At 57.5% G+C, this 70,157-nt stretch overlaps 1 protein-coding gene across 4 annotated transcripts; it reads left to right on the forward strand.

Annotated features, from left to right (window-relative positions):
* The first annotated feature begins 9,274 nt into the window (after positions 1-9,274).
* Positions 9,275-29,117, forward strand: KAT7 (lysine acetyltransferase 7). 4 transcript variants are annotated; one of them, XM_039913544.1, is made up of 15 exons: positions 9,275-9,451; positions 13,184-13,279; positions 14,054-14,230; positions 15,619-15,897; positions 19,064-19,146; positions 19,556-19,645; positions 20,876-20,974; positions 21,173-21,283; positions 21,669-21,860; positions 23,006-23,095; positions 23,178-23,318; positions 25,031-25,124; positions 27,162-27,308; positions 27,409-27,515; positions 27,755-29,117. In XM_039913544.1, exons 1-15 carry the CDS (start codon positions 9,292-9,294, stop codon positions 27,854-27,856), a joined length of 1,968 nt encoding a protein of 655 aa, XP_039769478.1. In that variant the 5' UTR covers positions 9,275-9,291; the 3' UTR covers positions 27,857-29,117. The 4 variants fall into 4 exon arrangements, with proteins under 4 accessions (XP_039769478.1, XP_028931803.1, XP_039769479.1 ...); XM_029075970.2 differs by having other exon boundaries at positions 15,658-15,897; XM_039913545.1 differs by having other exon boundaries at positions 9,344-9,451; positions 13,132-13,279.
* The last annotated feature ends 41,040 nt before the right edge of the window (positions 29,118-70,157 follow it).

A 70,157-nucleotide genomic window follows, 5' to 3' on the forward strand; every position in this document is an offset into this window, starting at 1 on the left:
GGCGGGGGCGGGATTAGAACCCACAACCTCGGACTCCCAAGCCCGGGCTCTCTCCACTGGGCCACGCTGCTTCGGCGCTTCATCCCCGTGGAGAACAAATAAAAAGCGGGGAGCACGAGGTGGAAAGAGCAGGGTTTAGGGGCTAGATTTTGGAGTCATCCGGGTAGAGGCGGGGGCTGAGACCGCTGAGCTTCGGAGCCGGGCGGCAGATGGTCGGACTCGCCAGGTGACACCGGGCTTCTCCCTACGGCCCCGGCCCCTCCGCCCGCCCCCGCTCCGGGTCATTCGGGGAAGCCACGCTAATCGGGCCTTCTGTTTCGGGTAATCGAGGCCGGGTTTGGAGAATGGAGATCCGGGAGCGGAAGGGTGGGGTGGAAGAGAGCGTCTCTCGGACGGACCCAGATGAACATCCGTTACCTAAGAAGCCTCTGCTGCCAGAGCAACGCGCCGTAGCTCGAACTCCGAGGACACCCTGGCCGGACGAGGAACGGAAGGGAAGAATTTGCCTCATCGCCGGCCGGCCTTTGTGCTCCAGTCTCCCGGCCTGGTCTCCCGGGGGTTCTCCGAGCCCGATCGCCCGGGGATTTTCCGAGCGACGGGCGGAAGGCGGTTGTTTTGCTGTTGGGCTCCGGCCAGGGCTTAAAGGCCCGGCTCCAGAAGCGGGAGCCGGGCCTAGTCACGCGGCAATCCGCCCCTCTCGGGCAGGGCCGGGCGGACGGAGAGCCGGGGAGCAGCTGGGCAGAGAGACGAAAGGGCCCACGCTCACCACAGCAACAGAACGGGGGGCGGGCGGTTCAGTGCTTCGGCCATCTGGAGAGTTTCCCCGGGGGACTGCCGCCTAGGAAAATCTCCCTTTTCAATTACGGGCCTAGATCGGCTGGAAGCGAAAGAGCACCCCCGAGACCCGAAATAATAATAATAATAATAATTATAATAGTGGTATTCATTCATTCATTCATTCAGTAGTATTTATTGAGCGCTTACTATGTGCAGAGCACTGTACTAAGCGTTTGGAATGAACAAGTCGGCAACAGATAGAGACGGTCCCTGCCGTTTGACGGGTTTACGGTCTAATCCGGGGAGACGGACAGACGAGAACGATGGCAATAAATAGAGTCAACAAATAGTGGTATTTGTTAAGCGCTTACTATAGGCCAAGCACTGTTCTAAGCGCTGGGGGGATACGAGGTCATCAGGTGGTCCCACGTGGGGTGCACAGTTTTTAATCCCCATTTTCCAGATGAGGTAACAGAGGCCCAGAGAAGTGACTTGCCCGAAGTCACCCAGCTGGCAAGCGGCGGAGCCGGGATTAGAACCCATGACCTCTGACTCCCAAGCCCGGGCTCTTTCCACTGAGCCACGCTGCTTCTCCAAGATCCCTCCCCGCTCAGAAGACGGCAGCGGAGCCCATATCGATCGATCCATCGATCTCTGGGCTTTTTCGCTCGTGGGCAGGGAATGTGTCCGTTTACTGTTCCGCTGTACTCTCCCCCAGTGCTTAGTACAGTGCTTTGCACGCCTTAAGCGCTCAATAAATAGGACAGAATGAATGAATCAATCAACGATCGTATTTATTGAGCGCTTAACTTGTGCAGAGCTAAGGGCTCGCTTCTGGGACACTGGGGAAGTTGATCCAACCATCCGTCGAGCCATCAATCAATGCCCACAGCAAACTTTATCCGGCAGTCGGTGGTATTTATTGAGCCCTTACTATGAGCACAGCACTGTACTAAGCGCTTGGGAGAGTATAACAATAAACAGACACATTCCCTGCCCATAATGAGCTTACAGTCTAGAGGGGGACTCAGATATTAATAGCAATAAACAAACAAGTAAACATATAAAACCCTTTCTATTTCACCTCACTGATTTTTTACTACAACCCAGGCTGCATATTTCACTCCTCCAATGCCAACCAAGCGCTCAGTACGGTGCTCTGCACCCAGTGAGCGCTCAATAAATACGATTAAATGAACCTACTCTCTTATACTTTGACCTCGTCTATCTCGTCGCCGCCCCTTTTTCCACACCCTCCCTCTGGCCTGGAGCTCTCTAAAGTATCGCTCAGTCGATCGATCGTATTTAATGATAATGATAATAATGTTGAAATTTTTCCTAAGCGCCTACTATGTGCCGAGCACTGTTCTGAGCGCTGGATTTATTGTGCGCTTACTGGGTGCAGAGCACCGTGCCAAGCACTTGGGAGAGTACAATCCGAGTTGGTAAACACGTTCCCTGCCCGCAGGGAGCTGACATGCCAGAGAGGATGCCTGTCTACTTGTACCTGTTTTGTTTTGTTGTCTGTCTCCCCTGATTAGACCGCGAGCCCATTGTTGGGTAGGAAACTGTCTCTATCTGTTGCCGAACTGTAATAATAATAATAACGTTGGTATTTGTTAAGCGCTTACGACGTGCCGAGCACTGTTCTAAGCGCTGGGGTACATAACGGGGTAATCAGGTTGTCCCACTTAGGGCTCACAGTCTCCATCTTCATTTTACAGGCGAGGTAACTGAGGCCCAGAGAAGCCAAGTGACTTGCCAAAGGTCACACAGCTGACAGATGGCGGAGCGGGGATTAGAACCCATGACCTGTGACTCCCAAGACCGGGCTCTTTCCACTAAGCCAGCTGATACTTCTAATTGCACTTTCCAAGCGCTTAGAACAGCGCTCTGCACAATGCAATTGAAGGCGAATGAATGAATAACAGTCTAGCAGGGGAGACAGACTTTGAAATAAATTACAGGTACGCGTCCCCTAGAAGCAGCATGGCGCGGTGGAAAGAGCCCGGGCTTGGGAGTCAGAGGTCGTGGGTTCTAATCCCGCCGTGCCGCTTGTCAGCTCCGTGACTGTGGGCAAGTCACTTCACTTCTCTGGGCCTCAGCCACCTCATCTGTAAAATGGGGATTAAGACTGTGAGCCCCATGTGGGACGACCTGATGACCTTGTATCCACCCCAGCGCTTAGAACAGTGCTTGGCACATAGTAAGCGCTTAACAAATACCAACATTATTATTGGAGAGTTTGCAGTCCTCTAACAGTCGCGGCTACGGGAGGGAGAGTCAAGGAGAGGCCTGTGCGGTCCGTTCCTAGCTGGGGCAGTGGCTAGCGAGCGGCAGGCCATCGGCTACAACTCAAAACTCCCCCGTGCTGGGCAGCGGAGGCACGGGAGAGAGTCGAGGGTGGAAACTTAAGTCGTCTGTGTGGAAGAAGGAAATGGCGAACCGGATTTTTACGGAGAAAACTCTCTGGATCCACTACCAGAACGAGGGCAGACGGAGAGCGGAGCGTTCTGGGGGAGACGCGTCCAAGGAGTCGCCGGGGGTCGGAGACGACTCGACAGCATAAGACAAGGTAAGACGAAACAGGTACGCAGAGGCAACCGAGTACAGGGATCTGTAGGTAAGGATAAGGGAGGTCAATCAGTGAATTGTATTTCATTCATTCATTCATTCAATAGGATATCTTGAGCGCTTACTATGTGCAGAGCACTGTACGAAGCGCTTGGAACGGACGATTCGGCAACAGACAGAGACCATCCCTGCCACTGAGCTCTTACTGTATGGCTCAGTGGAAAGAGCCCGGGCTCGGGAGTCAGAGGTCGTGGGTTCTAATCCCGGCTCTGCCCCTTGTCTGCTGTGTGACTTCGGGCAAGTCACTTCACTTCTCTGGGCCTCAGTGACCTCATCTGGAAAATGGGGATTAAGACTGCGAGCCCCACGTGGGACAACCTGATCACCTTGTATCCCCCCAGCGCTTCGAACAGTGCTTTGCACATAGTAAGCGCTTAACAAAAACCATCATTATTATTACTGTATACAAAATACTGGACTAAGTACTGGGGAGAGTCCAATACAGAAACAAAACAGACACATTCTCTGCCCCCAACGAGCTTACAGTCTAGAGAGGGAGGCAGGCATTAATATAAATAAAATTACAGATAGGTACGAAAGCGCTGTGGGGCTGGGAGGGGGGGGATGAACGAAGGGAACGAGTCGGGGCGACGCAGAAGGGAGGGGGAGAGGAGGAAAGGAGGGCGCAGTCAGGGAAGGCCTCTTGGAGGAGATGGGCCTTCGATAAGGCTTCGAATGCGGGCGAGAGTCATCGTCTGTCGGATACGAAGAGGAAGGGCGTTCCAGGCCAGAGGTGCGACGTGGTTGAGAGGCTGGTGACGAGATCGAGCTACAGGGGGAAGGTTGACATTAGAAGAGCAAAGTGCGTGGGCTGAGTTGTAGTAGGAGAGTAGCGAGGTGACATAAGAGTGCCGAGCACTGGACTAAACGCTCGAGAGAGTGCAATACGGCAATCGACACATTCCCTGCCCACGGCGAGCTTACATTCTAGAAGGGGAGACAGGCATTAGGAGAAATAGATAAATTATGGATCTCTACCTAAATGCCGTGGGGCTGAGGGGAGGGGGAATAAAGGGAGCAAATCAGGGCATCGCAGACGGGAGCGAGAGAAAAGGTAAAGAGGGCTTAGTCCGGGGAGGCCTCTTGGAGGAGGTGGGCCTTCAATAATAACGTTGGTATTTGTTAAGCGCTTTACTACGTGCCGAGCGCTGTTCTAAGCGCTGGGGTAGACACGGGGGACTCAGGCTTTGAATACGGCTTTGAAGACGGGGAGAGGAATTATCTGTCGGATATGAAGGGGGAGGACGTTTCGGGCCAGAGGCAGGATGTGGGAGAGAGGTCGGGGCGAGAGAGACGAGACGGAGGCGCAGTGAGGAGGTTGGCACGAGAGGAGCCGAGCGTGCGGGCTGGGTTGGAGTCGGAGAGAAGCGAGGTGAGGTTCCCTTATCTGTTAGATCTCTTCTTCCTCCTGCTTAGTCCTCGAGGCCTGTGGGGGACAGGAACTGTGACTGACCTGATTCTCTTGAATCGACCCCAGCGCTTAGTACAGTGCTTGCCATCTAGCAAGCGCACCCCCTAATAATAATAATACCAATGTTGGCATTTGTTAAGCTCTTACTCTGTGCAGAGCACCGTTCTAAGCGCTGGGGGAGATACGGAGCAATCAGGTTGTTCCACGTGAGACTCACAGTCTTAATCCCCATTTTACAGATGCGGTCACTGAGGCCCAGGGAAATGAAGTGACTTGCCCACAGTCACACTGCTGACAAGTGGTAGAGCGGGGATTCGAACCCATGACCTCTGGCTCCCAAGCCCCGGCTCTTGCCACTGAGCCACGCTGCTTCTTCACCTAGACTGTGAGCACATCATGGGTAGGGATTCTTTCTCTTTATTGCCATATTGTACTTTCCCAGGTGTTTCGTACGGCGCCCCGGATGCAGTACGTGCTCAATAAATACGATTGAACGAATGAAAGAAGGGATTAATAAATGCCAAGATTGTCAGAAGTGATTAATAAATACCATGATCGTCGATTTGAAAGTGATTTAAATAGATAAGGGGAGGCAGGAAGCACTCAATAAATACGAATGAACAAATGAAAGAAGTGATTAATGAATACCGTGACCGTCAGAGGTTATTAATAAATACCATGAGTATCATTTGAAAGTGATTTAAATAGATAAGGGGAGGATTGGGGGTGGACACGAGGTAAAAACTACCTGCTTTTCAGTGGAAGGAAATAAGGAACAAGAGATTTTGGCCCAGGGCTCCCTGTAGACAATCAGTTCGCTGTGGGTAGGGAACCTGTCTATCAATTATGTTGTATTGTTCTCTCCCAAACATTTAGCGATATACTCGTATTGACTGATGAAGAATTAGCCCTCTGATTAGTCCCCTCTCTGAATAATAATAATAGTATTTGTTAAGCGCTTAGTTGCCATTGTTTTTACGAGACGTTCTTCCCCTCGACTCTATTTATCGCCATCGTTCTCGTCCGTCCGTCTCCCCCGAGTAGACCGTGAGCCCGTCAGACGGCAGGGACTGTCTCTGTTGCCGACTTGTTCATCCCAAGCGCTTAGTCCAGTGCTCTGCACATAGTAAGCGCTCAATAAATACTATTGAATGAATGAATACCCGGCCCTGTACTAAACGGGGGGGTGGATATACGCAAATCGAGTTGGACACGGTCCCTCCCCACGTGGGGCTCCCATTCTCAACCCCCATTTTACAGATGAGGTAACTGAGGCCCAGTGATGCGACCTAATATTAATTATGGCATTTGTGAACCGCTTACTATGTGCCAAGCACTGTTCTAAGCACTGGGTCAGCCCTACTGAAAGCTCACCTCCTCCGGGAGGCCTTCCCAGACTGAGCCCCCCCTTTTCCTCTGCTCCCCCTCCCCATCGCCCCGACTCCCTCCCTCTGCTCTCCCCGCCCCACAGCCCTTGTGTACATATGAACATATTTATTATTCTATTTATTTTATTAATGACATGTACATATCTATAATTCTATTTATTTATATTGATGCAATTGATGCCTGTCCAGTTGCTTTGTTCTGTTGTCTGTCTCCCCCCCCCTCTAGGCTGTGAGCCCTTTGGTTAAGGATTGTCTCTATCTGTTGCCCCATTGTACTTTCCAAGCGCTCAGTCCAGTGCCCTGCACAAAGTAAGCGCTCAATGCGACTGACTGAATGAATATAAATACGATTGAAATGAATACAAGGTAATCAGATTGGACACAGTCCCTGTCCCACACGGGGCTCACAATCTTCATCCCCATTTTACGGATGAGGGAACCGAGGCCCAGAAAAGTGAAGCGACTCGCTCAAGGTCACACACGGCAGATAAGTGGATTCTCTCGCCCTCTGCTCTTCCCCCTTCCCCTCCCCACAGCACTTGTGCATATTTGTATATATTATTTATTACTCTATTTTGTTAATGATGTGCATACATCTAGGATTCCGTTTATCTTGATTATATTGACGCCAGACAAGTTGTTTTGTTCTGTTGTCTGTCTCCTCCGTTTAGACTGTGAGCCTGTTGTTGGGCAGGGATTGTCTCTGTTGCCAAATTGTACATTCCAAGTGCTTAGTACCAGAGAAGCAGCGTGGCTCAGTGGAAAGAGCCCAGGCTTGGCAGTCAGAGGTCATGGGTTCGAATCCCGGCTCTGCCACTTGGCAGCTGTGTGACTGTGGGCAAGTCACTTCACTTCTCGGTGCCTCAGTTCCCTCATCTGGAAAATGGGGATGAAGACTGTGAGCCTCACGTGGGACAACCTGATGGCCCTGTATCTACCCCAGCGCTTAGAACAGTGCTCTGCACATAGTAAGCGCTTAACAAATACCAACATTATTATTATTAGAAGTAGTAGTAGTACAGTGCTCTGCACACAGTAAGCACTCAATAAATATGACTGAATGAAAGAGGGATTAGAACCCATGACCTTCTGATATACAGGCCTGTGCTCTATCGACTACGCCACGCTGCTTCTCAAGGCAGGGGACTGGACTAGATGACTCCCCACCCCTTAGGTCTCTTTAAGCTCTAGCAATCCAAACTAGCAGCGTGGCTCAGTGGAAAGAGCCCGGGCTTAGGAGTCAGAGGTCATGGGTTCTAATCCTGGCTCCGCCACCCATCAGCTGTGTGACTTTGGGCAAGTCACTTCATTTCTCTGTGCCTGTTACCTCGTCTGTAAAATGGGGATGAAGACTGTGAGCCCTACGTGGGATGACCTGATTAGCTTGTATCCCCCCTAGCGCTTAGAACAGTGCTTGGCACATAGTAAGCGCTTAACAGATGCCAACATTATTAGTCCTGGCTCTGCCCCCTGTCAGCTGTGTGACTTTGGGCAAGTCCCTTAACTTCTCGGTGCCTCAGTGACCTCATCTGTAAAATGGGGATGAAGACCGTGAGCCTCACGTGGGACGACCTGATGACCCTGTATTTCCCCCAGCGCTTAGAACAGTGCTCTGCACATAGTAAGCGCTTAAATACCAACATTATTACTGTTATTTTCAATTTGATTTTTCCTCGGTGGTGCAAGTTTGGCCCGTTCGACCATATTCATTCATGCAATCTTATTTATTTCTTGTCTTGTTCTTGTCTGTCTCCCCCGATTAGACCGTGCGCCCGTCAAACGGCAGGGACCGTCTCTATCTGTTGCCGACTTGTTCATTCCAAGCGCTTAGTCCAGTGCTCTGCACATAGTAAGCGCTCAATAAATACTATTGAATGAATGCCTGAATATTTATCGGGTGATTACTGCGTGCAGAGCACTGGACTAAGCGCTTGGAATGGACAATTGGGCCACAGATCGGGACCACCCTTGCCTATTCATTCATTCAATAATATTTATTGAATATTACTGAGCCACGGAGAAGCAGCGTGGCTCAGTGGAAAGAGCCCGGGCTTTGGAGTCGGAGGTCATGGGTTTGAATCCCGACTCTGCCACTTGTCAGCTGCGTGACTGTGGGCGAGTCACTTCACTTCTCTGGGCCTCAGTTCCCTCATCTGGAAAATGGGGATGAAGACTGTGAGCCCCACGTGGGACAACCTGATTCCCGTGTCTACCTCAGCGCTTAGAACAGTGCTCTGCACCTAGTAAGCGCTTAACACATACCAACATGATTATTTACTGAGCGCTTACTAGGTGCACAGCACTGCACTAAGCGCTTGGGGCCCAACAACGGGCTCGCATTTAGCTCCTGAGGGCCAGACATCTTGCAACTCGGAAGGACTGTGCCCAACGCAAAACGACATGTCTGAGCCCGTTGTTGGGCAGGGACGGTCCCTATCTGTTGCCCAACTGTACATGCCAAGCGCTTAGGCCAGTGCTCAGCACCCAGCGAGCGCTCCCGCAGCGTGGCTCAGTGGAAAGAGCCCGGGCTTTGGAGTCAGAGGTCATGGGTTCGAATCCCTGCTCGGCCACTTGTCCGCTGTGTGACTTTGGGCAAGTCGCTTCACTTCTCTGTGCCTCGGTGACCTCATCTGTAAAATGGGGATTAAGGCTGTGAGCCCCAAGTGGGACAACCTGATTCCCCTGTGTCTACCCCCGCGCTTAGAAAGTGCTCGGCACATAGTAAGCGCTTAACAAATACCAACATTATTATATTATTAAGACGGAATGAAGAGAGGCCAAAGCGGCGACCGGAAGGTTAACTTAGAGAAGAGCGGTGGATTCTGGGGGATTTCCTCCTTCGTTGGCAATGGCCGGGGAAGGGCCCCTGCCCCAAACAAAAATGGAAGGCTCCCGCCTCGGGGGCCGCCTCTTTAAAGGCCCCCCCTGCCCACACTAAAGATGGCCGCGCCCGCCTTCCGGCGCCCGCCAGCGGCCTCGCCCGAACCCAAGATGGCGCCCGCGGCCGCCATTCGCCGGCCCGAGTCACGTGACGCGGAGCGCGACCGGAAGTGAGGAGCGGGGCGCCTCGGCCCGCCACGCATGCGCATCACGCCCCGGGCGCTGAGAGGCAGGAGGGGACTCGGGACCGTCCTCGGCGCTGGGACCCTTAAAAGAGGCCGCCACGGAGTCCACCGGAGCCGCCGCCGCCGCCCGCGTCGGAAACGCCGGGCCGCAGCCGCCGGCGATGCCGAGGAGGAAGGTGAGGGAGCGGGGGGCGCGGAGCGGAGGGGGGAAGGCGGGAAGGCGGAGCTGAGGGAGCAGCGCTCGGGGCTCGGCCGCCTCCCGCGCCGCCGGCTGCGAAGCCCCTCTGCTCGCCCCACCGCGGCGGGAAAACGCGGGCCCCAGCCGGGCCTCGGCCTCCGCCGGCGCTGCTCCCGCCCCCTGGGCGGCCGAGGCGGCGGCTCCCCGCGCTGCCATTGGCCAGCCGGGCGCCGCGGGGCAGCCTGATTGGTCGGCGCCCCCGCCCGTCGGCGCCCAACGGTCTCCTCCCGGCGGGCGGGGGCGGCGGGCGGGCCCGGGGAGCGCGCGGCCCCCATTGGCCGGCGGCAGCCCGCCCCCCTCGCCTCATTGGCCGAGCCGCCGCGCCCCGCGCGCCTCCCATTGGCCGAGCCGCCGCGCCCCGCGCGCCTCCCATTGGCCGCCGCCGCGCCCGCTGCCCACGCTCATTGGCTGGCCCTCACCCGCTCCCCGCCCATTCATTCATTCATTCAGGCCTACTTACTGAGCGCCTACTGTGCGCGCGGCCCTGGACTAAGCGCTTGGGAGAGAGCAATAAAGGGGGAGACATTCGTTCAGTCGTATTTATTGAGCCCCTACTATGTGCAGGACTCTGTACTGAGAGTCCACTACAGCAACAGAGACAATCCCTGCCCACACCGGGCTCACGGTCTAGAAGGGGGGGAGACGTGCATTCGTTCAGTCCTATTTACTGAGCGCCTACTATGCGCAGAGCACTGGACTAAGCGCTTGGGAGAGGACGATTCGGCAGCAGAGAGAGACGATCCCTGCCCACAGCGGGCTCGCGGTCTAGAAGCGGGGGAGACGTGCATTCGTTCAGTCCTATTTACTGAGCGCCTACTATGCGCAGAGCACTGGACTAAGCGCTTGGGAGAGAACAGTACAGCAACAAAGGGGGAGACATTCGTTCAGTCGTACTTATTGAGCCCCTACTATGTGCAGGACACTGTACTGAGAGTCCCCTACAGCAACAGAGACAATCCCTGCCCACAGCGGGCTCACGGTCTAGGTCATTAGTCATTCAGTCCTATTTATTGAGCGCCTACTATGCGCAGAGCACTGGACTAAGAGCTTGGGAGAGAACAATAAAGGGGGAGACATTCGTTCAATCGTATTTATTGAGCCCCTACTATGTACAGGACACTGTACTGAGAGTCCACTGCAGCAACAGAGACAATCCCTGCCCACACCGGGCTCACGGTCTAGAAGGGGGGAGACGGTCATTCATTTAATCCTATTTACTGAGCGCCTATTATGCGCAGAGCACTGGACTAAGAGCTAGGAAGAGGACAGTTCTGCAACACAGAGAGACGATCCCTGCCCACAGCGGGTTCACAGTCTGGGGCAGTGGGACGTTTCTTGAGGACGTTTATTGAGCGCTCATGGTGTGCACAGCGCTGTACCACACGTTTCATTCATTGTCATATTTATTAAGCGCTTAGTGGATGCGGAGCACTGAACTAAACGCTTGGGAAAGTACAATACAGCACTAAACAGTGATGATCATTCATACTAATTGGGGTATTTATTAAGCGCTTAGAGTGCCAGGTCCTGTACTAAGCGCAGGGGTGAATACAAGCTAATAATAATAGTAATGTTGGTATTTGTTAAGCACCTACTAGGTGCAGAGCACCGTTCTAAGCACTGGGGGAGATACAGGGTCATCAGGTTGTCCCACCTGGGACTCCCAGTCTTCATCCCCATTTTCCAGATGAGGTCACTGAGGCCCAGAGAGGTGAAGTGACTCGCCCACAGTCACACAGCTGACGGGTGGCGGAGCCGAGATTCGAACCCATGACCTCTGACTCCCAAGCCCGGGCTCTTTCCACTGAGCCCCGCTGCTCCTGATAGGGTTGAACACGCACAGTCCCTTCGGGTCGCGTGTGGGACTCGCAGTCTCAATCTCCATTTGACAGATGAGTAATCGAGGCCCAGAGAAGTGACCTGCCCAGGGTCACGCTGCAGAGAAGTGACAGAGGCGGGATTAGAACCCGTGACCTTCTGACTCCCAGGCCCGGGCTCTGCGCACTAAACCATCCCCGCCCACAACGAGCCTAGGGTCTGGAGGAGGCGTCCAGCCCCAAGCCCCGACCCTTGGCTTTAAGCTCCGCGCCACCTCCCTCCAATTAATTATGGCGTTTGTTAAGCACTTACTACGTGCAGAGCACTGTTCTAAGCGCCGGGGGATACGAGGTGACCAGGTGGTCCCACGCGGGGCCCACGGTCTTCATCCCCATTTGACAGATGAGGTCGCCGAGGCCCCGAGAAGCGAAGTGACTTGCCCAGAGTCACCCAGCTGGCAAGCGGCTGAACCGGGATTTGAACCCGTGACCTCTGACTCCCAAGCCCGGGCCCTTTCCACCGAGCCACGCTGCTTCTCTGATCCCACCACACCCCGCTGCCGGGAGCGTTGCAGCCCAAACCGATTTATTTAGTTATTTCTGATGGCATTTGTGCGGCCCTTACTGTGGGCCGGGCACCGTACTAAGCGCCGGGGCGGATAGAGGTTGGGGGTGACGTCAGGCCGTCGAAGACTGGCTCCCCCAGATCCGGCACCCGCTGGGGTCTCGGCCTCCCCTCCCCGAGCGCCCAGTCTCCCTGCTGATCTGTAAATCCGGATGAAGCTAGTCTGCATTTAACTCTATAATCATCATCATCATCATCATGGTATTTGTTAGGTGCTTACTGTGTGCCAGGCACCGCACTAAGCGCTGGGGTGGATCCAAGCTGATCAGATTGGACACGGTCCCCGGTCCCCATGGGGCTCCCGGTCGCCGTCCCCATTTTAAAGCTTTGGGTACCGAGGCCCAGAGGAGTGGAGAGGCTCGCCCAGGGTCACCCAGCGGACGAGCGGCTCTCCCCAGCGCTCAGTACGGTGCTCTGCACGCAGTAGGCGGTCAGAAAGGAAGCAGCGCGGCTTCGTGGCAAGAGCCCGGGCTCGGGAGTCGGAGGTCACGGGTTCCAATCCCGGCTCCGCCGCCCGTCGGCTGGGTGACTGTGGGCAGGTCACTTCACCTCTCTGGGCCTCAGTGACGTCATCTGGAAAACGGGGATGAAGACCGGGAGCCTCACGTGGGACCACCCGATGACCCTTCATCTACCCCGGCGCTTAGAACGGTGCTCGGCACATAGTAAGCGCTTAACAGATACCAGCGTTACTATTAAGGAAGCAGCATGGCTTAGTGGGAAGAGCCCGGGCTTGGGAGTCGGAGGTCATGGGTTCGAATCCCGGCTCCGCCACCTGTCAGCTGGCTGACTCTGGGCAAGTCACTTCACGTCTCTGGGCCTCAATGACCTCACCTATAAAATGGGGATGAAGACCGTGAGCCCCCCGCGGGACAGTCCCATGACCCGCCATCTCCCCCAGCGCTTAGAAGAGCGCTTGGCGCGGAGTCAGCGCCTGCCAAATACCGTCGTTATTAACGTAAAGACGATCGAACGAACGAAGCGGCGGAGCCGGGTGTTGGGATTCAGGTCCCCTGAGCCCCGGGCCCGGGCGATTCCGGGGTGGCCGGGGGGTCGGGAGCCGGGGGAGGGGGGGAGGGGGGCGCGGCGGCGCGGACGGCCGCGGCGGCGGCGTTAACGGCCGCCCCCCGGTCGGCTCGGCGCGCGGTGCTAACGTCCGGCTCTGTGGTGTTACAGAGGAATGCAGGCAGTAGTTCAGATGGAACGGAAGATTCCGATTTCTCTACAGATCTCGAGCACACGGACAGCTCGGAGAGCGACGGGGCGTCCCGACGGTCGGCCCGCGTGACCCGCTCCTCAGCCCGGCTGAGCCAGAGCTCTCAAGGTGACCGTCCCCCTCTCCCCCTCTCTGACCTCCCTTCCCCCTCTCCCCCGCCGAGGCTCCTCGCGGGGGGCGGGGGCCGGCCGGAGGTGGCGGAAGCCCCGGGGGGAGGCTCGCGAGGGGACCCGGCCGGCCCCGCGGCCGCTTGGAGTCGCCCGCCGGCCACGTCGGGTCTCGGCCGGGCCCTCCCCGGACGCCGGCCGGCCGGCGGCCGTCTTTCCGGGCCGCCGCTTGAGGCTCGGAGGCCGGGGATGTGGGAGCCGGTCGACCCCTCAGACCGGGGCCGGCCTCCCTCGGCGCCGGCCGCAGAGAGCCCGGCCGGCCGCCCCTCCGAGCGGGCCGCCCGGACGGGCCCTGGCCGAAGCCGGTCCGCCGGGGGAGGGGAGAGGCCGAGGGACGGCCACTGCCCCGAGCGTGCCGGTCGCCAGCCTGACAGGCCGCCCTACGGGAGCATCCCGGGCCCGGGCCCGGGTAGAGCCGGGTGCGGGGCGTGGGTGGGCCCAGTCGCCCGCGCGGCTGCGGCGGGTGGGCTGCCCCGAGGTGGAGCCGGGGCCGGTGGGCTCGTGACCCTCACAGCCGAGGGAGCCGGGCGCCCGGGCTCTCGGGGCCCCGACCCTTCTGCCCAGATGGCGGTTTCCTGGCCCCCCCGGGCTCTTCGAAACCCGTCCCCCGCCTCACCCCCCGCCCGCGCGCCATCCCCGTCGGCCCCATCGATGGAGGGGGTGGGCGTCGGGCCGGCGGCGACGCCCTCTCTGACCCTCTGTCGACCCCGACCAGATTCCAGCCCCGTGCGGACCCTGCAGGCCTTGGGCTCGGAGGAGCCGGCCTACTCCACCCGCCGCGTGACCCGCAGCCAGCAGCAGCCCGCCCCGGTCACCCCCAAAAAGTACCCGCTCCGCCAGACCCGCTCGTCCGGCTCGGAGACCGAGCAGGTGGTGGACTTCTCCGACAGAGGTGAGGTGGGGCCCGGGGGGGCCGGCCCGAGGCCGGAGGGCAGACCGTGATCGTGACGATGATGGTGTTCGTTAAGCGCTTATTACCTGCCAGTCGCCGTTCTGAGCGCTGGGGGAGATCCAGGGGAGTCGGGTCGTCCCACGAGGGGCTCCCGGTCTTCGTCCCCATTTGACAGATGAGGTCACCGCGGCCCAGAGAAGTGAAGCGACTGGCCCGAGGTCGCCCAGCAGGCAAGTGGCCGAGCCGGGATTAGAACCCGTGACCTTCTGACTCCCGGGCCCGGGCTCTAGCCATTAGGCCACACTGCTTCACACCGAAAGCCCCTTGTGTCCAGCAATCTTTTCTGGCCCCGTAAGGACCACGATGAGCTGCGGGCTGAGGCAGAGGGGTGTCCATTCATTCATTCATCCATCCATCCATCCATCCATCCATCCATTCACTCTGATTGATTGAGAAATAAATTGATTTGCGAGAGGCAGCGTGGCCTAGCGGAAGGAGCCCGGGCTTGCGAGTCCGAGGCCGTGGGTTCTAATCCCGGCTCCTCCACTTGTCAGCGCCGTGACTCTGGGCAGGTCACTTCTCTGGGCCTCAGTTCCCTCATCTGTAAAATGGGGACGAAGACTGTGAGCCCCGTGCGGGGCAACCTGATCACCTTGTATCTACCCCAGTGCTTGGCACGTAGTAAGCGCCTAACAAATGCCGTCGATATTTTTATGATTGAGCACTCATTGTGTGCAAAGCACTGTATTAAGCACTTGGGAGATTACCGTATAGCAGCAGTCAGACACATTCTTACCCACGGTGAGCTCACAGTCTAGAGGGGGAGACAGACAGTAATAGAAGTAAACAAACAGATAAATGAAATGCAGATTTACGCAGGGGTACACGTGCGTGCCGGGGGAATGGGCGGGAGGACGAACGAAGGAGCGAGTCAGAGCGGCGCGGAAGGGAGGGGGAGAAGAGAGGAGGGCGCAGTCAGGGAAGGCTCCCCGGAGGAGGCGGGCCCTCGATAAGGTTTTGGAGCGGGGGGGCGGGGCAGTTAGCCGTCCGATACGTCCCCCGGCCGGGGAAGGTGATGGGGAACCCCTGCGGTACGAGGAATCAGTCGATCGATTGTATTTACTGAGCGTCTAGTGCGTGCAGAGCACGGTACTGAGCGTCTGCGAGAGTCCAGCGCAACGGAGCCGACCCGTTCCGTGCCCTCAAAGGAGTCTCAGTTGGGCGGCCGGCAGGCCGGAGGGGGCCCGGGCTCTCTCGGGGGCCGCCGGCGGGGGACCGGGGCTCGCCGAGGCCCCCGGGGAGAGGCCGCCCGGACCGTAAGCGCCCCGCGGGCCGGGCTCTCCCGAGCGCTTAGTACGGCGTCCCGCGGGGGGGTGAGCGCCCCACAGGTAGGTTCGGCGGACCGACCGGGGGCTTTGCTCGCGCAGACACTAAGAATGCGGCCGACCACGACGAGTCCCCGCCGCGCACGCCCACCGGCAACGCCCCCTCGTCCGAGTCGGACATCGACATCTCCAGCCCCAACGTGTCGCACGACGAGAGCGTCGCCAAGGACCTCTCCCTGAAGGACTCGGGCAGCGACCTCTCTCACCGGCCCAAACGCCGCCGCTTCCACGAGAGCTACAACTTCAACATGAAGTGCCCGACGCCCGGCTGCAATTCCCTGGGTGAGGACTCCCGGCCCGGCCCCCCGCCGCCCGGGGGATTGCCGGGACCCCGCGGGTGGGCGGCTTCGGGGAGTCGGTTGGTGGGTCCGTCCCTGGCGCTCGTCCGGCGCCCACGCTGTGCCAGGCACCGTTCTGAGCGCCGGAGGGGACGCCGGGTGACGAGGTTGGACCCGGGCCCTGTCCCACGCGGGGCTCACGGGCTTCATCCCCAGTTTACAGGTGAGGGAACTGAGGCCCAGACCGGCGAAGCGACTCGCCCGGGGTCACTCAGCGGGCAGGGGGCGGAGCCGGGACTAGAACCCGGGTCCTTGCGACTCGCGGGCCCCGCCGCCTCGCGCCGGTTCTGGCAAAGTCTGTCACGAACGCCCCAGTGGGGCTTCCCGGGGGGGATAGCGCCCAGGATGGTTTTTGGTTTTGTCTTTTTTTGCACATTTGTACTAGACACTGTACTGAGTGCCGGGGGAGATTCGGGCAGGGAATGTGTCTTTTTATTGTTGTATTCATTCATTCAATAGTATCTATTGAGCGCTTACTATGTGCAGAGCACTGTACTAAGCGCTTGGAATGGACAAATCGGTAACAGGTAGAGACGGCCCCCGCCCTCTGACGGGCTCACGGTCTAATCGGGGGAGACGGACGGACGAGAACAGTAGCAATAAATAGAATCGAGGGGATGAACATTTATTGCATTAAACAGTTCATTAAAACAATAGCAGATAAATAGAATCGAGGGGATGAGCATTTATTTCACTAAACATTTCATTAAAACAAGAGCAGATAAACAGAATCGAGGCGATGTGCATTTCATTAATAAAATAAACAGGGTAACGAAAATACATACAGTCGAGCGGACGGGTACGGTGCCGAGGGGACGGGAAGGGAGAGGGGGAGGAGCGGAGGGAGAGGGGGAAAAGAGGGTTTAGCTGCGGAGAGGTGAAGGGGGGGGCGGTAGAGGGAGTAGAGGGAGAAGAGGAGCTCAGCCTGGGAAGGCCTCTCGGAGGAGGTGAGCTGTAAGTAGGGTTTCGAAGAGGGGAAGAGAATGAGTTTGGCGGCGGTGAGGAGGGAGGGCGCTGCCCCGGCGGTCGACGGCGGGACGGGCGAGACCGGGGGACGGCGAGGAGGCGGGCGGCGGAGGAGCGGAGCCTGCGGGCCGGGCCGTGGAAAGAGAGAAGGGAGGAGAGGTGAGAGGGGACAAGGTGACGGAGAGCCCAACCTCCTAGTCCAGTGCTCTGCACAGAGTAAGTGCTCAATAAATACGATTGAATGGCGGAATGAATTCAGGCTCATCAGGTTGGACACAGTCCCTGTCCCGCGTGGGGCTCATAGTCTTCACCCCCATTTAACAGATGTTACAGGGAAGTAACACGGCCTAGTGGCTAGAGCCCGGGTCTGGGAGTCAGAAGGGCACGGGTTCTAATCCCGGCTCCGCCACTCGTCTGCCGTGTGACCTTAGGCAAGTCGCTTCACTTCTCCGGGCCTCAGTGACCTCATCTGGAAAATGAGAAAAAAGACGGTGAGCCCCACGCGGGACAGGGACCGTGTCCAACCCGATTCGCTTGCGGCCACCCCGGCGCTTAGTACGGTGCCCGGCACATAGTAAGCGCTTAACCGATACCGTTGTTCGGCGCTCATAACAGTGCTGTGCGCATAGTGAGCGCTTAACAGATGCCATCGTTATTATTATTATGAGGGAACTGAGACAGAGGGAAGTGACTTGTCCAAGATTCATTCGTTCAGTCGTGTTTATTGAGCGCTTACTGTGCGCAGAGCACCGTACTAAGCACCTGGAAAGAACAGTTGGGCCACAGACGGAGGCAATCCCTGCCCGACAGCTAGAAGCGGGGAGACGGACAACGAAGGAAACAAGTAGACGGGCATCGATAGCATCGAGATCCCCCAGCGAACGGGCGGCGGAGCCGGAATCAGAACCCGGGTCCTCGGGACGCCTAGGTCCGCGGCTCAGCGGCAGGGTTTCGCGTGTGGGTTCCCAGTCCCGGCCGTGGCCGTCCCGGACCCCGGGGGAGGGCGGGCCGCCCCTCGGGAGCGCCGGGCGGTTCTCGCCGGCCCTCGGCCCAGGCCCGAAAAGAACCCGGCCGGGTGGGCCGCCTCTCCCGGCCCGGACAGAGAGGAGGTCGGTTTAAACCTCGTGGCCCCGCGTCCGTCCGAGGCAGAGGGGCGTCCCCCCGCCGGGGAGGATGTCGGGGACCCCCGGCCGTACCAGGAATCGATCAGTCGGTGGTATCGGTGGAGCACTTACTGGGAGCAGAGCACTGTACTAAGGGTGTGGGAGAGTAATAATCATAATAATGATATCTGTTAAGCGCCTACCATGTGCCGGGCCACTGTTCCGCGCGCTGGGGTAGATACGAGGTCATCAGGTTGTCCCACGTAGGGCTCACGGTCTTCATCCCCATTTTTACAAATGAGGGAACGGAGGCACGGAGGAGTGAAGCGACTTGCCGAAAGTCACCCAGCTGGCAAGCGGCGGAGCCGGGATTAGGACCCACCACCTCTGACTCCCAAGCCCGGCCACTGAGCCGCGGCAGACGCGTTCCCTGCCCCAAGGGAGCTTACAGGGAAGAGGGGGGAGAGGAGCGTTAATAAAAGTAAATAACGTGGAGGGGACGGTTGATACGTACGTCCCTAAGGGCGTGGGGAAGGTCGTCTCGACGCAGCCCGGCCCGACGTGAAGGTCCGCCCGGAAGTCATCCTAGGGATGGCCTCCCCTGCTAAATTGTAAGCTTGTCGTGGGCAGGGAAGAGCCCCCAACAAGCTCGTGGAGAAGCAGTTGGGCCTAGTGGATAGGGCCCGGGGGTCAGAAGGACCTGGGTTCTAATCCCGGCTCCGCCACTTGCCCGCTGCGTCACCTCACGTCTCTGCGCCTCGGTTCCCTCACCCGTGAAATGGGGATGAGGACCGTGAGCTCCCCGTGGGGCGGGGACCGTGTCCAACCTGATTAGCTTGGATCTACCCCGGCGCTTAGGGCAGCGCCCGGCCCGGAGTAACGGCCTAACCAACGCCACCACCGGCAAACGTGTCTCCCGGCTCTACGGTATCGTGCTCTGCCAAGCGCCCAGCCCGGTGCTCCGCACGCAGTTGGCGCGCCCCGCCGGGAGCCGTGATGCCCAGATGGACGGATTGATGGAGGCGGTTTTTTTCTCCCCAGGGCACCTCACCGGGAAGCACGAGAGGCACTTCTCCATCTCCGGGTGCCCCCTCTACCACAACCTGTCCGCCGACGAGTGTAAGGTGAGCGAGCGTGGGTCCGGGCGGTTCTGGCCCCCGGCCCCCGCTGGGCAGCCCCCCTCTCCCTCCCCCACCGGACCGAGTCCACCTAGGCCTCGGGGCAGCCGGGACCCCGGGCTCCCGACGGCGGCCCCCGGGGGTCCCTCCTTGACGGATGGTTTGCGCCCTCCGTGTCGTCCGCGATCTCCCCCGCCCCCTCCTCTCCAACCGATCCTCCCGCCCGGGCCCTCCTTGGGCCCCCCCCGGCCGGACGTCCCTCTGCCTTCCTCTTTCCCGAACTCCCGGGAGCCTCGTCTGGCTGCCGGCCTCGTGGCCCTCGGGGTCCCGTCCCCCGCCCCGGGATGGGTCCGGGCTCAGGGTCCGCGTTGGGGTGGGGCGCCGGGGGCTCAGCCGTACCCGCGGGTCCACGCAGGTGAGGGCCCAGAGCCGGGACAAGCAGATCGAGGAAAGGATGCTGTCCCACCGGCAAGACGACAACAACCGACACGCGACCAGGCACCAGGTAGGAGGACGGGCAGACCGGCCCACGGCCCGTCGCTCTCCGCACCTTCACGACGTCGCTCAAACCCGCCCTCTCCTCCCCGTCCAGACCCCTACCGCGTCAATCCAGTCCTCTCCCTCCTGGATGGCTGCGTCGGTCCCCTGGCTGACCTCCCGGCCTCCGGTCTCTCCCCGCTCCGGTCCGTACTTCACTCCTCTGCCCGGTTCATTTTTCGACCGAAGCGTTCAGGCCGCGTCATCCCGCGCCTCGGGAAACCCCAGCGGTTGCCCATCCGCCTCCACGTCGGAGAGAAACTCCTCACCGTCGGCTTTAAAGCCCTCCACCACCTTGCCCCCACCTACCTCACCCTGCTACTCTCCTACACCCTACCCCGCACGCTCCGCGCCTCTAATACCGACCTCCTCACTGGGCCTCCATCTCGCCTGCCTCGCCGCCGACCCCTGGCCCATCTCCTCCAAGAGGCCTTCCTTGACTGGGCGCCCCCGTTTCCTCTTCTCCCGCTCCCTTCTGCTTCACCCTGACTTGCTCCCTTGGTTCTTCCCCCTTTCCAGCCCCACAACACTTAGGTACATATCTGTCGTTTAGTGGAAAGAGCCCGGGCTTGGGAGTCAGAGGTCGTGGGTTCTAATCCCAGCTCCGCCGCTCAGCTGTGTGACTTTAGGCAAGTCACTTCTCTGTGCCTCAGCCCCCTCATCTTTAAAATGGGGTTGAAGACTGTGAGCCCCACGTGGGACCACCTGATGACCCCGTATCTATCCCAGCGCTTAGAACAGTGCTTGGCACGTAGTAAGCGCTTAACAAATATTACTATTCCTCTCTGTGCCTCAGTGGCCTCATCTGTAAAATGGGGATTAAGACTGTGAGTCCCAGGTGGGACAGTCTGTTTACCTTGTATCTACCCCAGCGTTTAGAACGGTGCTTGGCACGTGGTAAGCGTTTAATGATAATAATTTGTATCGTTATCTGTCTCCTCCCTCAAGACCGTAAACTCACTGTGGGCAGGGAATGTGTCTGTCGTATGGTACTTTCCCAAGCGCCCAGTATAGTGCTCTGCACAGAGTAAGCGCTCAATAAATACGCTCAAATGAATGAATCTGCCCTGCCCTGAGGGGAGAGGAGGGGTTCCCCCCCCCCCCCCGCAAACAATCCCATCCCTGGGTGTGGGCCATCGCCTGCCCCCCGCGATGCGCCCACCTCCCCGGCTCAGCTTTCTCCTCCCTTTCCTCCGAGGCCCCGACGGAGAGGCAGCTGCGTTACAAGGAGAAAGTGGCCGAGCTCAGGAAGAAAAGGAATTCGGGGCTGAGCAAGGAGCAGAAGGAGAAGTATATGGTAGGTTGGGCCCGCCGGGGGACCCTACGGAGACCCTCCCCCGGCCAGAGGGAGGCCGCCGGGCCTTCCGGCCGGCGGCTCCGGGCGTCCCGAGCTCCGGCCGGGGCCGACCGAGAGTGGGTTGGGGTCCCGGCCGCTCTTCCGAAAGGGAGGTCGGGCTGCCCTCCGAAGGCCCCGTCCCGCTGCCGTCCACTCCAGGAGCACAGGCAGACCTTCGGCAGCACCCGCGAGCCCCTCCTGGAAAACCTGACCAGCGAGTACGACCTCGACCTTTTCCGGAGGGCGCAGGCCCGGGCTTCGGAGGATCTGGTGAGGCCCGGGGCTGCGGGGCCGGGGAACGGGGTCGGGGGGATCCCGTCGGAGCCCGCGGAGGTCTAGGGAGGCGGGCGGGGGCCGGGGTTACGGGGAGACCCCGGAAACCCCCCGGCGGCTTCCGGCTCTGTCCCCCGGAGGTGCCGGAAGCCGGGATCTCCCCGGCCAAGGTGCGATCTGCCGGGCGTCTCCTCTCGGTTCTCCCGGGGACGGGGAGGACGTCTCCCGGGATTCAGGAGAGGAGGCGGCCGGGTGGGCCACGCCGTCGGCTGGGGAGCGGGAACGCTTCACGCCGCCCCGGAGGCGAGGGGATGGTGACGGTGCCGGGCCGGCCGGCCGCCCGCCCCCCTCCCCGACACTCTCCGTTCCCTCGCGGTGCCAGGAGAAGCTCCGCCTGCAGGGCCAGATCACGGAGGGCAGCAACATGATCAAGACGATCGCGTTTGGCCGCTACGAGCTGGACACCTGGTACCACTCGCCCTACCCCGAGGAGTACGCCCGCCTCGGCCGCCTCTACATGTGCGAGTTCTGCCTCAAGTACATGAAGAGTCAGACCATCCTCCGCCGGCACATGGTGAGCTTCTGCCTCGGCGGCCCTCGGGGGGGCAGGGGAGGGGGGCCGGAGAGCCCCCCGGGTAGCCCAGGATGCCACCCTCCTCTTCAGCAAACCCGTCGGGACCGGGCCCGAGGCCCGGCGCGGTCGGAGCTTCTTCCCCGCCGTCTCCCGGCCCGTTGCTGCGGCTCCCTTCCGGGGGCTTGCGTCCGTTCATCCGTTCAGTTGTATTTATCGAGCGCTTACTGTGTGCGGAGCGCTGTAGTAAGCGCTGGGGAGGGGACAGTACGACAATAAACAGTCACATTCCCTACCCTCGATTAATATAAATAAATGACGGGCATGTTCGTAAATGCACTGGGGCTTGCGGCGTGGCCCAGTGGCTAGGGCACGGGCCTGGGGTCCGGGCACGGGCCTGGGGTCCAGTCCCGGCGCCGCCACGTGTCAGCTGTGCGTGGCCTTAGGCAAGTCGCTTGACTTCTCTGGGCCTCACTTCTCTCATCTTTAAAATGGGGATGAAGACTGCGAGCCCCACGTGGGACCGGGACCGTGTCCCACCCGATTAGTTTGTGTCTGCCCCCGGGCTTAGTACAGTGCCTGGCCCAGATTAAGCGCTTAACAAAGACCCTCATTATTAATTATCAGTATTCCTTCCAGGGACAGCGCTCCGGATGGCGCTAACCGGGATGCGGGTGGGGCCCGCTGTGCTAGAGCCCCTCTCTCGGGGCCGGGGGGCCCGGGGAGCCCCCCGGCAGCACGGCCCCCGTCTCTAAAACGGGGTCCCGGGGCGCACCCCGGCCCAACGGGCGGGGAGGGGCAGGGAGAGCAAGAGAAGTCTCTCTCGACCCCGGGCTCGGTCTGGGGGGGGAGGAGTCGCCGCGGGGTCAGCAAGAAGCCCCGACTCCCCGGCTGGTGGTCCCCCTCCTCCAATTTACCCGCTGCCGAGCCATCAGTGAAGGGCACGGGCGCCTTGGCTGGGTGGAGTGGGAGTCCCCTGAGGGCAAGAGGTGTCCCCTCTCCCTCTTCCTCTCCTGCTGGGAACCAGCTCTGGCTCTGCCGACACCGACGGCCCCCCCCCCCCCGGCAACACGCCAGGAGCTGGGAGGGGTCCCCGGGGGAGGCGCGTCCCCCCCCCCCCACCTGAAGCCAGTGTGCTTCCCCCGCAGGCCAAGTGCGTGTGGAAACACCCCCCCGGCGACGAGATCTACCGCAAGGGTTCCATTTCCGTGTTCGAGGTCGACGGGAAGAAGAACAAGGTGCCCGGGGTGGGGGGACGGGGGCGGGCTGGGGGGCGGGGAAGGGTGGGCGGGCCCGCTGACCCCTGCCCCCCGCCCGCAGATCTACTGCCAGAACCTGTGCCTGCTGGCCAAGCTCTTCCTGGACCACAAGACGCTCTATTACGACGTGGAGCCCTTCCTCTTCTACGTCATGACGGAAGCGGACAACACCGGCTGCCACCTCATCGGCTACTTCTCCAAGGTCGGCCAGCCCGGCGGCGGCCACGGGGCCGGGGGGGGGGCCCGGCGGGGTCCGGCGGCGCCGGGGTGGCGAGGGCGCCGACCCGTCACGGCCGTCGCGGGGGGGACCCCCCCGCCCCTTGGGGCGTCACCGTGAGACGGAGTGGCCGGGGGCTCGGGGGAGAGGGCACCGGCGAGGGAGACGGAGCGCGCTTCGGAGTTGCGGGGGAAGGGTGAACCGGGCCGGGGGCGGGCATCCGCTCGGGTGCGGAGACCGGGGCGGGCAGAGCCCCGCGGCCGGCCGGCCGAGGGTGAGCTAGCCGAGTGGGGGCGGGCCTTCGGGGCGAGGTCGTCAGTCGTATCTACTGAGCGCTTACCGCGAGCAGAGCACTGTCCCGAACGCCGAGAAGAGCGAAGCGGCGTGGCTCGGTGGAAAGAGCACGGGCTTGGGAGCCGGAGGTCACGGGTTCGACTCCCGGCTCTGCCACCCGTCAGCTGTGTGACTGTGGGCGAGTCACTTCACTGCTCTGGGCCTCGGTTCCCTCATCTGTAAAATGGGAATTAAGACTGTGAGCCTCACGTGGGACGACCCGCTTACCCTGTATCTACTCCAGTGCTTAGAACGGTGCTCGGCACATAGTAAGCGCTCGACAGATGCCGACGTTATTATTACAATCCGGCACATTCCCTGCCCGCGAGGAGCTCGGAGGGGGAGCCAGACGTCAGTATCAATAAAGAGATGACAGATACGGACTTAAGGGCCGTGGGGCCGAGGAGAGGACGAATAAAGAGAGCCAGTCAAGGCGACGCGGAAGGGAGAGGGAGAAAAGGAAAGGAGGGCTTAGGGAAGGCCTCCTGGAGGAGATGGGCCTTGAATGAGGCTTTATGAGGAGGGGAGAGGACTCGTCAGATAGGGAGAGGGAGGGTGTTCCGGGCCAGAGGCGGGACGTGGGCGAGGGGTCGGCGGCGAGATGGATGAGACGGGGGTACGGCGAGATGGTCGGCGTTAGAAGAGCCAAGTGTGCGGGCCGGGTTGGAGTAGGAGAGCGGCGAGGCGAGATAGGAGGGGGCGAGGGGACGGACTGCTTTAAAGCCAGTGGCGAGGAGTGTCCGATGCGGAGGTGGGGAGAGGGGAAGCACGGCCTGAACGTTTCTCGAGAAAAACGATCCGGGCGGAAGAGCCAGGTATGGACTGGAGTGGGGAGAAGCGGGAGGCAGGGAGGTCAGCGAGGAGGTTAAGTCGTCCCAGTCGGTCTGTAGTAGTGACTGAGCTCCCGGTGGGTGCAGGGCGCTGTTCTAAGCACTTGGGAGAGTCCCGAAGCGTTAGGGGACGCAATCCCGGTCCTTAAGGAGCTGACAGTCTGTACGGTGCGTAGAGCTCCGTGCTGAGCGCCTCAGAGAGTGCAGTAGAGTTAGCGGACACGACCCCGTCCCCTTGAGCTGACAGACCAACGGGGAAGACGGACGCTAAAGTGAGCTCCCGTGGGTGGAAGTGTCAGGGGGACGTCAGCTGTGCTTCCAGCGGCTGCCGGGGAGCGCGAGGAGCGGGCCGGCGAGGGGGTGCGTCAGCGGCGAGGGGGCAGGCGGGAGCGGCTGGGATCCGGGCCCGGCCGGGGGAGGCCGACCCCGACTCATCTTCCTCCTCCTCCTCCTCCTCCTCCTCCTCCTCCTCCTCCTCCTCCTCCTCCTCCTCCTCCTCCTCCTCCTCCTCCTCCTCCTCGGTGTGGCTTTCAGGAGAAGAACTCCTTCCTCAACTACAACGTGTCCTGCATCCTGACCATGCCCCAGTACATGAGGCAGGGCTACGGCAAAATGCTCATCGACTTCAGTGAGTGGCTGGTGGGCCGGGGGCGGGCTGGGCCGGGCCGGGGCCGGGGAGAGGCGGGGGACAGGTTTCACGGCTGCGAGTCGAGCCCACCCGGGCTCCCGTTAGTCCCGGTCCCCCCGCCCTCCGGGAGCCCCTAGATGATGTTGGTTCTGCCGAGGGGGAGAGGGGCAGGGTGAGGGTCTCGGTCCGTCCGCACGGAGAGGGGGATTCTAGGGGAGGGTCTCCCCGTCCTTCCACCCGTCTGCCCCTTGCCGAGGCCCGTCCTAGGGAAACTCATTCGTTGTCATGTATTGAGCGCTTACTGTGTGCAGAGCACTGTACTGAGCACTTGGAAAGTACAATCCGGCAACAGATGGAGACAAGCCCTACCCAACAACGGGCTCACGGTCTAGAAGGGGGAGACAGACGACAAAACCAGGCGACAGGCATCAGTAGCATCAGGAAAAGCAGCATGGCCCAGTAGAGAGAACCCGAGCCCGGGCGTCGGAGGGACCTGAGTTCTAATCCTGACTCCTCCACTTGTCTGTGCTGCGACCTGGGGCGAGTCACTTCACTTCTCTGGGCCTTAGTTCCCTCCTCTCTAACATGGGGATTAGGACCGTGAGCCCCATGGGGGACATGGACCGTGTCCAACCTGATTAGCTTGAATCCACCCGGTGCTCAGTACAGTCCCTGGCACAGAGTAAGCACAGAAAAATACGCCATTAGAAAAGAAATGCGACGCAGGTGCTCCGAGCCGTTAGAGGAGACCGTGTCCGGGTCCTTTGCCGTCGAGAGCGGTCTCTCCTAAACTCGTGGGTGACCCGGGACCAGTGAAGGGGCTGGATCAGTGGACTACCCGGCCCCCACCCCGGGGCCACCGGCCTGGTAGAGACTCCGCTTTCCCTTGCCGTGCGGAAGAGATTGCTCTTACGGGAGACGGTGGTTCGGTTCAATTCGATTGTATTTATAGAGCGCTCACCGTGTGCTGAGCATTTTCACTCATTCAGTCGTATTTATCGAGCGCTTACTGTGTGCAGAGCACTGTACTAAGCCTTTGGGAAGTAGAATTCAGCAGTAGAGAGAGACGATCCCTGCCCACCATTCGTTCATTCGTTCAGTAGCATTTATCGAGCGCTTACTATGGGCAGAGCTCTGTACTAAGCGCTTGGAATGTACAGTTCGGCAACAGCTCGAGACAGTCCCCGCCCATCGACGGGCTTACAGTCGAGAGGCGGGGAAACAGCCATCCAAACAAGTCAACAGGCGTCGATAGAAATGAATAGAATTATAGATATATACCTAGGCGCCGTGAGGTGTGGGGGGAGAGCGAAGGGAGCGAGTCGGGGTGACGAGGAAGGGAGGGGGAGCTGAGGAAAAGGGGGGGCTTAGCCTGGGAAGGCCTCTGGGAGGAGGTGAGCCTTCAGCAGGGCTTTGAAAGGGGGAAGAGGGATTGTGGATGACGGTGGTGGTGCCCAGGAGGAGCGGGCGGGCCGGAGGTTCCCCCAACCCCCGTTGAGAGCTCACCTCCTCCAGGAGGCCTTCCCAGCCTGAGCCCCCCTTTCCCTCTGCTCCTCCTCCGCCCCCCATCACCCCGGCTCCCTCCCTCTGCTCTACCCCCTCCCCGCCCCACTGGTGCATATCTGTACGTATTTATTACTCTGTTAATGATAGATATATATATATCTATAATTTATCTCTTCCGATGCTATCGATGCCCGTCCGCCTGTTTCTGTTTCGCCGTCCGTCTCCCCCTGCCAGACTTGGGAGCCCCTAGTTGGGTAGGGATCGCCTCGGTCGCCGAACTGTACTTCCCAAGCACCTAGAACAGTGCTCTGCACGCAGTAAGCGCTCAGTAATCACGGTGGAACGAACGAACGAGCGAAGGGGCAGCCCCGCCTCCGGCGGACCGTCCCCGCCAGCCGCGCGGGATTCCTTGCCGCCGTCGGGCGCGGGACGGACAGAGGGACGGGCCCTCCCTCCCCTCCCCCTCGGGGGACCCCCCTCGCTGGCCCGGCCCGCCGGAGAGGGGCCGGCCTGACCCCGGTCTCCCGGCAGGCTACCTGCTGTCGAAGGTGGAGGAGAAGGTGGGCTCCCCCGAGCGCCCGCTGTCCGACCTGGGCCTCATCAGCTACCGCAGCTACTGGAAGGAGGTGCTCCTCCGCTACCTGCACAACTTCCAGGGCAAGGAGATCTCCATCAAAGGTGGGCCCCGGCGGGAGGGAGGACGGGCGGGCGCGGGGGGCGGGGGCCGCCGTCGCCACCGCGCCGCTCACCCACCGCCGGGCCCCCGGACGCTCCGCAGAGATCAGCCAGGAGACGGCGGTCAACCCGGTGGACATCGTCAGCACCCTGCAGGCCCTGCAGATGCTCAAGTACTGGAAGGGGAAGCACCTGGTCCTGAAGAGACAGGTGAGGCGCGGAGGGCTCGAGGCCGGGGACCCCGGGGTGGGGCGGGGAGGGCTCGGCCACCCGGACTCCCTCCCCCGCCGGCCGTCTCTCCCGGGCTCCCCCGCTTTCCCGCTCGAGGGCCGGGCCCGGGTGGGCGGAGGGCCACCGGCGAGAGCCGCCGGGTGGCCCGCTCGCGGACGGGGTCCCCGGGGCGGGCCGGGGTTTTCGCCCCACCGGGGTGGTTTCCCTCCCCGCACCAGGACCTGATCGACGAGTGGATAGCCAAAGAGGCGAAGAGATCCAGCACCAACAAGACCATGGATCCCAGCTGTCTGAAGTGGAGCCCGCCCAAGGGGACCTAAAGGGGAACCCCGTTGGTTCCCCAGCCCTCCCGGAGCCAGTAAACCCCGTCAGTAGAGAGCACCTAGGGGGTCCGTGCGCCCGCCCGCCCGCCATCCGTCCGTCCTGCCTGTCGCGCCGCACGGGTCAGGCGCTCCCCCCGGACCGCCGGGCTCCGCTCCGGCCCGGCCCCAGGCGGGCGGACACCTGCGGACACTGGTTCTGAGGAACTGTCGTTTCGGCCTCAGTGAGGCTGTCGGGATCGGCTCTGCATCGGACCCACCGGGGGCTCCCGGCGGCGCCGGCCCGGGGGGTTCTCATCCGGTACCGTACCTGTCCAGTCACTGGTTCCGGCCTCGTGCCTCTGCCCCACCCCCACGAGGTCGCCCGGCGTCCTCCGAGCGCCGGCCGGCGCCCCGTCCCGTCCCCGGGCAGGCCGGGCGGAGCCGCCCTCGGGCGGGGGCGTCGTCCGCCCGGGCCTCCGCGTCCTCGGCCGCGCCCTTCGGAGCCGCCCCGCTCCTCTCCCCCTCTCCCGCTCCCTCCTCGCCCCCGGCCCGGAGCTCCCGTCCTCGAGCGGGGGGGAGCGGTGGGCATCGGGCCCGCCTCCCGTCCCTCGGCCGGAGGGAGGTGGAGGCCGGCGGAGAGTAGGACGGGGCCCGCGGTCCTCGGCCCCAGCTCGGGGCGGCCGCCCCGGGGGGCGACCGGGGGCCCCTTGCGGTCGAGGCCCTTGTCTGGCCACCCCCGCCCTCCCTGGCGTCGCCCGTCGCCGGACCGGCTTCCGGGCCAACGCGCCCCTTACCCCCCTCCCCCCGAGCCGTGGGGGCGGAGACGCCCGGAGCCCCTTCCCCCGTCCCCGCCGGCGCCCGAGGGAGGCCGGGGTCACGTCCGGATGCGGGGGTGCAGCCGCGGCCCCCGCCTCTCCGCGGAAGGCCGGGGACCCCCGTGTCCCGGTGGGGGGTGGGGTGGGCGGGCGGCGGGGACGGGCGCCGCCCGACCCCGACCCGGGCTCCCGAAGTAGGACCCCGCCCGGGGGCCGCCCGGCCCGTCTCTCCCCGGGCCCCCTGAGGGGTCGCTGGGGGCCGGGGGCTGCGAGCATGCTCCGTAGCTCCCCGCCCCTCCCCGCCCCGACACCACCTTCCCCGTTGAGTTTCCCTGTTGAGAAAGCAGCCCCCCGGGGCCCGGGGGGGCTTCTCCCGCCGGGTAGAGGCGGGTCACCCCCCCCCCCCCATGTGGTAGAATGTGCTGTCCCGTATCTAATAAAGCATGTTCTCTGCTCCCCCGGCTCCTCCCTGGGTGGTCCCTGAGCGGGGGCCCCACCGGGGGCCGGTCCGCGCTACGCGTCGTCCGCCCGGGAGCGGGGAGGCCGGCGCTGGGGGGGGGCAGAGGGGGAGGAGGACGGGACACCGGGCCGGAGAAGGCCCAGGGCGGGACCGAGCCGCCCGGGCGGAGGGCGCGCCGGGGACCCTCGGCCGGAAGAGGAAGCGTGGGCGTGGAAGCCGCAGCGGAGGCGAGCCGACCCGGGGCCCCCCGGGCCCTGCACGGCAGCCGGGGGCGCCGACCACCCCCGGGCTGGGACTCCCCTCCGACGGTGGATCCACGGGGGTCGGCTGGGCCGAGGGCCGGGCACCGTCCCGCACGCCCGCCCGCGGGGCTGCGGGTGGGCCATCCGACGCGCCTGACCCTCCCCTCGGTGACCCGGTCCGGGCCAACCCGCTCCGCCGGCTCCCCGGCCCGTCCCTGACTCGTCCAATGGTATTTATCGAGCGCTTACTACGCGCGGGGCACTCGCCCGGCGGGAACCCCGCACGGACCATCCGACACCCCCGACTCTCCCCTCTCCATCCCCGACTCTCCCCTCGGTGACCCGGCACGGACAGTCCGACACCCTTATCCTGTGGTTTGTGTTTTTACTGGTATCAGGTGCTGACTGTGTGCCCAGCACTGTACTGAACACTAGGTTGGCAAGCAGCGTGGCTCAGTGGGGAGAACCCGGGCTTGGGAGTCAGCGGTCATGGGTTCGACTCCCGGCTCTGCCACTTGTCGGCTGGGTGACTGGGCGAGTCGCTTCGCTTCTCGGTTCCCTCATCTGTAAAAGGGGGATGAAGACTGTGAGCCTCACGTGGGCCGACCCGATTACCCTGTATCCGCCCCAGCGCTTAGAACGGGGCTCTGCACATAGTAAGCGCTTAAATACTAACATTATTATAAGCTAAGCGGGTTGGACACAGTCCCCGCCCGGGGATCTCGGTCTTAATTCCCGATTTACAGATGAGGAAACGGAGGCCCAGCGCGGCGAAGTGATTCGTCCGAGGTCGCGGCCGAGATCGGACCCCGGGACCTGACTCGGGGACCGTGCTCAATCCGCCAGGTCATGCCGCTCCCCGGCCGTGCCGCCCCGCCGCTCAACCTCGCCTCCCCCCGTGACCGAACACGCGCGTTTCGTTCCCGGGCCCGCCACCGGCAGGAGGCCGCGGAGAGATGGAGCCCGGGCGCCGGCGGACCAGCCACGCGGAGCCGGACGGCCGGCGTCCGCGAGGCCCGGCCGTAACGGGGCGGCGGGGGCCCGGGAGTGGGGTCCCTCCTGCGCCTGACCCCGCCGGCCCGGCTTCTCTCAGGTCTGACTCGACTCCCGCCCGCTCCCCGGGCCGCCTCCCGCCCGACCCAGGACGGCTTCGCGCGGCCCCGCCGTGGGGACCGGCAGCCGGGGAGGAGAGCGGTCGTCGGCCTTCTCCTCTCCTCTCCTCTCCTCTCCTCTCCTCTCCTCTCCTCTCCTCTCCTCTCCTCTCCTCTCCTCTCCTCTCCTCTCCTCTCCTCTCCTCTCCTCTCCTCTCCTCTCCTCTCCTCTCCTCTCCGTGGCCGGGCCCCGACCCGAGTGTACGTGTGGCAAAGTCGGGGCCGAGCGGCCGTCCGGACGGCCATGTCTGGGCCGAGGCCCGCTCCGGGGCCGCCCGGAAGCCCGGGAAAAGCCAGGCCCGCGGCTCCCGGGTGGCGGGAGCCCGCGGTCCCCCGTGAGCCGCCCGGGGCCCGTTCGGTTTGTTTATTTGTACCCTGTGGGAGAAAATAGCCCCGGCCAGAGCCCCGCGGGGGCGGGAGGCCCGGTCCCGCCCCAGACCCCGGAGCTCTGGAGGCCGGAAACTCTGCGGCCCCGGCCGGACCGCGGCCTGTTTTAGCTTGCCGCCTGCCGCCGGGCCGTCGCGCTCGGCCGGGCCTTCCCCCGCGCCGGGTCGCGGCTCCCCTTCCCCCGGGGTGGGGAGGGAGGACGAGGAGGAGGACGACGACGAGAAATGGGGGGGCCTTTAGGACCCGCAGAAACGATCCCCTTCCCCACCCTGCCTCCTCCACCGTTCCCAACTGCGCGGAACTCGGTCGGCCTCTCCCGAAGCTCTGCCCGGCGGGCCCCGGGCCAGCAAGGAGGGGGAGAGGAAATGTGGGTTTTGCCCTTGAGGGGTTGCCGGGCTGATGGGAGTGGGAAGAAACGAGACACGCACACTCGCTTGGACAAACACAGACCCCCACACGCTCACCTGGGCGCGGGGAAGGCCCGTGGGGGGGGGGACGGGGAGGAGACACTTCGGGGGGCCGCCAGCCTGGTGGGAGCAGACACCCCCGCACCCCGTGCTGGACGCTCGGGGAAGACTAGAGGAGGACACGGACCCTACTGGACTCAGGGAAGACGGAAGGAAGAGGGGCCATGGTCCCTACCCTCGAGGCGGTGCCGGTGTGCTGGAGGGATCAAACGCGCAAACTGCCGCCTTCTCGCCGCCGCAGGGGCACGATTCCCGTCCCCAAGGAGTTGCCAGTCCGATGGGGAAGAGAGGACACGCACACACGCACTGGAGGGGGGAGAGAGAGTGCCCTGGGGAAAGACAGGAGCCAGAGGTCATGAGTTCTAATCCCGGCTCCGCCACTTATTCATTCAATAGTAATAATAATGGTATTGAGCGCTTACTATGTGCCAAGCCCTGTTCTAAGCACAGGGGGAGATACAAGGTGATCAGGTTGTCCCACATAGGACGGTCTTCATCCCCATTTGACAGATGAGGGAACTGGGGCCCAGAGAAGTGAAGTGACTTGCCCAAGGCCACCCAGCTGACACGCGGCGGAGCTGGGATTAGAACTCACGACCTCTGACTCCCAAGCCCGGGTTCTTTCCGCTGAGCCCCGCTGCTTCTCTGAAATACTCTTCTCAATAGTATTTATTGAGCGCCGACTGTGTGCGGAGCACCGTACTAAGCGCTTGGAGTGTACAATTCGGCAACAGATAGAGGCGATCCCTAATCTAAACCTATCAGCTGCGTGACTGTGGGCGAGTCACTTAACTTCTCAGTGCCTCATTGGCCTCATCTGTGAAATGGGGATGAAGACTGGGAGCCCCTCGTGGGACAACCTGTTGACCTCGCATCTCCCGAAGCGCTTAGAACAGTACCGGCTCAGTGGAAAGAGCCCGGGCTTGGGAGTCAGAGGTCGCGGGTTCTAATCCCGGCTCCGCCACTCATCTGCTGTGTGACGGTGGGCAAGTCACTTCACTTCTCTGGGCCTCGGTTCCCTCATCTGGAAAATGGGGATGAAGACCGTGAGCCTCACGTGGGACCACCTGATGACCCTGGATCTCCCCCAGCGCTTAGAACGGTGCCCTGCACATAGTAAGTGCTTAACAAATACCATAATTATTATTATTTGGCACAAAGTAAGCGCTTAACAAATGCCATAATGATTAATGATTATTATTAGAAGAGGAGGAGACCTAGTCCCTGCCCTTGAGCTACCAGTCCGACTAGGGAGGCGGGACAGACACGCCAAGCAATCCAGGACACGAAGGAGAACGAGGTCACTCATGTTAACACGAAAGAGGAACAGACTCATAATTTCCACAGAGGCTGAGATCTAGGGAGCGCAGGGAGGCTTCCTGGAGGAGGTGTTTAGGGGGCTGGTGCCGGACCTGCAGAAACGATCCCCTTCCCCACCCTGGCCCCTCCACCATTCCCAGCTCCGCAGAACTCGGTCGGTCTCTCCTGAACCTCCGCCCGGCGGATCAGCAGGGACGGGGAGGGCACGGAGGGACGGGGAAGCAGCGTGGCTCAGTGGAAAGAGCCCGGGCTCGGGAGTCAGAGGTCATGGGTTTGAATCCCGGCTCTGCCGCTTGTCGGCTGGGTGACTGGGGGCAAGTCACTCCACTTCTCTGGGCCTCAGTTCCCTCATCTGTAAAGTGGGGATGAAGACTGTGAGCCTCATGTGGGCCAACCTGATGACCCTGTATCTTCCCCAGCGCTTAGAACAGTGCTCTGTACATAGTAAGCACTTAACAGATACCAACATTATTATTATTAGTAGTAGTAGTAAGCACTTAACAAATACCAACATTATTATTATTATGGGGAGAGGAAATGTGGTTTTCTTTTCTTTTCCTTTCTTCTCTTTTCCTTTTCTTTTCCTTTCTTTTCCTTTCTTTTCCTTTCTTTTCTTTTCCTTTCCTTTTTCTTTTCTTGTCCTTTCTTTTCCTTTCCTTTCTTTTATTTTCTTTGTTTTGTTTTGTTTTCTTTCCTTTTCTTTTCTTCTCCTTTTCTTTTCCTTTCTTTTATTTTCTATGTTTTCTTTTTTTTCCCTTTCCTTTCCCTTTCCTTTCCTTTCCTTTCCTTTCCTTTCCTTTCCTTTCCTTTCCTTTCCTTTCCTTTCCTTTCCTTTCCTTTCCTTTCCTTTCCTTTCCTTTCCTTTCCTTTCCTTTCCTTTTCCTTTTCCTTTTCCTTTCTTCTCTTTTCTGCAAGCTTTTCAGGAGCGTTTTGGAGAAAAGATTACTAGCGGAGCTGAATAGCATGGCCCCGGAGAGGCAGAGCTCCCCACTTCCCAGGCTTTGCTGGCTCATTCGTTCATTCTTCGAATCGTATTTATGGAGCGCTCACGGTGTGCAGAGCGCTCTACTAAGCTCTTGGAAGAGGAAGAGACAGTGCTTGGCATATAGTAAGCGCTTAACAAATACCCTCAGAGAAGCGGCGTGGCTTGGTGGAGAGAGCCGGGCTTGGGAGTCAGAGGTCATGGGTTCTAATCCCGGCTCCGCCGCTTGCCAGTTGGGTGACTTTGGGCCAGTCACTTCACTTCTCTGGGCGTCAGTTCCCTCATCTGTAAAATGGGGATGAAGACGCTGAGCCCCACGTGGGACAACCTGATGACCCTGTATCTACCCCAGTGCTTAGAACGGTGCTCGGCACGTCGTAAGCGCTTAACAAACACCAACATTATTATTATCTGGAAAATGGGGATTCAAACTGTGAGCCTCACATGGGACAAGCTGATGACCTTGTATCCACCCCCAGCGCATAGAACAGTGCTTGGCACATAGTAAGCACTTAACAAATGCCATCATTATGATTATTATTACGACAGAACAGACACATTCCCTGCCCACAAGGAGCTTTCGGTCTAGAGGCGCTGCCCGACCCCGCTTCTTTCTACTTCCCGTTTTTCCTTCCGGGTCCCGAGCCCGTGACCGTTTGGTCAACGAATTGATCGGCGTAAGGAGAAAGACACCTCGGACGAGGCCAAGGCCGAGTACCCCTCCTCGACGCCCTCCCACGGTTTGGGCCAGATTCGATGAAGAATTGGGTTCCCGGACCAACCCAGGATCTCTCCCAGTAAGTCGATCGTATATCTGGAGTGCTCACTGGGTGCAGAGCACTGTACTAAGCGCTTGGGAGAGGACGATAGGAGAGACACGTTCCCCACCCGCAACGAGCTTACGGTCTAGCGTGTAGGGGCCGGATCGGCAGTTTGCAGTTTTACTCCCGATTCGCTGTGCGACTGGAGACGATGGCCTGACCTCTCTGGGCCACCGCTGCCCCATCGGTAAAATGGCAGGGTGAGTTCCTACCTCCCCCGGAGGGCTGGGAATAATAATAATGTTGGTGTTTTTTAAGCGCTTACTATGTGCCAAGCACTGTACTAAGCGCTAAGCAACATGGCCTAGCGGCAAGAGCCCGGGCTTGGGAGTCAGAGGTCGTGGGTCCTGATCCCGGCTCCGCCGCTTGTCAGCTGTGTGACTTTGGACAAGTCACTGCACTTCTCGGTGCCTCAGTGACCTCATCTGGAAAATGGGTTGAAGACGGTGATCCCCCACGTGGGACGACCTGATCACCTTGTATTTCCCTCCACCCCCAGCGCTTAGAACAGCGCTCTGCACATAGTAAGTGCTTAACAAATACCATCATTATTATTAACTTCTCTGGGCCTCAGCGACCCCATCTGTAAAATGGGCATTAAGAGTGTGAGCCTCTTGTGGGATAGGGACTGTGTCCAGCCTGCTAACCTTGTATCTACTCCAGTGCTTAGAACAGTGCTCTGCACATAGTAAGCGCTTAACAAATACCAACATTATTATTATGAATGAACGTGTGTAGAACACCGTACTAAACGCTTGGGAGAGGACAACAGAACAATAAACGTTCCCTGCCCGCAGCAAGCTTACGGTCTAAAGAGGGAGACAGACGTTAAGAGAAATAAATAAATGACAGATATGGACATACGTGTTGTGGGACTGGGAGGGGGGAATGAGTGCTTACTGTGTGCAAAGCACTGTACTAAGCGCTTGGGAGAGAATGCTCTAACAATATAACAGGCACACATTCCCCGCTTTGCACACAGTAAGCATTTGATAAATACCAGTGATTCGGGCAAGCAGCATGGCTTAGTGGCAAGAGCCCGGGCTTGGGAGTTAGAGGACCTGGGTTCTAATCCTGGCTCTGCCACTCGTCTGCGCTGTGACCTGGGGCAAATCACTTCACTTCTCTGTGCCTCAGTTCCCTCCTCTGTAAAATGGGGATTAAAACTGTGAGCCCCCCATGGGACAACCTGATTATCTTGCATCTACCCCAGCGCTTCGAACAGTGCTTGGCACACAGTAAGAGCTTAACAAATACCACAATTACTAATTATTCTTATTCATGAATTCATTCGATCATATTAGTGAGTGCAGTGACGACAATAATCATTCAGCGGTATTGGACGATGTGCCGTGGAGGGGATCGGGCCCAGGTAAGCCAAAGTGTGGATAGTTCACGCCTGCATTCGTTAAGCAGTTACTCTGTTCCAGGCACTGTACTAAACGCTGGGATGGATACAATCAAATTAGGCTGGACACAGTTCCTGTCCCATGAGGGGCTCACAGTCTCAATCCCCATTTTACAGATGCAGTAACTGAGGCAATGAGCAGCAGCAGGGCGTAGTGGATGGAGCACAGGCCTGGGAGTCAGAAGGTCACGGGTTCTAATCCCGGAGAGCACAGGCCTGGGAGTCAGAGGGTCATGGGTTCTATTGCCGGCTCTGCCACTTCTCTGCTGTGTAGCCTTGGGCAAGTGACTTCTCGGGGCCTCAGTTCCCTCATCTGCACAGTGGCGATCAAGACTGTGAGCCCCGTGCGGGATGGGGACTGTGTTCAAACCGATTTTTTTGTATTCACCCCAGCGCTCGGTACAGTGCTTGGCACATAGTAAGCACTTAACGAATACCACAATTATTAGCCGACCGGCGAGCCTCGTGCTGCTCGCTCAATAAATACCGTTCCTGCTACACCACCCCAGCCGAAGGCCGGGCAGTGCCGGGACTCGGTGGGGAGAGCGGGGCTTGGGGGCACCCCATCTCCGGCCTGGGGGCGCGGGGGTCCCGTGACGGGCAGCTCTGAGTCATCCCCACTCTCCCACCGGGCCGGCGGTCGAGGCATCTTCGAGAGACGTCCCGCCGCGGACTCCTCTGGGCCCTCGCCCAAGGCCCCGGCGGAGGGTGGCCCTCGGGCGGGAGAACTTTTCCGCTTCCTCGAAACGACCGGTCGGAAAGCAGTGCCAAGGGGGAAAAATAGAACGGCGAGCGGAAGGACGAGGCATCCGAGAAGAGAACGGAGGAGAGGGAAACAAGATCCTGCGGTTCGCCTCCGCCGAACCCCCTCCCTCGGTTAGGAGTCCGGCCTGGGCCCCGGCCAGACCCATCCCGGGCCCCCATGACCTTCCGGGGTGTGGCCAGCCCCGTGCCCGCTGGGCAGACGGGCCCACGGGTGGACGGGCAAGCGGACGGACGGATGGACGGGTGGACGGGACAGGCAGACTGGCGCGCGGGCGGACTGGTGGACAGGTGTAAGACGGCCTGGCCGACGCGCACACAGGCAGAGAGGTGGCCAGGTGGACAGGAGGACAGACAGACTGGTATCAAACAGAAACTCCTCACCGTTGGCTTTAAGGCCCCCCCGTCTCCTCGCCCTCTCCTCCCTCCTGTCCTTCTCCATCGCAGCCCGCACGCTCCGCTCCTCGGCCGCCGTTCACCTCCTCCCCGGGCCTCCTTCTCGCCTTTCCCGCCCTCGACCCCCGGCCCGCGTCCTGCCTCTGGCCTGGAGCGCCCTCCCTCATCAAATCCCACGGACAATGGCTCTCCCCCCTTTTCAAAGCCTTATCGAAGGCCCACCTCCTCCAAGAGGCCTTCCCTGACTAAGCCCCGCTTTTCCTCGCTTCCCGCTCCCTTCTGCGTCGCCCCGACTCGCTCCCTTTGCTCGTCGTCCCCCTCGCAGTCCCACGGTTCTTCTGCAACTTTATTTATTTGTAGAGATGTCTGTCTACCCTCCCTCCATCCCCTCCCACCCCCCACACCGCAGGGCGGTGAGCTCACTGTGGGCAGGGAATGTCCCTTTCCCAAGCACATAACACAGTGCTCTGAGCGTAGTAAGCGCTTAATAAATACGATGGAATGAACGAGCGAATGAAGTAGACAGGTGGGCAGGTGCTCAGTAGACAGGTGGACACGAGGACAGGCAGAGTGACCGCAAGGGTGGCAGACAGACCCACGGGGCAGACAGGTGGACGGGCGGGCGGGAGGACGGACAGACGGGTGGACCGGTAGCCGGGTGGCCTCGAGGGCCGGCCGCTGCTTTTGAGCGGGAAAGGGGCCGCGTCTGTGGGCTCAGCCCCGTGGCCGGCGGCGGTTGTTGATAATAATGATAATGTTGGTATTTGTTATGCGCTCACTATGTGCAGAGCGCCGTTCTAAGCGCCGGGGCGCCTTCAGGGTTGTCCTACGTGAGGTTCACATTCTTAATCTCCATTTTACAGAGGAGGCAACTGAGGCACCGAGAAGTGAAGTGACTTGCCCGCAGTCACGCAGCTGGCAAGTTGGCGGAGTCGGGATTCGAACCCATGACCTCGGACTCCCAAGCCCGGGCTCTTTCCACTGAGCCACGCTGCTTCTCAGCGTCAGCGTCCGTGTCGATGCGTCTGAGGCCGCCGGAGCCCTCCATCCCCTCTTGGCCGAGGTGGAATAACGAGGGGCCGGGGCCGGGGCCGGAGCCTCCCTCTCTAAACCCCTGCAGCTTAGCTGTTCTCTGCCCCCCGCCCCTAATGATAATCGTAATTGTGATATTTGTTAAGCATTTACTGTGTGCCAAGCCCTCTACTAAGAGCTGGGGTAGATATAAGATGATCAGGTCACACGTGGGGCTCACATTCCAAGCTGGTCCTCTAATGATAATAATTCTGGTGTTGGGTAAGCGCTTACCACGTGCCAGGCACTGTACTAAGTGCTGGGGTGGATGCAAGCAAATCGGGTTGGACACGGTCCCTGTCCCGCATAGGACACGCAGTCTTCATCCCCATTTTACAGATGAGGTAACTGAGGCCCAGAGAAGTCAAGAGACTTGTGATGATGATGATGATGATGGTGTTTGTTAAGCCCTTGCTATGTGCCAGTCACCGTGCTAAGCGCTGGGGAGGATACAGGCAAATCGGGCTGGACCCGGTCCCCGTCCTGAGTAGGGCTCACAGTCCTCACCCCCGTTTTACAGATGAGTGTCTGCGGCCCAGAGAAGTGAAGCGGCTCACCCGAGGCCACGCGGCAGACAAGCGGCAGAGCCGGGATTAGAACCCGCGACCTTCTGACTCCCAGGTCCGTGCAGCGTGGTACAGTGGAAAGAGCCTGGGCTTGGGAGTCAGAGGCCATGCGTTCGAATGCCGGCTCCGCCGCTTCCCAGCTGTGTGACTTTGGGCGGGTCACTTCGCTTCTCTATGCCTCAGTAACATCATCTGTATGATGGGGATTAAAACGGTGAGCCCCACATGGGACAACCTGATCACCTTGTATCCCCCAGCGCTTAGAACAGTGCTTTGCACGTAGTAAGCGCTGAACGAGTACCACCATTTTATCCACTAAGCCACGCTGCTTCTCTAGGCGGAGTCCGTGGCTCTCTGTCTTTCTACCCCGAGCGGTGTTTGTGGAGCATCTGGTCTTCTCCCGGACTTGGGAGTCGGAGTTCGTGGGTTCGAATCCCGGCTCCGCCGCCTGCCAGCTGGGTGACTTTGGGCAGGTCACTTCACTTCTCTGTGCCTCAGTGACCTCATCTGTAAAATGGGGATGAAAACTGAGAGCCCCACGTGGGACACCCCGATCACCTTGTATCCCCCGGCGCTTAGAACAGTGCTCTGCCCATAATAAGCGCTTAACAAAACCCAACATTATTATTATTCTCCATCTTTTTCTGGCCCAGGCCCAGTCGGGTGGGAGGCGGAGGCTCTCCTGGAGTGGGGCATCTGAGCTGGCCTGGAGGTAGACTAGACCAGCGGCTCCCCAGAGGCTCCTTCAAGGGGTGGTGGTCCATTCATTCATTAAATAGTATTTATTGAGCGCTTACTATGTGCAGAGCACTGTACTAAGCGCTTGGAATGGGCAGTTCGGTAACAGATAGAGACAGTCCCTGCCCTTTGACGGGCTCACGGTCCAGGGTCTCCCCTGGCCCTGGGGGTGCGGGCAGCTTGACGAGGGGGTCAGGGTGTTTGGGATTCCAGCCTGGACCTCCCGCTGCCATCGATCCGAGGCCCTGGAGGCGGGGAAATGCTCATATTGATAATAACGGGATTGTAAGCGCTTAGTAAGTGTCGAGCACTATTATAAACTCAGGGGGAGATACAGGATAATCAGGTCCCTGTCCCACACAGGGCTCCCGATCTACACAGGAGGGGGAACGGGCATCGTAGCTCCATTTTACCGATGAGGGAACCGAGGCCCAGAGAAGCGAAATGACTTTTCCGAGATCCCACGGAAGACTAGCGGTGGAGCGGGGATTAGAACCCGGGTCCTCCGTCTCCCGGGCCTGGCCTCTATCCAGTAATGAATAGTTATTATTATTATGGCATTTGTTCAACACTTACTATGTGTCCTCCGTTCATTAATTCAGTCATATTTATTATTAATAATAGTATTAATGATTAATAGCATCAATATTAGTAATAATGATGATTGTGGTATTTGTTAAGTGCTTACTGCGTGCCAGGCACTCTGCTGAACACTGGGGTGGATACAAGCTAATCAGGTTGGGCACAGTCCCTGTCCCACGTGGGGCTCCCAATCTCAATCCTATTTCCCAGATGAGGGAACTGAGGCCCAGAGAAGTGAAGAGACTGGCTTAAAGCCGAATCTGTTGCCGAATTGTACCTTCCGAGCGCTTAGTACAGTGCTCTGCACGTAATAAGCGCTCAATAAATACTGTTGAATGAATGAATGAATAAGGTCACCCAGCAGACGAGTGACGGAGCAGGGATTAGAACCCACGACCTCCCGACTCCTAGACTGCGCCCTATCCACTGAGCCACGCATACTGCTCATTGATCTCATATTTGTTAAGCGCTTAGTGGGTGCAGAGCACTGTACTGAGCGCTTGGGCAAGTCTAATACAACAATAAAGAGTGACATTCTCTACCCACAACGAGTTTACAGTCTAGAGGTGGGGGACAGACAGCAAAACAAATCAATCAGATGGCAGCTATGGACAGAAGTGTTGTGGGGTTGGAGGGGCCGGGGGGGGAAGAGCAAAGGGAACAAGCTCATTGTGGGCTCCTCGACTCGCCCAAGGTCACACAGCAGACACGTGGCAGAGCCGGGATTCGAACCCACGTCCCCTGACCTCCAGGCCTGGGCTCTTTTTCCACTAAGCCGCGCTCCTTCCGGATAATAATAATAATAATAATGTTGATATTTGTTAAGCGCTTACTACGCGCAGAGCACTGTTCTAAGCGCTGGGGGAGATACAGGGTCATCAGGTGGTCCCACGTGAGGCTCACAGTCTTCATCCCCATTTTCCAGATGAGGGAACTGAGGCCCAGAGAAGTGAAGTGACTCGCCCACCGTCACACAGCTGACAGGGGGCAGAGTCGCCATTCGAACCCATGACCTCTGACTCCCAAGGCCGGGCTCTTTCCACTGAGCCTGTTAAAGCGCTTACCGTGTGCCGAGCACCGTTCAGGATTCGAGGTCATCAGGCGGTCCCCCGTGGGGCTCCCAGTCTTCACCCCCATTTTCCAGATGAGCTAACCGAGGCCCAGAGAAGTGAAGTGACTTGCCCGTGGTCACCCAGCTGACCAGCGGCGGAGGCGGGATTAGAACCCACGACCTCTGACTCCCCAGGCTGTGCTCCGACCACTGAGCCACGCTGCTCCTCTAAGGAATGGACTCGGCCTTGCAGCGGGAGGGTTAAGGCTAGACTTCAGGGGCAACTGAAAATCTTAAGGGCTCTGTTTACTGTTGGGGCGGCCTCTCCTAAGCGCTTAGGGCAATGCTCCGCACGCAGGGAAGCAGCATGGCTTAGTGGAAAGAGCCTGGGCTTCGGAGTCAGAGGTCATGAGTTCGACTCCCGGCTCTGCCACTTGTCAGCCGTGTGACTGTGGGCGAGTCACTTCACTTCTCTGTGCCTCAGTTACCTCATCTGTAAAATGGGGATTAACTGTGAGCCTCACGTGGGACAACCTGATGACCCTGTATCTACCCCAGCGCTTAGAACAGTGCTCGGCACATAGTAAGCGCTTAACAAATACCAACATTATTATTATTATTACGCAGGAGGCGTTCAGTAAATGTCTCGGCCGCCATCCGGGCCACGGCCAGCAGATGGCGCCATCGTCCCGCCCCACGGGACCCTCCCCCCTTTAACCCCTGCTTGCCTGGACTCCCCCTCCCCCCCACCCAGGTGGTCCGCACATAATGCTCTGCACATAGTAAGCGCTCAATAAGTACGAATGAATGAATGAATGAATGAATGAATGAATGAATGAATGAATGAATGAATGAATGAATGAGGCGGGGGTTAGGGGGTGGGGAGCCCGGTCTGGCTGCATCCAGGGGCTTTGGGGCATTTTTGGAAGCAGCACCCCTGTGGTGGAGAGAGCACGGGCCTGGGAGTCAGACCTTCATGGGCTATTATTAATAATAATGATAATAACGTTGGTATTTGTTAAGCGCTTACTATGTGCCAAGCACCGTTCTAAGCGCTGGGGGAGATACAGTGTCATCAGGTTGTCCCGCTTAGGGTTCACGGTCTTCATCCCCATTTGACAGATGAGGTCACTGAGGCCCAGAAAAGTGAGGTAATAATAATAATGATGGCATTTGTTAAGCGCTCAGTAGGTGCAAAGCACCGTTCTAAAGCGCTGGAGAGGATACAAGGTGATCGGGTTGTCCCACGTCACAGTCTTAATCCCCATTTTACAGATGAGGTAACTGAGGCACAGAGAAGTGAAGTGACTTGCCCAAAGTCACACAGCTGACAGGCGGCGGAGCCGGGATTAGAACCCACGACCTCCGTCTCCCAACCCTGAGCTCTTTCCACTAAGCCACGTTGCTTCTCATTATTATGGTATTTGTTAAGCCCTCACTATGGGGCGAGCACTGTTCTAATCCCTGGGGTAATTACGATTATGGTCTTTGTTCTAAAGCGCTGGGATCAGTATAATTATGGTCTTTAAGCCCTTACTATGTGGCAAGCACTGTTCTGAGCACTGGGGTAGATAAGGGATCACCAGGTTGTCCCACGTGGGGCTCCCAGTCTTCATCCCTCTTTGAAGATGAGGTCACTGAGGCCCAGAGAAGTGAAGTGGCTCACCCAAAGTCACCCAGCAGACAAGTGGCAGAGCGGGGATTAGAACCCATGACCTCCGACTCCCAAGCCCGGGCCCTTGCCATTAAGCCACGCTGCCTCTCTAATTCCGGCTCCGCCGCTTGCCCGCTGGATGACCTTGGGGAAGTCACTTCGCTTCTCTGGGCCTCAGTGACCTCATCTGAAAGATGGGGGTTAGGACCGTGAGCCCCACAGGGGACAGGGACTGGGTCCGACCCGATCTGCCTGTATCCACCCCAGTGCTTAGTACAGTGCCTGGCACCTAGTAAGCCCTTAAGAAATACCATTATCATTATTATTACCCTCATCCCCACTTTTCCCACCGCCCCAGAACTTTAGGTATGGATTTTTACATTTTGATCCTCTTTCCCCTACCTGTAATTGATTTTAGTGTCTTTCTCCAAGACCAGCTCACAAGCTCTCCAAGGGCAGGGATGGGTCTAAAGCATGGGCTTTGGAGTCAGAGGTCATGGGTTTGAATCCCGGCTCCGCCACTTGTAAACTGTGTGACTGTGGGCAAGTCACGTCACTTCTCTGGGCCTCAGTTACCTCATCTGTAAAATGGGGATTAAGACTGAGCCCCACGCGGGACAACCCGGTCACCTTGTATCCCCCAGCACTCAGAGCAGGGCTTCGCACACAGTAAGCGCCTACCAAACGCCACGATTTATTTTGTATGATGCCACTCCGTCCGGGCCGGGCAAGGGGCAGGTCTCCCCGGGGCAGGGGGGACAATGGAGGTGACCCGATGGGGATGACCTCGGCGAGGTCCCCGCCCGAGAAGTCGCCGGGGAAGGGGGCAGCGGCGACGTGGCGGGAGAGGGAAGGGAAGGGACCGGCACCGCAAGCCGGCCGCCCCCTCCCCGGAGATGACTCCTCGGTGCCCACTCAGCCTGCCCGGCCAACAGCGGTGCGATCTAGGCAGGGCCTCGGCTCCCGCTCGTGGCCGGCAGGGAATGATGATAATAATAATGATAGTGTTTCTTAAGCGCTTACTATGTTCCAAGCGCCGTGGGAGATACGAGGTCATCAGGTTGTCCCACGCGGGGCTCACAGTCTTAATCTCCATTTTACTGATGAGGCATCTGAGGCCCAGGGAAGTGAAGCGGCTTGTCCGGGGTCACACGGCAGACGAGCGCTTAGAACGGTGCCTGGCACGTAGTAAGCGCTTAACAAACATCACAAATATCATTATTATTATTACTGTATATCTTCCAAGTGCTTAGAGCACTGTGTGGCACATAGTAAGCGCTTAACAAATACCACCATTGTCATTATTATTACTACCGTGTATCTTCCCCAGTGCTTAGAGCAGTGCGTGGCACATAGTAAGCGCTTAACAAATACCACCATTATCATTATTATTATTATTACCGTGTATCTTTCCCAGTGCTTAGAGCAGTGCGTGGCACATAGTAAGCGCTTAACAAATACCACCATTATCATTATTATTATTACCGTGTATCTCCCCCAGTGTTTACAGCAGTGCGTGGCACATAGTAAGCGCTTAACAAATACCACAATTATCATTATTATTATTATTACCGTGTATCTTTCCCAGTGTTTAGAGCAGTGCTTTTCAAAGAAGCGCTTAACAGATACTACAATTATTAGTGTGCAGAGCTCTGTACTAAGCTTTGGGAGAGTACGATGGAGTTGGTAGCCCCATCCCCGCCCTTGGAGAGCTTGTGATCTCTGACTCCCAAGCCCGGCCTCTTGCCACTAAGCCACGCTGCTTAATTATGGCATCTGTTTAGCGCTTGCTATGTGCCAGGCACTGTACTAAACGCTGGGGTGGATCGAAGCAAATCGGAAGGAGGGTTTGGGGGCGACCTAAGGCTATCGAAGATTGGTTCCCCCAAATCCTGCACCCGCTGGGGTCTCGGCCTCCCCTCCCCAAGCTCCCAGTTGCCCTGGTGATCCGTAAATCCGGATGAAGCTAATCTACGCTTGTGAGGCGACTTGCCCAAGGTCCCACGGCAGACGAGTGGCGGAGTGGGGATTAGAACCCACATCTTCTGATCCTCGGGCCGTGCTCTTGCCACTGAGCCGTGGTGCTTCTCTAGTAAGTGCTTAATGGATATCATACACACACATACACACACACACACACATGTATATATATATTTATATATATATAAAAGAATATGTTGGGGAAGGGAATTCCAGGGCAGAGTAGGGGTACGGGCAAGGAGTCGGCAGCGAGATAGACTAGATGGAGGTGCAGGCAGTTGGAGTTAGAGGGGTGAAGCGGGCGGTCCGGGTCGTACAAGGAAATCAGGGAGATGAGCTGGGAGGGAGCGATCTGATGGAATGGTTTATAGGCAACGGTGAACAGTTTGTTTGATGCAGAGGTGGGTAGGTTTCTCAGGAGTGAGGAGATACTGACCGAACGGTTTCTAGAAAAATGATCTGAGCAGCGGAAGGAAGTAAGGTGTAAGGGGCAGGAAGAAAAGGGAGTAGATACAAGGTCAAAGAGATGATTGACCTCTAGGGTAGAAAGAGATGGGGGCGGGGATAAGAATTCTTGTAATTCATGGAGAACACAGTATCAAGTGCCCTCTAACCTTTCTCTTTCTAGAGAAGCAGCGTGGCTCACTGGAAAGAGTCAGAGGTCATGGGTTCCAATCCCCCCCGCCACTTGGCAGCTATGTGACTGTGGGCAACTCACTTCACTTCTCTGTGCCTCAGTTAGCTCATCTGTAAAACGGGCATTAAGACTGTGAGCCTCACGTGGGACAACCTGATGACCCCGTATCTACCCCAGCGCTTGGAACAGTGCTCGGCACATAGTAAGCGCTTAACAGATACCAACATTATTATTATTATTATTGTTACACTTAAATATTCATTCATTCATCCGGTAGTATTTATTGAGCGCTTACTATATGCAGAGCACTGTACTAAGCGCTTGGAATGGACAATTCGGCAACAGATAGAGACCGTCCCTGCCCAGTGACGAGCTCACAGTCTAAACGGGGGAGAATATGTAATAATGATCATCATCATGGTATTTGTTAGGTGCTTACTACGTGCCAGGCACTGTAATAATACTGTTGGTATTTGTTAAGCGCTTACTATGTGCAGAGCACTGTTCTAAGCGCTGGGGGAGATACAGGGTCATCAGGTTGTCCCACGTGAGGCTCCCACTTAATCCCCATTTTGCAGATGAGGTCACTGAGACCCAGAGAAGTGAAGTGACTTGCCCGCTCCTTCCGAGCCTCTTTCGCCGGCTCCTCCCGTGCCTCCCACCCTCTCGCTGCGGGGGTCCCTCAAGGCTCAGTTCTCGGTCCCCCCTCTATTCTCCATCTCCACCCACTCCCTTGGAGAACTCATTCACCCCCATGGCTTCGACTACCACCTCTACGCGGGCGATGCCCAAATCTCCCTCTCCCGGCCCCGATCTCTCTCCCTCTCTGCCGTCTCGCATCTCCTCCTGCCTTCGGGACGTCTCTTCTCGGTTGTCCTCCCGTCCCCCCGAACCTGACGTGTTCAAAAAAGAACTCCTCCTCTTCCCACCCAAGCCCTAATCTCCCCTTGACGTTTCCAGGGCTTAGAACGGGGTTTGGCACCTAGAAAGCGCTCAGTAAATGCCATCGTTATTATTTTCCTTCGCCGTAGACGGCACTACCATCCCCACCCCCCTCACAAGCACGGAACCTTGGCGTTATGCTCAACTCATCTCTCTCATTCAACCCACACGGCGTGGATCGGTGGAAAGAGCCCGGGCTTGGGAGTCAGAGGTCATGGGTTCGAATCCCGACCCTGCCCCTTAGCTGTGTGACCGTGGGCAAGTCACTTCACTTCTCTGGGCCTCAGTTCCCTCATCTGGAAAATGGGGATGAAGACCGCGAGCCTCACGTGGGACAACCTGGTTACCCTGGATCTGCCCCAGCGCTTGGAGCAGTGCTCTGCACGAAGTAAGCGCTTAGCAAATACCAATATTATTTTTATAGTCTGTCACCCAATCCTGTCGGTTCTACCTTCGCCGTATGGATAAATCCACCTTTTCCTTTCCACCCAAACTCCTGCAACGTTGATCCTCTCCCGACTTGACCACTGCTAAGCCTCCCCGCCGCCTTCTCGCCCCGCTCCACTCCGCCGCCCGGATCGTTTCTCTGCAAAACCGTTCGGTTCACGTCTCCCCTCTCCTCAAAAGCCTCCAGCGGATGCCCGCCGATCTCGGCATCGAATAGAAACCCCTTACCATCAGCGCGAATCGACTTATCCCCTGCTACGTTACAACAGTAAACAGTTACAATCCCTGCCCACAGCAAGCTCCCAGTCTAGAGGGGGAAACCATGGCAACCATGCCATGTAGGTGAATAATACCAACCCCGTGACTCACTGTACCTTGATCTTGTCTATCTCACCACGGGCGCCTCGCCCACATCCTGCCTCGGGCCCCTCTGCCGGGTCATCACGCTTCCCACCTTCCAAGCCTTTTAAAAATCACGTCTCCTCCAAGAGGCCTTCCTGGACTAAGCCCAACAACACGGCATCGTGGATAGAGCCCGGGCCCGGGAGTCAGAAGGTCACGGGTTCTAATTCCGGCTTCACCACGAGTCCGCTGTGTGGCCTTGGTCAAGTCACCTCACTTCTCTGGGCCCGTCACCCCGTCTGTAAAATGGGAAATCTGTAAAATCTGTCAAGTGTGTTCAATCGTATCTATTGAGCGCTTACTATGTGCAGAGAACTGTACTAAGCACTTGGGAGAGCAGACTACAACAACAAACAGACACATTCCCTGCCCACAGTGAGCTGACAGTCTAGATTGGGAAGCGGCGTGGCTCAGTGGAAAGAGCCCGGGCTTGGGAGTCAGAGGTCATGGGTTCGAAACCCGGATCCGCCACTAGTCCGCTGTGTGTGGGCGAGTCACTTCACTTCTCTGGGCCTCAGTTCCCTCATCTGTAAAATGGGGATGAAGACTGTGAACCTCACGTGGGACAATCCGATTCCCCTGTATCTACCCCAGCGCTTAGGACAGTGCTCTGCACATAGTAAGCGCTTAACAAATACCAACATTATTATTATTAGATTGAATGAATTACTGACTGAAAGAATGAATGTGCCAAGCACTGTAGTAAGCTCTGGGGCAGGTACAAGGTAAACAGGTTGGACACAGTCCCTGTCCCTCATGGGGGCCCCGGACTTAATCCCCATTTTACAGTTGAGGTAACCGAGGCCCAGAGAAATTGAAATGACTCGCCCAAGGTCACACAGCAGACAAGCACTGGAGCCGCGATTAACTACGCTGTACTCGGGCCGGGCTTGGGAGCCCAGGGGTCATGGGTTCGAATCCCAGCTCCGCCACTTGTCAGCTGGGTGACCGTGGGCAAGTCACTTCACTTCTCTGTGCCTCAGTTCCCTCATCTGCCAAATGGGGATTAAGACCGTGAGCCCCATGAGGGACAACTCGATCACCCTGTACCTACCCCAGCGCTTAGAACAGTGCTCGGCACTTAGTAAGCGCTTATCATTGTTCTTGTCCGTCCGTCTCCCCCGATTAGACCGTAAGCCCGTCAAACGGCAGGGACCGTCTCTATCTGTTGCCGACTTGTTCATTCCGAGCGCTTAGTACAGTGCTCTGCACATAGTAAGCGCTCAATAAATACTATTGAATGAATGAATGAACAAATACCAACCTTATTATTATTTTTGGTTTCTGCATTGCGCATGGTGGCTTTTTCAATCAATCCATCCTATTTATTGAGGGCTACTTCTGTGCAGAGGACTGTACTAAGCGTTGGAAAGTTGTTCTTGCTTTTCCTGCTGTGATTTTCCACCGCTCTCGGGGTGTGTGTGTGTTTAGGGTGAGGGAGTTGGGGAGGGTGACAGGAAGCAGGGAACCGGGGGAGGGGATGGGCAGATTAGACCGTAAACCCGTGATTAGACCGTAAGCCCGTCAAACGGCAGGGACCGTCTCTATCTGTTGCCCGCTTGTTCATTCCAAGCGCTTAGTACAGTGCTCTGCACATAGTAAGCGCTCAATAGATACTACTGAATGAATGAAAGGGCTTCGGAAATCTATCAGTCGATGGTATCGATTGAATGTCCGTGCGTAGAGCTCATAGGAAGCACTTGGGAGAATCCACTGCAGTTGGTAGACACAAGTCTTCTCACCCGGCCCTGGCTAATCGGGGAATCAATCCATCAATCATATTTGAGTGCTTACTGTGTTCAGTACACTGTACTGAGCGCTTGAGAGACTACAATACAATGGAGTTGTGGTATCTGTTAAGCCAGGCACTGTACCAAACGCTGGGGTGGACACAAGCAACTCGGGTTGGACCCAGTCCCTGTCCCGTGTGGGGCGCACAGTCTCAATCCCCATTTTCCAGATGAGGCAACAGAGGCCCAGAGAAGTGAAGTGAATCGCCCAAACTCGCACAGCAGACGCGTGGCAGAGCCGGGATTAGAACCCAGGTCCTTCGGTCTCCCGGGCCGGTTCTCTACGCACCGGACCATGTTGAGAAGCAGCGTGGCTCAGTGGAAAGAGCCCGGGCTTGGGAGTCAGAGGTCAGGGGTTCTAATCCCGGTCCCACCACTGGCCAGCTATGTGACTGCGGGCAAGTCACTTCACTTCTCTGGGCCTCAGTTCCCTCATCTGTAAAATGGGGATTAAAAACTGTGAGCCCCACGTGGGACAACCTGATCACCTTGTATCCCCCCAGCGCTTAGAACAGTGCTTTGCACATAGTAAGCGCTTAACTAATTCCACCATTATCATTACGTTGCTTTAATGCCGATAGACACCAGTGCTGAAATAATGTTGGTATTTGTTAAGCGCTTACTGTGTGCAGAGCACTGTTCTAAGCGCTGGGGTAGATACAGGGTCATCGGGTCGTCCCACGCGAGGCTCCCGGTTAATCCCCATTTTGCAGATGAGGTAACTGAGGCCCAGAGAAGTGAAGTGACTCGGCCACGGTCACACGGCTGACCAGGGGCAGAGCCGGGAGCCGAACCCATGACCTCTGACTCCGAAGCCCGGGCTCTTTCCACTGAGCCACGCTGCTTCTCCCGCCGTCAACAGGTTTACATCCGGGGGAGGGGAAGGCTTCGTGGAGGAGGAGGGGGTCTAGCGGCCGCCGAGTCCGTTGGCACCGGGGAGGGCCGGATCCGGAGGGCGAAGCCGGGCCCCCGCAGCCGCGAACGTGCCGGGGGCCCCTGCGGAGCCTGCTCCTCCCGCCCCCGGCCCGTCCCTAGTAATTATGGCTATTTTAAGGGTCCCCTTCCTTTCTATTTCAAGCCGCGGAGAGCGGCCCGGGAACGGTGCAGGGGACTGGCCGGGCTGGGGGCGGGAGGCCTGGAGCCCACCAGATTGGGCGGGGGTGGACGGGTGGACCACAGCTGCCCCTAGGAGGGGCATCCGGGGGGGTGGGGGAGCTGAGGGGGTGTCGTTGGGGGGGTGTCGTCGGACGGCGACTCCTCTCTCGGGGAGGAGGGAAAGGCATCGGCTGGAGCCACTAGGCCGGGGAAGCCATCTCGGGGAGAGGCGTCGTTGACCCCCGGCCCTGGGTTGCCCGGGGGGGGTGCAGGTTTTGAGGGGAGCCCCGCCTGACGAATCTGGGGTGTGGACCCCCCTCGCCCCCCACCCAGGACATCTGCTTCTCTGCCCCCCCCCCCCCCGGCCTCCCTGGGCCTGGCTCCCCAGCCCAGCCCCCGGGAGTGGGTACCACAGAGAACCTGGCCCGACCCCATCCCGGCCCAAGGCAGGCCTGAGGGCTAGAGCCCGGGCCTGGGAGTCAGGAGGTCAAGGGTTCTAATCCCGTCTCCGACACTTGTCCGCTCTGTGACCTTGGGCGAGTCACTTTGCTTCGCCTCAGTTCCCTCATCTGTAAAATGGGGGTTAAGACTGTGAGCCTCGTGTGGGACAGGGACTGTCCAACCTGATTTGCTGGTATCCACCCCTGCCCCTCCCGGCCCCCCGGCCCCAGCCTTGGGCTTGGCGAGGCTGGGGGAGGCCCATGGCGCCCTCTGGTGGGTGGGGCAGGAGGCGCCCTCCGCTGGGTAGCTCAGAACACTGGGAAGTCGCGGCGGGGGGGAAGGGGAGAGCGGGACGGGAGGTGCCCACCCCTAATAATAACAACAATAATAACTATTATGGTACCTATTAAGTGCTTACTATGTGTCAAGCACTGTGCTAAGCGCTGGGATAGATAGAGAAGCAGCGTGGCTCAGTGGAAAGAGCCCGGGCTTGGGAGGCAGAGGTCATGGGTTCGAAGGCCGGTTCTGCCCCTTGGCAGCTCTGTGACTGTGGGCGAGTCACTTTACTTCTCTGTGCCTCAGTTACCTCATCTGTAAAATGGGGATTAACTGTGAGCCTCACGTGGGACAACCTGATGACCCCTTTATCTCCCCCAGCGCTTAGAACGGTGCTCGGCACATAGTAAGCGCTTAACAAACACCAACATTATTATTATTATTATTATTATTATTACAAGCCAATCGAGTTGGACACAGTCCCCGTCCCACGTGGGGCTCACAGGCTTCATCCCTATTTTACAGATGAGGGAACTGAGGCCCGGAGAAGTGAAGTGACTTGCCCAAGGTCACACAGCAGACACGGGGCAGAGTCAGGATGAAGACTGTGAGCCCTACGTGGGACAATCTGATGACCTTGTATCTACCCCAGCGCTTAGAACAGTGCTAGGCACACAGTATGCGCTTAACAAATACCATCATTATTATTAATGTTTTTGTGGAATGAAGCGGACGGCAGGGATTGTCTCTATCTGTTGCCGAATTGTACATTCCAAGCGCTCAGTACAGTGCTCTGCACATCGTAAGCGCTCAATAAATACTTTTGATTGAATGTCTCCCTGTCTCTGCCTCCCTGCCTCGGGGCCGGGAGCAGGGCTTGCTTGGCATCGGCCTGGGTTCTCCTGGCAAGAACAGGGCGGCTCAGTGGCAAGAGCCCGGACTTGGGAGTCAGAGGTCGTGAGTTCTAATCCCGGCTCCGCCACCTATCAGCTGTGTGACCCTGGGCAAGTCACTTCACTTCTCTGGGCCTCAGTGACCTCATCTGTAAAATGGGGCTGAAGACTGTGAGCCCCACGGGGGACAACTTGATAACCTTGTATCCTCCTCAGCGCTTAGAACAGTGCTTGGCGTATAGTCAGCGCTTAACAAATATCATGACAATCTTCTAGACTGTGAGCCCATTTTGGGGTAGGGATTGTTTTTATTTGTTGCCAAACTGTACTTTCTAAGGGTTTAGTACAGTGCTCTGCACACACGAGGCTTAGTGGAAAGAGCATCGGCTTGGGAGTCAGAGGCCGTGGGTTCTAATCCAGGCTCTGCCACTTGTTTGCTGTGTGACTTTGGGCGAGTCACTTCACTTCTCTGGGCCTCAGTTCCCTCACCTGTAAAATGGGGATGAAGACTGTGGGCCCCACGGGGAACAACCTGATAATTTTGTATCTACCCCAGCGCTTAGAACAGTGCTTGGCACATAGTAAGTGCTTAAGAAATACCACATAGTACCCAGAGTTTAGAACAGTGTTTGGCACAGAGTAAGTGCTTTAGAAATACCATACATTACCCAGCGCTTAGAACAGTGCTTGGCGCAGAGTAAGTGCTTAAGAAATACCACATATTACCCAGCGCTTGGAACAGTGTTTGATGCTGCTGCTGCTGCTGATGTTGGTATTTGTTAAGCGCTTACTATGTGCAGAGCACTGTTCTAAGCGCTGGGGGAGATACAGGGTCATCAGGTGGTCCCAAGTGAGGCTCCCAGTCTTCACCCCCATTTTCCAGATGAGGTCACTGAGGCCCAGAGAAGTGAAGTGACTTGCCCACAGTCACCCAGCTGACAAATGGCAGAGCCGGGATTCGAACCCATGACCTCTGACTCCCAAGCCCGGGCTCTTGCCACTGAGCCACTTTTGGCACATAGTAAGTGCTTAACAAATACCATATAATACCCAGCGCTTAGAACAGTGCATGGCACGTAGTAAGCGCTTAACAAATACCAACATTATTATTATTATTATTATGATTATCAATGTAGTAAGCGCTCAATCCGTGCGAGTGAATGAATGAATGAAGAAGAGGGCGCGGTGGGCGATGCCTTGGGCGGGAGGGAGGGTGAGTCACGGTGTACCCGTAACCATGGCAACCCGATCCCCGCCGGGACCAAATCCCACAGGAATGTGGGAATCCGTCAGCCCTTCTACCCTGGAGACGCCAGCCTCCTCCCTGCCTTCCTCTCCCCAGCCCTTAGTCCAGGCCTTTGCACCCATTAAGCGCTCAATAAATACGATTATTAATAATAATAATAATGTTGGTATTTGCTAAGCGCTTACTATGTGCAGAGCGCTGTTCTAACGCTGGGGGAGATACAGGGCCATCAGGTGGTCCCACGTGAAGCTCACAGTCTTCATCCCCGTTTTCCAGATGAGGGAACTGAGGCACAGAGAAGTGAAGTGACTTGCCCACAGTCACACAGCTGACGCGTGGCGGAGTCGGGAATCGAACCCACGACCTCCGACTCCCAAGCCCGGGCTCTTTCCACTGAGCCACGCCGCTTCTCTAAATAATATTGGTAGCTGTTAAGCGCTTACTATGTGCCAAGCACTGTCCTAAGCGCTGGGGAGGATACAAGGTAATGGGGTTGTCCCATGTGGGGCTCCCGGTCTTCATCCCCATTTTCCAGCTGAGGTCACTGAGGCCCCGAGAAGCGAAGTGACTTGCCCAAAGTCACACAGCCGATAAGTGGTGGAGTCGGGATTAGAACCCACGACCTCTGACTCCCAAGCCCGGGCTCTTTCCACTGAGCCGCGCTGCTTATTAGTATTGTTATCCTGTCCAGAGGGGTTCTCTTCGTTCGCCCATTCATTCCATGGTGTTTATTGAGCGCTTACTGCATGCAGAGCACTGTACCGAGCGTTTGGGAAAGTACCTTCCCCTGTGTCTACCCCAGCGCTTAGAACAGTGCTCTGCACATAGTAAGCGCTTAACAAATACCAACATTATTATTATTATTACAACTGGGCAACAGATAGAGACCATCCCTGCCCAACGGCGGGCTCACAGTCTAGAGGCGGGGAGACGGACAACGAAGCCAAACAAGTGGACAGGCATCAGTAGCATCAGAATGGACAAATAGAATTATAGACGTATACAGACATCATTAATAAAATAAATAGAATTATGAATAGGTACAAATAGACACAAGCGGCGTGCGGCGGGGAGGGGGGTGGAGCAGAGGGAAAGGGGGGCTCAGTCTGGGAAGGCCTCCTGGAGGAGGTGAGCTTGTGCCTCGATGTGCATTTCTCTTCTCCGTGGGATTTGGAGCAGCATTGCCTAGTGGCTAGAGCACGGGCTTGGGAGCCAGAAGGTCGTGGGTTCTAATCCGGCCTCCACCATGGACTGCTGTGGGTCCTCGGGCCAGTCACTTCACTTCTCCGGGCCTCAGCTACCTCATCTGTAAAATGGGGTTTAAGACTGTGAGCTCCAGGTGGGAGGGGAACTGTGTCCAGCCCAATTGGCTTGTGTCCATCCCAGGGCTTAGTACAGTGCCCAGTGAGTGTTTAGCAAATACCAAAAGTTTTATTAGTAGTAGTATTGGATCTGTTTGGTTTTCTGTCACCTCCATTGCTTGCGATTTGGGACTTTTATAATAATGATGGCATTTGTTAAGCGCTCACTATAATAATAATAATGGTGGTATTCGTTAAGTGCTGACTATGTGCAAAGCACTGTTCTAAGCACTGGGGGAATACAAGGTCATCAGGTTGTCCCACGTGGGGCTCACAGTTTTAATCCCCATTTTACAGATGAGGGAACTGAGGCACAGAGACGTTAGGTGACTTGTCCAAAGTCACACAGCTGGCAAGCGGCGGAGCCGGGATTAGAACCCACGACCCCTGACTCCCAAGCCCGGGCTCTTTCCACTGAGCCACGCTAACGTGCCGAGCGCCGTCCTACGCGCCGGGGTAGATACAAGGTCATCGGGTGGGCCCACGTGGCATCCCCATTTTCCAGATGAGGTCATTGAGGTCCAGAGAAGTGAAGTCACCTGCCCAAAGCCACACAGCTGACAAGCGGCGGAGCCAGGATTAGAACCCACGACCTCTGACTCCCAAGCCCGGCCTCTTGCCACTAAGCCACTCTGCTTCTCTTTTATGTATTTTGTCTCCTCCCAGTCAGAGTGGGGAGCATCTCAAGAGTCGGGACGGAGTCTCCTCTCTCTTTGTCCCTGCCCTAGCTTCCCGACCCCTTTACACCTTGTATTTTGATTTTTAGACGCTCATCAGCTGGACGGATTCTGCGAATCCCCTCCAAGAACCTTCCGTGTGTTTTTGTGTGTGTTTTTGGGGAGCGGCCCTCACCCCCGTAGCTCACAACGGCACGTGTCTTCTCCCCAGCTTCAAAGCCAACTGTCTTTTGAATGTCTTTTGAATGTCACCGACGGGCGGTGGGACGGTGGACGGCGCTACAGACAGCAGCCGTTCTAATGAGGTAGAATACACCCCGGCTTCTATTTTTGAGATTTTAATAGCCGTTGTTATGATTTACTTAAATAAAATTAGGGCGTGGCTTGGTCAAGGGGTGCCCGGAATTTTTGAGTGACTTGGTCGGGGGTCACCCGGCCTAGTAGTAGTCATTCATTCATTGAGTCGTATTTATTGAGCGCTTACTGTGTGCAGAGCGCCGTATTAAGCGCTTGGGAGGGGACAATCTGACAAATGGCGGAGCTGGGATTGGAACCCGGGCCTTGGCCTCCCTGGCCTGGATTCTTCCACTAGGCCACGCTGCTTCTCATAGTTGGACTCTCCCAAGTGCTTAGTACGGTACTCGGCACAGAGCAGGCGCTCAATAAATACACCTGAATGAATGAATGAATAGTTGAAGATAGTGGGCAGGGAGGGGAGAGGAGTGGGGGCAGGATTAGGGGTGCAAGGAGAGGGGTGTTGTGGGGGAATTTGGAGATCTCTTGAGAGCAGCAGGGAAGTGCTCAATAAATACAATTGAATGAATGAATGAATGAATGAATGAATGAATGAATGGTTGAAGATAGTGGTGATGGAGGGGAGAGGAAAGGGGACAGGGATAGCGGTGAAAGGAGAGGGATGTTGGGGTGGGGGCTTGGAGATGATGATAATAATAATAAAAGTATTTGTTAAACGCTTACTATTTGTATTTGGAAAGCATTTACCACGTGCCAGGCTCTGTACTAAGCGCTAGGGTAGATACGAGCAAATCGAGTTGGACACAGTCCCTGTCCCACATGGGGCTCGCACTCTCGATCCCCATTTTACAGATGAGGTCCCTGAAGCATAGAGAAGTAAACTGATTAGACCGGGAGTCCGTCATTGGGCAGGGATGGTCTGTATCTCTTGCCGAACTGTACATTTCAAACGCTTAGTCCAGTGCTCTGCACAGAGCAAGCGCTCAATAAATACTATTGAATGAATTTACCCAAGGTCACCCAGCAGGCAAGGGGCAGAACCCGGAATAGAACCCGTGACCTCCTGCCGCCCAGGCCCGGGCTCTAGCCATAAGCCATGCTTGAGAAACAGCAGGGAAGAGAGGGAAGACGGAAAACGGGGAAGGGGGTTCTTGCGGGACGGGGGGAGCGGAGAAGGGAAAGGAAGCCGGGTGCCCGCCGTCCCACCGCCTCCCGCCCCCCCAGCTCGTCGCTGTCTGCCAAGGTGCCCAGACAGCTCTCCGGGCGGGCTGCGGGCTGCGGGCTGCGGGCTGCCAGCTCCAGGGGCCGGGGAGACGACCCGCTGCTGGGGAGACGCCGCTGCTGGTTGCCCTCCCCCGGCAGGGGCGGAGGAGAGGGGCAGGTGTGGCGCTGAGGGGACCGGGGGGACGGACAGCCTGGCAGGGAAGGGCCTCTCCAACCGCAGACCCTCCCCACCTGGGCCTCGCCGGGCCGGGCCGGGCCTCAGGGCCGATTCCTCAGGGCGGCGGGTTCCCCTGGAGGCTCTGGCTCCCCTTGTAAGGGGTCCAGGATTTTGGGGCCTTCTCCTCCCCCCGGGGGACTTCCAGACTGCTCTCCCGGGATATCCAGGCCTAGCGTGAGTGACAGCCCCCAGGGCAGCGTGAGTGACAGCCCACAGGAGAGCACGAGTGACAGCCCGCAGGACAGCATGAGTGACAGTCCCCAGGGCAGCGTGAGTGACAGCCCCAAGAGAGCATGAGTGACAGCCCAAAGGGACCGTGTGATTGACAGTCCATAGCGACGGGGAGTCTGGACTTTACGCTTGCGGGGGAGGGGTGGTCCCTATCCCCACCCCCGCTACCCGTTCCCCCTCCCTTTTAGACTGAGCGCTATAGGGACTGTGTCTGATCAGATTCTCTGGATATACCCTAGTGCTTAGCACAGGGCTTGGTACATACTAAGTGCTTAACCCACACTGCCATTCTTATCATCATCATCATCATCATCATCATCATTATGATTAGCTCTAGTGTCAGTCAGTCAAGGAGGCTTTGGCCGGGGAGCCTGGAGCAGGAATGACAATAATATGGTACCTGTTGAGCGCTCACTATGTGCCAAGCACTGTCCTAAACCCTGGGGTGGATCCAAGCAAATCGGGTTGGACACAATCCCTGTCCCACATGGGGCTCCCACTTAATCCCGGCTCCGCCACCTGTCAGCTGGGTGACTTTGAGCAAGTCACTTCACTTGTCAGTGCCTCAGTTCCCTCATCTCTAAAATGGGGATTAGGACTGTGAGTCTCATGTGGGACAGGGACTGAGTCCAGCTTGATTACCTTCTATCTCCCCCAGTGCTTAGAACAGTGCTTGGCACATAGTAAGCACTTAACAAATACCATCATCAGTATTATTATTATTATGTCCCTTCATTTCTCTGGGCCTCGGTGCCCTCATCTGTAAAATGGGGATTAGGACTGTGAGTCCCCTGTGGGACAGCGACTGGGTCCAGGCTGATTACCTTGTGTCTCCCCCAACGCTTAGGACAGTGCCTGGCACACTGTAGAACACTACTTGGCACATAGTGAGCGCTTAACAAATACCATCCTCGGTATCATTATTAGTATGTCCCTTCATTTCTCTGGGCCTCAGTTTCCTCATCTGTAAAATGGGGATTAGGACCGTGAGACCCATGTGGGACAGGGACTGGGTCCAGCCTGATTGCCTTCTATCTCCCCCAGCGCTTAGGACAGTGCCTGGCACGCTATAGAACAGTACTTGGAACATCGTAAGGCCTTAACAAATACCAGAATTATTATTATTATTATCGTAAAGGTTCAAAAAATACCATTCGAAAACCAAGCGAGGCGCGCCCCGGGCCGGGGGCGGGGGGGGGGATTCGGTGCGCTCCTCGGGTTGGCCAGCAGGGGGCGCCGTGAGGCCGCCGCAGAGGGGCCTGGAGGAAGGAGAAAGTAGCTTTGCTGAGCATTGCACCCTGTGCTTGTCGTTGAGCCTCGTGCTTTGCAAAAGCAGCCCAGCCATCCCCACACTTGGCCAGAGGTCCAACCCCAACTATTCCGAGGTCTGAGAGGCTCCCTCACCCTCTGGCGGTTGGGCTGATTCGGCCCTTCTGGCTCCCGGCGGCCAATCCTGGGCCGAAATAACTCAGCCCAGGCCCCCTCCGGCCCACCCGGGAGCCTGGAGGGCGTCGAGGTGGCCAGTTGACATCTCCACCCCGGATTTCCACTCTCAGGAGCTCCTCGGCCCCGACGCCGGCCCAGGGCGTCCGTCCGCCGAGGCCTAGGCCCGGTCTGGCCCGGCCCGCCGTCGGTGGGGACGAGCGGGCCCGACCCCTTGGGGGGGACAGCTTCTGGGAAACTCCTTTACCCTCCCCGTCTGCCTCCTGGGGAGGGGCGACTGGGGTGGGCCGCTTGGGCCCGGGACAGACTCGGTGGCGGCCAAGGGCGAGGTTAGGAGACGAGGCCAATCCGGCTTCAAGCTCCCTCTCCTCTCACTGTGGTTCCTTGCGTTTGGGAAAGCCCGTGTGTGTGCGCGTCTGCGTGTGTGAGTGATTGGGGATTGGGGCCAGGGGGCGGTGGGAAAAAAATACGCCGTGGGCTCCACTCCAGGCTGGGAGAGTGCGTGGGCAGGGATCGTCTCTCTTTATTGCCGCGTCGTACTTTGCCGGCGCTTAGTTCGGCGCTCCGCACACAGCAGGCGCTCAGTTGGTATTCGTTAAGCGCTTACTACGTGCCGTGCACCGTTCTAAGCGCTGGGGTAGATACAGGGTCATCGGGCCGTCCCACTGGAGGCTCACGGTTAATCCCCATTTTACAGATGAGGTCACTGAGGCCCAGAGAAGTGAAGTCACTCGCCCACAGTCACACAGCTGACGAGTGGCAGAGCCGGGATTCGAACCCATGGCCTCTGACTCCCAAGCCCAGGCTCTCTCCACTAGGTCACGCTGCTTCCACCTGGATCGAATCGAAGACTCTGGGCTCTTTTTCCTCCTCAGAACCAAGATAAGGTAGGTCCTCCCCGAAGGAAGCGAAAATCCCGGGGGCCCAGGAGCCTCCCCTGCTCCCCGCCACCGGAATCGGCACCTTCGGCTCCGGGGAAGCCCCGCTCCTCCAGGAAGCCTTCTGGGACTGACCCCGCCTGCAGGAAGGCTCCCAGCTATCACTTACCTAACCTAGCCAGTGTGCCCTCAGCCGATCCGTCAGTCATCTGTACCGAGCGCTTTCTGTGTGAAGAACACTGTGCTAAGCGCTTGGGAGAGAACAGTATAACAAGGTTGGTAGACGTTCCCAGCCTACAATGAGCTTACGGTCTAGAGAAGCAGTGTGGCTCAGTGGAAAGAGCCTGGGCTAGGGAGTCGGAGGTCATGGGTTCGAATCTCGGCTCTGCCACTTGTCAGCTGTGTGACTTTGGGCGAGTCTATTCACTTCTCTGGGCCTCAGTTACCTCATCTGGAAAATGGGGGTTAACTCTGAGCCTCACGTGGGACGACCTGATGACCCTCTATCTACCCCAGCGCTTTGAACAGTGTTCGGCACATAGTAAGGGCTTAACAAATCCCAACATTATTATTATTAGAGGGAGAGACAGGCATGAGTATAAATACATAAATAAAGCCCACACTTCTCTCCACAAGGAAAGGTGCTCTCTCTGTCTCTCTCTGTCTCTCTGTCTCTGTCTCACTCCCTCTCCCCCACCCCCGCCACCACACGCACACTTGTACACAGTCACACCAGGGCCCCCAAACACAACCCCCGCCATCAGAGTCAATCTGTCTTATTGTCCCACCTTATATGTCTCTCCTCCGTTCCTTCATTCAATCGTATCTATTGAGCGCTTACTGTGTGCAGAGCACTGTACTAAGCGCTTAGAAAGCACAATTCAGCTCCACACTCAGCCACACACAACCCCAACCAGTTGTCCACGGCTACACACACACACACACACACACAACAAGGCTGTAGTTAATCTGCACTTCTGTACATATCTGTAATTTATTTATTTAACGTCTTTCTCCCCCTCTAGACTGTAAGATGGTTGTGGGCGGGCAATGTGTCTGTTGATTCTTATATTGTCCTCTCCCAAGCAATTAGTACAGTGCTCTGCACAGAGGAAGTGCTCAATAAATCAGCGTGATTTAGTGGAAAGAGCCCGGGCTTGGGAGTCAGAGGTCATGGGTTCTAATCCCGGCTCTGCCGCTTGTCAGCTGTGGGACCTTGAGAAAGTCACTTCCCTTCTCTGTGCCTCAGTTACCTCATCTGTAAAATGGGGGTGAAGACTGTAAGCCCGACGTGGGGCAACCTGATGACCCTGTAATAATAATGATAATGTTGGTATCTGGTAAGCGTTGCCAAGCACCGTTCTAAGTGCTGGGGTAGATACAGGGTCATCAGGTTGTCCCACGTGGGGCTCACAGTCTTCATCCCCATTTTACAGATGAAGGAACTGAGGCCCAGAGAAGTGAAGTGACTTGCCCAAAGTCACACAGCTGACAAGTGGCGGAGCCAGGATTAGAACCCGCAACCTCTGACTCCCAAACCTAACCACTAAACCACGCTGCTTCCACCCCAGTGCTTAGACTAGTGCTTGGCACATAGTAGACACTTAAATACCAACATTATTATTATCATTATAAATGAAAACGAATGTGTGAATCTGGGCTCCGGACCCATCCGGGTGGGATTCCAGAACTGGGGTCTTGTCGCCAGCCCGGCCTGGAGCTGCCTGATTGGGGCAGAGGCCGAGAGGTTCGCAGAGTTCCGGGGTTTCGGCCCTCGGGGCCAATCAGGCCCCCTGGGAGCAGCCCCCCGGAGCCAGCCGAGCACGGGGGGCTCGGCCCACCTCCAATTCGAAGCTTGGGAGTGAGACCGCAGGCTCAGGGCCTGCTCTTAGGGCGGGCATCATCTGCCGTTGGAAGGTGCCCGCATGCCCAGGACCTTGGTGAGGGAAGCGAGGGAAGGAATACACTACATGCATTTATTCATTCATCCAATTGTATTTATTGAGCACTTACTGTGTGCAAAGCACTTTACTAAGTGCTTGGGAGAGTGAAATACAACAACAAACTACACATTTCCTGCCCACATTAAGCTTCCGGTCTAGAGTGGGAGACAGACATTTATTCAATAGTATTTATTGAGGGCTTACTATGTGCAGAGCACTGTACTGAGCGCTTGGAATGTACAATTCGGCAATAGAGGCAATCCCTGCCAATATACATTATACGAATGTGCATGATAAAAGCAGTCGTAATAATAAATGACGTATTCATTAAGTGCTTACTGTGCCGAACACTGTTCTAAGCGCTGGGGTAGATACAAGGTAAGCAGGTTTGACATGGAGCCTGTCCCACCTCTTAATCCCCATTTTACAGGTCAGCTAACTGAGGCACCGAGAAGTGAAGTGACTTCCCGAGGTCACGCAGCAGACATGTGGCAGAGTCGGGATTAGAACCCACATCCTCCGAATGTCAGGCCCACGTTCTTTCCACTGGGCCACCCCGCTTCCCATGATGACATCACACGGAACATATTGGCCTGGGGGGAGGTACGGAGGTAGGGGGTGCGGTGGAGGACCTGGGTTCTAATTCCGCTCGGCCACATGTCCGCTGTGTGACCTCGGGCATGTCATTTCACTTCTCTGGGCTTCGGTTCCCTCATCTGTAAAATGGGGATAAGAGTGTGAGCCCCGTGTGGGAAAGGGACCCTGGCCAACCTCTGTCGTCCCCAGCGCTTAGAATATTGCTTAGCTCACGGTAGGTGCTTGGCACGTCCCATTATTATTATTATCATTATTATTATCATCATTATTATTCTGTCTGCTCCAGCAGGCGGCTCCCCCTCCCCAAGCTCAGAGGAGCCGGAGGCAGCGAAGGAGAAGGGAAGGGTGCGGGAGACCGGCCTCCACCCCCTCTGGACGGTAAGCTCACTGTGGGCAGGGAACGTATCCGTCGATTGTACTGTCCTCACCCAAGAGCTTAGTACAGTGCTCTGTACCAGGAAGAGCTCAATAAATACGAACGAATGAATGAATGAGCACCTTCTCCCCTGGCCCCCAAGCGGGAGGGATTTGGGTCAGACCAAGGCTGAGCTTTCTAAGGGTGAGGCTGATAGACCCGCCGACGTCCGGGCCCGGGCCTAGAGACGGGGCCCGGCGAGACGGGCTCTCCCCTCCCTTGCTCCACAGGGGCCTATCTAGCCGGGGTAGCGTGGGAGAACCCCTCTTGGCGGAACTGGCACCCCGAACCCCACCTAGCCAACCCCTGCCCCCTCCGGAACTCTCTCCTTCCTCCTTCCTCCTCCTTCTCCCCGCCAGGCCGGCCTGCTCTCCCTTTGATGCTTCTCCCGGGGGACTTCAAACGGACCAGGGTGGGGAGGGGGGGTCTGAGCTCAGGGTAATTGCAGCCTTAGTCTCTCCCTGGCACCGACACGCTTTGATGCAATCCTACCACCCAGCCACTGTCTCCACCGGCTCCTCCCCGCCCCTCCCCCCGGCCCCCTGGTCCAGCTCCCCCTGTCCCTTCCCCCCCGGGGTGGGACAACGGGGGCCAGTCGTCGGGGAAGGACGTGGCCAGGTTGGGCCAACACCAGCACCCTGGGTGCCCGCCGGCCCCTTCGACCAGGGGACCGCCCCCACAGTACCCTCCTACCCACCCCCACCCCCGGCTCTGCTTTCAAGCCCGGCCCAAGACAGGTTTCCCTGGTTGAACTGGGCATCCCCCCTTCAGGCTCTCGGGGGGCACCTGGTGCCCCTGCTTTGATGGGGGACGGGCGGAGGCAGGGAGAGGGCTCTCCTCTGCCCCTCCAGAGAGGCTGGGGGGAATCACCCTGGCCCCTGGGACCCCTCGGGGCCCCCGGCAGATTCAAGGGTCGGGGGTCGGGGCGCCCCAACCGAGATGAAGTGGGCGGGCTCCCGCCGCCCTGGGGGCCCATGCTCTCTGCCAGCAGAGATGGCTTCTGGTTGGCACCCTGTGCAGCTAGCCGTGGGCGGAAAGGTGGCATCTCGCTCCCTCTGCCAACTTGGGGCTCCTCGTCTCTCCCAGCAGGTCTGACTCTAGCCTCTCTTAGGCCAAGAATCGGTTCCGCCGACTCTCTCAGACTGTCCCGAGCGTTTAGGACGGTTCTCTGCACGTGGTAGACTCTGAGTGCTTTGAGGGCAGGGATCGCGTCTCCTAGATCTATTGCATTCGCCCAAGCACTTGGTTCAAATGTATTTATTGAGCGCTTACTGTGTGCAGAGCAGTCTACTAAGCCCTTGCATTTACTACTTAGTACTTAGCGCTTAGTATTCATTCAGTCCATCGTATTTATTGAGAGTTTATGGTGTGCAAAGCACTGTGCTAAGGGCTTAGTAGTGGGAAGCAGCATGGCACAGTGGATAGAGCATGGGACTGGGAATCAGAAGGTCATGGGTTCTAACCCTGGCTCCGCCACATGTCTGCTGCGTGACCTTGGACAAGTCCCTTCACTTTTCTGTTCCTCAGTTCCCTCATCTGTAAAATGGGATTAAGATTGGGAGCCCCATGTGGGCTAGGGGCGGTGTCCAACCCCATTTGCTTGTATCCCCCCAGTGCTTAGTACAGTGTCTGGCACGTAGTGAGCGCTCAACAAATACCACCTTCATTATTAGTCGTAATACAGTGCCCTGCACACCGTAGGGATAGAGGGTGGAGCTCAGAGGGGGAAACGCCATTTCCTCGGGAGGGGCTGCTCTGCCCCCAGCTCTTCCAGAACCCCAAGCCTAGACCTTCTGTGCCCTCAGCGCTTAGCACAGTGCTCTGCATATGGTAAACACTCAATACTATTTCTACTATTTCCACTAGTAAAGTACTATTTCTACTAGTACTTTCTAAAGCGGCGTGGCTCAGTGGAAAGAGCCCGGGTTTGGGAGTCAGAGGTCGGGGGTTCAAATCCCGGCTCTGCCTCTTGTCAGCTGTGTGACTTCAGGCAAGTCACTTCACTTCTCTGTCACTTCACTTCTCTGTGCCTCAGTGACTTCATCTGTAAAATGGGGATGAAGACTGTGAGCCCCAAGTGGGACAACCTGATGACTTTGTATCCCCCCAGCACTTAGAACAGTGCTTGGCACATAGTAAGCGCTTAACAAATACCATCATTATTTATTATTATTATTACTACTCCAACTTCAGCTTGACTCAGAGTATACAAGAGTCAACGGCAGCACGGTGGATTTAGGTGAGACTCCAGGAAGACCTTCTGGCCTCAGGGTCTCTGATCAATAAATTAATGGTATTTATTGAGAACTAATCGTGGGAGAGGTCAGTTTGGGGGGGGGACGGGACTGCGATAGGAGAGGGAGCCCCCCAAGAGGAACACCCCATTTGGCTCTGCCTGGAGGGCAGGAGGATAACTCAATTGACTCCGGGTGGGGTGATGGTTTCCTTCTGATCAGGTAGCCTGATTTTTTCTAAGGCCTCCTGTGTTGATTTCTAATTGTTTTTACTCCTGCTGCCCGACTGTCGTTCTCCCTTGACTGTGAGTCCCGTTGTGGGCAAGAATTCATTCATTCAGTCATATTTATTGAGCACTTACTTTGTCCAGAACGCTGTACTAAGCGCTTGGGAAAGTACAATAAAGCAGCAATTTACAGTCTAGGGGGAGACAGACATCAACACAAATAAAGTGACAGATTGTCCAGAAGGGCTGTGGGGCTGGGAAGGGGGGGAAGAAGAAAGGGAGCAAGTCAGGGCGACGCAGAAGGGAGTGGGAGATGAGGAAAAGTGAGGTTTAATCTGGGAAGGCCTGTCGGAGGAGATGTTCCTTCAATAAGGCTTTGAAAGGGAGGAAAGTCATTGTCGGATTTGAGATGTGTCTGTTATATTCTTATCACATATTTTCCCTTAGTACAGTGCTCTGCACATGGTAAGCGCTCAATAAATACGACTGACTGACTGCCTTCTACTGCCTGGTGACCACCGACCTCCTTCCGGATCACCATGTGCTTTTCTCTCAGGCCATTGACCGATTTCTCCTGGGCCTGCTGGTTTCCCTGGGTGCCGTGGAGCTCGCCAGTCGGGCTCCGCAGGGTCGGGGGTCGGGGGTGAGGGGCCGGGCCAGAGAGGGACGCGGTCATGAAGTCACGTCTGGGGCCGCGGCCCCGACCGGGGGCAAATGATACCCCTGCCGGGTGGCGAAGCTTACAATTTCAGCCTCCCCTCGCTCCCTTCCCGCACTAATCAGCACTGTGCGCCCAGGGCCCGGGCCGGAGGGGCAGGGGCCGGGCCAGGGCATAGGAGCCGGGACCGGGACCTGGGGGAGAGGGGTGGCGAGATGAGCCGGTGGAGGCAAGGGTTTCGAAGAATCTGTGCCTGGAGGTGAAGGGGGTGGACGTGGGGGCCGAGGGGAGGGGTCAGTGGTCCCAGAAGGGAGAAGAACGCAGGTCCGGGGGACCCCAAAGCAGCAGACACCGACTTAGTTGTAATAGTCATAATAATTATGGTATTGGTTAAGCGCCAGGCACTGTACTAAACGCTGGGGTGGATACAACAAATCGGGTTGGACACAGTCCCTGTCCCACGTGGGGCTCACAGTCTCAATCCCCCTTTTTACAGGTGAGGGAACTGAGGCCCAGAGAATAAAATGAGATAAATGTTGGTATTAGTTAAGTGTTTACTATGTGCAGAGCACTGTTCTAAGCGCTGGGGTAGATACAGGGTAATCAGGTTGTCCCACGTGAGGCTCACAGTCTTCAACTGAGGCCCAGAGAAGTTAAGTGACTTGCCCACAGTCACACAGCTGACAAGTGGCGGAGCCGGGATTAGAACCCGTGATCTTCTGACTCCCAGGCCCGTACTCTATCCACTATGCCATGCTGGGCACCGACCATTTTTGGTTTTTTGTTTTACAAATGGTGTTTGTTAAGCACTTACTCTGTGCAAGGCGCTGTGCCATTTGGATCCTTGCAGAATGCTGGGTGATGTTGGCCTTCAGGAGGAGCAAAGGGGTCTAGGAGGCTTTGAGGGTATAAGGGGCTGGCATTAAGGCCAGGGCTAAACCAGAGCATTATTAGTCCATGGACCAGTTTCTCTCCCCGCACGCTGGCCTTTATGGCCCTGAGAGGAGACCCGGTGGAACTTGGGGCGGCGGGTCTGAGGGAACTCAGGCAGCAGGTTCATTCATTTATTCATTCAATCATATTTATCGAGTCCTTACTGGGTGCAGAGCACTACTAAGTGCTTGGGAAAGTACAACACGACAAAAAACAGTGACATTTCCCTGCCCACAAGTTCTGAGAAAACTCAGGCAGCGGGTCTGAGGGAACTCGGGCAGCGGGTCTGATGGAACTCGGGCAGCGGGTGTGAGGGGACTTGGGCAGAGAGTCTGAGGGACCTTAGTCAGCAAGTCTGAGGGAACCCAGGGAGCGGGTCTGAGGGAACTCGGGCAACGGGTCTATGGAACTCAGGCAGCAGACTCCAGGGAAACAGACCTCACGGATCGGTCCTTCCTGGGGCCGGGAGGTGGTGGGTTTGGAAAGCGGTCACCGGGGTCTCACCTAGTGGGGGCTTGGGGTGCCAAGACCCCAGGAGCTTTCTTAGTCCCAGCAACCCATCAGACCCCATGGAGAGCCTCAGGGCGCAGTGCTCTGCACACAGTAACTCAATAAATACGATTGAATCTGCAGCGTGGTTCAGTGGAAAGAGCACGGGCTTAGGAGTCAGAGGTCGTGGGTTCTAATCCCGGCTCCGCCACCTGTCAGCTGTGTGACTTTGGGCAAGTCACTTGACTTCTCGGTGCCTCAGTTACCTCATCTGTAAAATGGGGCTTAAGACTGTGAGCCCCAAGTGGGACCACCTGATTACCCTGTATCTACCCCAGTGCTTAGAACAGTGCTCGGCACATAGTAAGTGCTTAACAAATTCCAACATTATTATTATTATTATCTTCTGGAATTGGTGCATACTGCAGCTGGAGGGCTCGAGGTGTGACTACAGCAAGGACTTCCCAGACGAAGGGCTAAGAAACTAGAGAAACAGCTTGGCTTATTATCATTATTATTATTATCATTACTACTACTACTAATCATATTTATTGAGCACTTACTGTGTGCAAAGCACTGTACTAAGTGCTTGATCTAGTGGAAAGAGCTCAGGCCTGGGAGTTGGGAGAGCTGGGTTCTAACCTTGGCTCTACAATTTACCTTTATTGAGACCTTGGGAAGTAGCTACATAATGGATAGAGCACAGGGCCTAAAAGTCAGAAGGACCTGGGTTCAAATCCCAGATCTGCCACTCATTTACTGGGTGACCTTGGGCAAGTCACTTTACTTCTTTGGGCCTCATCTGTAAAAAAAAAAAAGTAAGACTGTGAGCCCCATGTGGGACAGGGACTGTGTCTAACCTGATTAGCTTGAATAATAATAATAATGTTGGTATTTGTTAAGAGCTTACTATGTGCAGAGCACTGTTCTAAGCGCTGGGGAGATACAGGGTCATCAGGTTGTCCCGCGTGAGGCTCACAGTCTTCATCCCCATTTTCCAGATGAGGTCACTGAGGCACAGAGAAGTGAAGTGACTTGCCCACAGTCACACAGCTGACAAGTGGCAGAGCAGGGATTCGAACCCATGACCTCTGGCTCCCAAGCCCAGGCTCTTTCCACTGAGCCACGCTGCTTTTACCCCAGCGCTTGGCACAGTACCTGGCACATAGTAAGTGCTTAACAAAAACTGTAAAAAAAAAAGCACAAATCCTTGGACAAGTTATTTAACTTCTCTGTGTTCCTCAGTTTCCTCTTCTGTAAAATGGGGATTAAATTCCTCTCCGCTAGACCATGACCACCAGCTGGGATGGAGACCGTGTCCAACCTGATTAACTCGTATCTACCTCATGCTTAGCACAGTGCTGGGCACCTAATAAGTGCTTAGCAAATACCACCATTTTCATCAGAAATTGGTTTTACGACAATTAATGTCTGTCTTCCCCTCTAGACTGTAAGCTCGTTCTGTTCGTGTCTGAAATTCTGTTGTATTTTCCCAAACTGCTTGGTACAGTGATCTGCACATAGTAAGCGCTCAATAAATACCACTGATTGATTGATTTAGCACAGGCGGCCATGGGTTCTTGAGCCATTCAAAGTCGGAAAGAGGGCATGGTCTTGGCCACCCGGAGACAGGGAGCTGGTCAAGTAGAGAAGCAGAATGGCCTAATGACTAGAACCCTGGCCCGGGGGAGTCAGAAGGACCTGGGTTCTAATCCTGGCTCCTCCGAATGTTTGCTGTGTGATCTTGGACAAGCCAAGCGTGGCTCAGTGGAAGGAACCCGGGCTTGGGAGTCAGAGGGCATAGGTTCGAATCCCGGCTCCACCACTTGTCAGCTGTGTGACTTTGGGCAAGTCACTTAACTTCTCTGGGCCTCAATTGCCTCATCTGTAAAATGGGATTAAGACTGTGAGCCCTGATCACCTTGTAGGCCCCCAGCGTTTAGAACAGTGCTTCGCACAGAGTTAGCGCTTAACAAATACCACCATTATTACTTCACTTCTTGGCTTCACTGGCTTTACAGCATTCAATCCCCTTCCCCTTCCCACCTCACCTCGCTACCCTCCCACTCCAACCCAGCCCACACACTTCTTCCTCTAATGCCAGTCTTCTCACTAGACCCCCATCTCGTCTTTCTCGCCGCCGACCTCTCGCCCACATTCATTCATTCATTCAATCGTATTTATGGAGCGCTTACTGTGGGCAGAGCGCTGTACTAAGCGCCGGGAAAGTACAATTCAGCAACGAATAGAGACACACAACAGGCTCACAGTCTAGAAGGAGGGAAGACAGACATCAAAACAAGTAAACAGATAGATCCTTCTTTCGGGCCCGGAACGGCCTCCCTTCCTCATATCAGACAATTAATTGCTCTCCTCCGCTTCAAAGCCTTATCGAAAGCCCACCTCCTCCAAGAAGCCTTCTCAAACTAAGCCCTCCTCTCCTCCCACTCCCTTCTGGATCACTCTGACTTGCTCCTTACATTCAATCTTCCTCCCATCCCCACAGCACATAGCTAGGTTGTGAGCAGGGAATGTGTCTTGTGGTATTGTACTCTCCCAAGCGCATAGTACAGTACTTTGCACGGGGTAATCGCTCAGTAAATACGACTGAATGAAAAAATACGATCGAATGAACGAACTCTGGGTCTCAGTTCCCTCATCGGTAAAATGGGGAGTACGAATGTGAGCCCCACGTGGGACAGGGATTGTGTCGAATCTCATGCTCTTGTACCTACCCCAACAGTTAGTGCTTAACACAGGAAGCGCTTAACGAATACCACTGTTATTATTATTACTATTGCCTCCCTCATCCCTGCGCAGCCCGAGAAGGCCGGGATGGGAAGTCCCGGCGGGGTGTGCGATGAGGAGAGGTGAGCTGAGCGGCCTCTTGGGTGTGGGGGTTGGCAGTGGGCGGTGGAGGGGGCGGACAAACTGCTGACTGACTGCTTTGGCCGGGACGGCCGACGTCAGCCCTCTGTCGGCCTGTCGGTCTGCTGACCTGGGCCGAGGAGGCCTCGCCCTTCGTAGTCACCCTTCCCCCGGCCTCCCTGTTCTCTCACCCCCGGAAGGGGTTGGCACGAGGGATGTGCCTTTCCTCAACCACCCCGGGCACCACGGGGGCAAGCTGGACCGGTGAACTCTGGCCGGACTCAGCCCGTACAGCAGTTGATCAGATGGAAACCATCAGATGTGAACTCTCCACTTCCCCTCTTTCACCCCCGTCTCGCCATCGCTTCCTCTTCTTCCTCCTCCTTCCCAGACGTCTCTCAGGGAGGGTCTCTCTGGCCTGCTTTCAATTCAATAGTATTTATTGAGCGCTTACTATGTGCAGGGCACTGTACTAAACGCTTGGAATGTACAATTCGGCAACAGATAGAGACAATCCCTACCCATCGACGGGCTTACAGTCTAATCGGGGGAGACAGACGGATAGAAACAAGACAACTTAATCGCAGTAAATAGAATCAAGGGGATGTACATCTCATTAACAAAATAAATAGGGTCATAAAATAAAT

Source organism: Ornithorhynchus anatinus, chromosome 11, assembly GCF_004115215.2.
Source record: "Ornithorhynchus anatinus isolate Pmale09 chromosome 11, mOrnAna1.pri.v4, whole genome shotgun sequence".
Lineage (NCBI taxonomy): Eukaryota > Metazoa > Chordata > Mammalia > Monotremata > Ornithorhynchidae > Ornithorhynchus > Ornithorhynchus anatinus.

Bases quoted from the DNA above. Each gene is read 5' to 3' on its own strand.
- KAT7 (XM_039913544.1), top strand. From the start codon at position 9,292: ATGCGCATCACGCCCCGGGCGCTGAGAGGCAGGAGGGGACTCGGGACC. The intron at 20,975-21,172 runs GTAGGTTGGGCC...CGTCCACTCCAG, and splicing joins AGCAGAAGGAGAAGTATATG to GAGCACAGGCAGACCTTCGG. The intron at 21,861-23,005 runs GTGAGCTTCTGC...CTTCCCCCGCAG, and splicing joins CCATCCTCCGCCGGCACATG to GCCAAGTGCGTGTGGAAACA.